This window comes from Trachinotus anak, unplaced genomic scaffold, assembly GCF_046630095.1.
Source record: "Trachinotus anak isolate AG129_WGS33_773 ecotype Australia unplaced genomic scaffold, CSIRO_AGI_Tana_v1 ptg000032l, whole genome shotgun sequence".
NCBI classification, from domain to species: Eukaryota; Metazoa; Chordata; class Actinopteri; order Carangiformes; family Carangidae; genus Trachinotus; species Trachinotus anak.
Window position 1 is genome coordinate 9743948 of NW_027273883.1, and position 71635 is coordinate 9815582.

At 41.1% G+C, this 71635-nt stretch overlaps 4 protein-coding genes across 16 annotated transcripts in view; all 4 read right to left on the reverse strand.

Annotated features, from left to right (window-relative positions):
• Nucleotides 1–759: 759 nt before the first annotated feature.
• Nucleotides 760–36102, reverse strand: tmem145 (transmembrane protein 145). The gene is made up of 15 exons (XM_071469324.1): nt 35886–36102; nt 24782–24856; nt 24218–24295; nt 21395–21481; nt 20608–20709; nt 13480–13564; nt 12876–12947; nt 10484–10552; nt 9745–9825; nt 9303–9381; nt 7738–7831; nt 5331–5503; nt 4492–4612; nt 3948–4136; nt 760–1112 (listed from the first exon to the last, which is right to left on the reverse strand). Exons 1-15 carry the CDS (start codon nt 35994–35996, stop codon nt 879–881), a joined length of 1650 nt encoding a protein of 549 aa, XP_071325425.1. The 5' UTR covers nt 35997–36102; the 3' UTR covers nt 760–878.
• A 1089-nt stretch (nt 36103–37191) lies between these two features.
• lipeb (lipase, hormone-sensitive b) lies at nt 37192–63577 on the reverse strand. 3 transcript variants are annotated; one of them, XM_071470252.1, is made up of 14 exons: nt 63443–63520; nt 59697–59737; nt 55405–55646; nt 54236–54520; nt 52538–52628; nt 51271–51416; nt 50702–50887; nt 49645–49797; nt 46591–46735; nt 45696–45923; nt 44333–44518; nt 43153–43334; nt 42102–42368; nt 40905–41450 (listed from the first exon to the last, which is right to left on the reverse strand). In XM_071470252.1, the coding sequence occupies exons 3-14, from the start codon at nt 55642–55644 to the stop codon at nt 41046–41048; spliced, it is 2514 nt and encodes an 837-aa protein (XP_071326353.1). In that variant the 5' UTR covers nt 55645–55646; nt 59697–59737; nt 63443–63520; the 3' UTR covers nt 40905–41045. The 3 variants fall into 3 exon arrangements, with proteins under 3 accessions (XP_071326352.1, XP_071326353.1, XP_071326354.1); XM_071470251.1 differs by lacking the exon at nt 59697–59737 and having other exon boundaries at nt 37192–41450; nt 63443–63577; XM_071470253.1 differs by lacking the exon at nt 63443–63520 and having other exon boundaries at nt 59697–59916.
• A 204-nt stretch (nt 63578–63781) lies between these two features.
• On the reverse strand, nt 63782–66748 carry cd79a (CD79a molecule, immunoglobulin-associated alpha). The gene is made up of 5 exons (XM_071470254.1): nt 66569–66748; nt 65793–66131; nt 64944–65059; nt 64570–64632; nt 63782–64362 (listed from the first exon to the last, which is right to left on the reverse strand). Exons 1-5 carry the CDS (start codon nt 66606–66608, stop codon nt 64237–64239), a joined length of 684 nt encoding a protein of 227 aa, XP_071326355.1. The 5' UTR covers nt 66609–66748; the 3' UTR covers nt 63782–64236.
• A 341-nt stretch (nt 66749–67089) lies between these two features.
• The window catches only part of arhgef1 (Rho guanine nucleotide exchange factor (GEF) 1), a 41735-nt gene continuing 37189 nt past the window's right edge, over nt 67090–71635 (reverse strand). For all 11 annotated transcript variants that reach the window (XM_071470249.1, XM_071470248.1, XM_071470243.1 and 8 more), the window contains 2 exons: nt 71208–71312; nt 67090–70530 (listed from right to left, as the gene is read on the reverse strand). In XM_071470249.1, coding sequence (XP_071326350.1) covers nt 71238–71312 — 75 coding nt within the window. In that variant the 3' untranslated portion in view covers nt 67090–70530; nt 71208–71237. The remainder of the gene's footprint in view (nt 70531–71207; nt 71313–71635) is intronic.

Consider the following 71635-nt stretch of genomic DNA (forward strand, 5'->3'; position numbering starts at 1 on the left):
AAATATTGTATGATCACATGGAGTACATATATCAGCTTTTCGGACAGGAAATACAATACAAACATGCGTGTTTTACGAGTACCTAGAAGTGCCCACAGTAAACGTGACATTTTACATTTACACATCAGCATATCAATCCAGAATAACCAGCTGCAATGAAGGCATAGTAGAATATAAATTAACCCAACAAACTCCATACAGGGTAAATATCTATGCTTTATCAAAATGTGCCAAACATAAAAAGTTTTTTTTGTTTTTTTTGTTTTCTTTTTTTTAAACATGAATTTGATAAATGGAATGGAATGAGATTTTTCATTGGTCACAGCACCAACTGGAATTTAATGATGTGGAAACAAACCATAAAAACAAATTTCCTTTTTTAAAATAAAACTATATATAGTGGTAGCTCTCTCCAATTTTAGCTATTTACACACCCTTCCAAGCACACCATCACTGCCTCATGAATTTTTGAATAAAAGTATTTCAAGAATTTTGTTCATTTCCGCACCGTGCACAGCTATCATTCTATTGCTCTGGCTACATCCACTTTGTCATCTTTCTCCCTGTGTGCCTTTTACTGGTCAGCATCAAATATTTATTGCTTCTTTATTCTTTAACAAGCTCAGCACTTCTATCTCACAGCCATTTCTTCCATTCGGGTTATTTCCATTCACAGGTGAAAAGGGACCGTTTAGGGATTCACTTTTCTGATTATTTCTCTTCTTCGTCCTTCCAAACTTTTTTTTGGCTGTCCCTTAGTCTTTAAACAGTGACACCTTGACTTCCACTCTTCCTTTATTTATTTACTGTATTGTCATTCTGTCCATTCCCTCCGTGCCTTCCCCGATCTCCCTCTGTTCTGTCCTCTGTCCCATCTTTCATGCCTTCGTTCCGAACCCTCCTCCTCCTCCGCTCTGCATGCTGAAATATTCGGTGAAGGATGGGAGCCGGGGCGGCAGTGGGGGTGAGCGTGTGGCCGGGCGGGGGGGTATTGGAGGTGGGGGCAATATCGATGTCAAGTCAGCAGCAGTGGTGATGATCTTCTGCTCACTGTTCCTCGGCACCTCCGGTCCTTTACAGGCCACCATCTCCTCCACCGTCTTCACTGGGTCCTAGAGGAAGGAAGATGATAGTTTTGCACTTTTGACCTGGTCTCATCCACAGGATGTAGGTTACGGCCACAGGCCACAGAGTGGGGTCTTGGAGACACTGTGTCAGTAACCCCATACTGTAGGTCACATTTTGGCAGCTTCCTCTGCAGCTCACTGCTGCTGCCATGGTTATATAGGTCGGGGTAAATTACACATGTACTAGATTTCCTTTTCAACTGGTTCATTTACTCGAGTCTCCACCAACTACTGTTCAAACTAGACCCTACTGTATATTAATGATAACTGTATGGTAAAGACTTCATGCTCCCCTGGGGACATGGTTGAAATCATTAAAGATATTATGAAGGACATTTTTTATATCATGCAACAATATGCAAATGTATGCAAAACTCTAGTCCTGTTTTCAATATATTCATTATTCATTAATCTGGCAATTATTTTCTTGATGAATCTATTAACTCTTTTGTCTACAAAACATCAGAAAACAGCTCATCAAATTCTCCTAGAGCTCAAGGTCACATCATCACATGGATTTTTTTGTGCAACCAGCAGTCTGACACCCAAAGGTATTCAACTTAGTACAATGTATGACAAGGAAAAGCAGCAAATGGTCACATTTTAAAGATAGAACCATCAACGTTTTGCCATTTTGTCTCGAAAATGTATTAACCAATAATTGAAATTATATTAATTTTCTGTTGATTGACTAATTGATCAGCTATTGGTGTTGGAGCCCCCAGACTTTGGCATACTCTGCCCGAGGAGGTCAGGCATGCTGGACCACTGCTCGAAACACATTTGTATAAAGCTGCTTTTAATTCTTGACTTTGATGCTTTTATCGTTTTACCCACTATCTTTTGTCTGTTTTTTTTTTTTTTTTTTTTTTTTTTACAGTTTTTTACATTTATATCTATGAATCTTTCTCTTATACTTGCCTTGCTAATTGACACTTTTTCTCTTTTCCGCCAGTCTTTTCATTGTCGGTCTGTTTTTATTCATGTACAGAACTTTGTAACTGTTATTATAGCAACAAAAATTACATATAATAATCACAATGATTTTAAAAGCATTGAAATGTGCTCCAGTGTTACAGTAAATGAGATCAAACCTAAAACCAGCTATTTAGTGACTAGTTTCTACATCTCACTTTGAATCATTCATTTGGTCTCCAGTAACTGCTAAAAAGACAACATGATATCATCACCTAATTGCAGTATAATTCTGTTGAAATTTGATAAACAATAATTAAATTAGCCCCTGGCCCCTGTTTTCTGTGTGGATATTAGAACAGAGTATTAGAAACACATTCCTCCAGATGGTTAGGATTGTTCCTCAGAATTTATATCTCAGTTGTCAGGACTTATCATGACTCATATTTGTTGTGATTCTCTTGTTTGTTGTTGTCGTTGTTATAACCTGCAGTTATTAAGCCCCTCTAACCTAGATTTTTTGATACTAAACTCACTATTTTATACTTACAGAATTTTGCCCATCTTGGAAAACAAATGATAAATGTTTTATTTGATATTTGTCAATTTGGCTTGGCAGCACATTATAGCACAGAGGCTGCTGTGATAACCTCAGAATTTACCCTTCAGGCCATTTTCTTTGTTCTTTCACCAAAATAACACTGGTCCAATAGCCTCACTGTGTCTGTGCAAGTACTCAACTGGAACTTCATTTCATTCACTTAAATAAAGACAAGACAGAGAACATTGTGTTCAACACCAAAGAGAAGAGAATCTTATTTCCCTTCTTGATTTCAGGGCTATAAAGACCAAAGGCCAAGTTTAAAATTATGGTTTAATTGGACTTTTTTTTTTTTTTTTTTTTTTTTTTTAAAGCAGTCGCCCTAATGCTTGTTCTTGCCATTTTCTTCCAATTAGACATCTGCAGTGAATGCATCAATTCTGCTGCCACATTTCTAACAAGAACCAAGAGAACAAAGCGCATAACTACTGTTTTACACTGGCTTTCACTTAGTCAGAGAATCAATTTCTGAGGACTAGACGTAATGGCTTAGAAACAGCAGAACCAGCCTCCATCAGCCACTTTCAAATGGAAATTAAAAACTTGTTTTCTCCACTGCACTTTTATTTTATTATATCTTGGTCTATTTATTACTGCCATGACACTTCATAAGTTTTTATCGTCTTTAATTTTCTGTTTTAATGCCTTTTTATCCAATAAACACTTTAAGTTGCCTCAGGTTTTTAAAGGTGATGGACATGTAAATGCTTACTACCATTGTTGTTGCATTACTCCTGCTAGTTTCTGCACGTTGTATCAGTATAGCTGAAGATCCAGAGATGATCTTCTGTCACTCATTTCTGTTCAGTACGAAAAAGCAACTTGCGAAAAGATTTTAAAGTTCCCCAAGCTAGACAATTAATCACGGCAAACACGCCGTCTTAATTTGGTCTTGTCAAAGTTTCTATTTAATCGTTATTTCGTTGTGCCTACTGTCATTCATCTGACGCCCACAGGAATAGATGGAAGTTTCTGCCAAGAAATAATCCATATAAACATGCCGCCTTACAAACTGTATTGTTACACTGATACCATCTAATTTGAGGCTTTGTTAGTTGAGACAGCAGGTAATTTCAAGCTAGGTTTGACACAGGTAAGTTTGAATTTTAAAAGCAACAAAAAATGTGTACAACTTAGATGAATCTAATTACATAGAGCAAGCACTGCAAAATGATTAGAGAGAAGCATAAAGTGAACATCGCCACACACAGCACCTGAGCTATAATTCTCATTCTCGATTCTCCCTTTACCCTCAGATATCAACCATGCATCCAAACATGTGTGCACACTAAGGTTCGACTCACTGATTGGATGGAGAAGAGTTCAGTGAAGTTAGGTTGAGAGTCTCCCAGGAAAGAGCTGTTTCCGTAAGCATGATGGGGGAAACTCTCAGCCCCCTCGCCCCCTTTTGGACTGGACAGCAGGATCCCAATCTGGGATGTCCGAACATGATATGGGAAGTTCTTATTGGCTGCTGAAGGGCGTGTGATAACCTAAGGGACAAAGGGATAAAAATATATGATGATTTCTGTTGATTCTTATATATAATCTATGTCTATACAGTATATAAAGCATCTAACACATAGTCAGAGCAAATGAGGTGCAGGTGAGGAGTGGGATTTGCAATGCATGCACTGAGCAGGAATATAAAAGGAAATTTGCGTGAGCAGTGCGGCCCATTAGTAAAGAACAATGTGTCGAAGGTGAGGAAGTGCTAGATAATGATGTGTGGAGGAGACAATCAGCATGAGGCAGATATGACTCAAGGATAGTGAATAATGTATGACTGACAGTGGCAATAATGACTCTTGAATAATGTGAACTATGTAGAAGCGCAAGGGTACGAACCAGGAAGACGATGTGAGCGTAGAGGTGGATGCCGAGCTGAATGCCGTTGACGATCTTCTCCCGGGCCCAGCGAGGAATCCCATAGTTAGCAATCAGAGCCATAACAGGCACTGCAAAAAACCTGAGGAAGACAAGTGTGCAGATTTAAGATAACAATGTGGAGAAAACATATTGAAAAGGAAACGATGAGAATAGAATTTGATGGCGAAAGAAAGAGAGCAGGCAAAGTAGAAGCTGATTTAAAGCACAGAGAGAGATAAAGATGGGAGGAGAGGAGAGGCGTAGATAATGAGGCGGGAGATAGTCGTAGCAATGAGAGAGTAATACAGAGATAATATTAGTCTTTGTAATCTACCCTTCATTTCCAGCTCATGCTATTATACACAGAGAGTGGAAGGAAGCAAGGCTGAGCAGTGTATGGAGATGGGTTTTTCTATGGGTTTTGTAAAGGCAAAACAGTACTTTCCAGTACAAAGCTTTGAACTGTTTTGCACCCATAAATGGCAGCATAAATTATTCTAATAGAAGAGATCTCATCAGCTGAGTAAAAATAGATATTTTCCTCTAGAAATCATTCACTCAAGTACAATTATCTACAGTGCGAGTAGAGCACAGAGGTTGGGCACACAATGTTTTTAGACGGATAGTGTAAAATAAACAACTTTTCATTCCAAAGCTGCTTTTTTTTTTTTTTCTTTTTTTAACAAAGCAGCATAAATTATTCAAATGTAGGATACCTCAAACAGAGGAAATGTGTATCTTTCTACTCCTGCAATCTCTGGCTCAGGTACTATTATCCACAGTGTGGGTGGGTGTGGGGGGGGCTGTGCAGGTCTCACCATAGTGTGTATGTGGTGAAGAAAGGGACGTAGAAGGGTTGTTTCTCTGGGTAGTGTTTCAGAGAGACCAGCACGGCGTAGCAGAACCACACGTAGGCCAGCAGCTGCAGGCCCATCAGTCCGTAACCTGCAGGGCTGTCGTAGGCATACAGCACTTCACCTGGGTCAAAGAACTGCCACAGGGACATGGGAGGTTATGCCAAAATTAATACACACACACACTAAGCAAGCTAAACTTTTACACCTAGTAAAAAAGAAGGGTCTGTTGGTTTGGCTTCACATTGCAGTCTGTGCCCTAATTACTAAGATGGATTGCTCATGGTTCAGCTGATGCACTGTGATGACGGAGCCAAAGCTCAGCTACTAGCATTCTGTGAGTCTTTGACATTGACACTTCTCCACAACTAGGTCATCGGCATATGTGTGCACAAGTTTGTGTGGCGCGTGTGCTTACACTAGTGCGGATGCTAGATTGCATTTTACAGTCCAGTGACTGGATAGTGTTGGCCATACAGGGTTACCCTTGCTACATAATGCATAGGTCTGACTGCCTGGTGTGGAGCTTCTTGGGATACAACCAGGCAACCAGAGCCTGTGGGGTTCTCGACTGCAGGCCCAGTAGCAGGAACTCTCCATTTCCGTTCCCATTGTAACCTAGTTTGGCATATTTTTAGCTGGAGCTCCCCTGAGTTTTGAGCTCTTTAATAGCAGGGACCATGTAAGAGGGCAGGCAGCAGATAAATTACACTGCTTCAGATCCACATATTGCAGTGAGAGAGATGGCTATAGGCTCCAGCATTAAATATAGCACAGATACTTCCACTGCACTATTCCCATTGGGTCATTACTATGCTGTATTCAAAGACTGTAATCCACTGTCCCTAAATGTACCATCATTGAATCTGACTGTGCTGAAGCCTCTGCAGTATGCAGAGATGCATGTATATGTAACACTCCTGAGGCTGTTATTAATTCATAAGCTCATATGTCTGACATCATATCTGGTGAAATCTGCTTCCGTCTTCTCATACACACAACATAGAGACAACAGTTTAACTTTCCACATCAAGGGAAACTTAAAGAAACAATCACACATCTAAGATTTATTATCTCAGGTGCAGTGGTAAGTATTGCAGTTCTCTTTTGTTGTGTTTGTAGTTCGGAGTCGCCTGGTTGTTCCTGTCAGGATCCATAATTTGTAACTCATCAAGGAGCTCCTATATATTTTTTGTACAATGGACTTAATGCATATTCATAATTAGCAATGCATCGGTGTAATGGGTGACTTGACAGAAAAAGCTATTACAGCCCACGTTGATCTGTGCACCCAACTCTCCCATGAATATTTATGAGATTATTAAAAAAGCCGGCGAGAGCAATAATACAATATGAGTGCAGACACTGTGTCCAGCATTGTCAATCAGGAAGTTTGCACCCAGTCATCTCGGGCATAATTCAGACGCTGCTTCCAAGTCACATCTGAAGAGGCGGAAATTGGAAGTGTTGATGTGTTTAACTAGCTGAGATATGAGTTTAAATTGAAAAGAAACTGAACTGCAGTAGACTTTGCTGTTGGTGACCAGTGTACAGATGATTTTATTAGTGTAAAAAATTGGGGCTGCCCTTAGATTATTTTCACGTTTTATAATTCTGTCAATTATTTCCCCCAATTAACTGGTTCATCTTTGTCTATAAAGTGTCAGAAAATAGAGAAAAATACCAATCACAGTTTCCCAGAGTCCGAGCTGATGTCTACAGATTGTTTGTCCCGTCTTCATAATATAAAGTAATACATAGAAAAATCTTCACATTTGACAAGCTGCAGTCAGTGAACGTTTGGCATTAAACAATAGATAATTAAAAGTGTTGACTATTAATTTTCAGCTCCAGTGAGAAGAAGAGACCATTTTGATTTTCCATTCATCAGTTCCCTGCAATCACTAAACTTCTAGTTCACACATCAAGGTACAATTCATCTCCAAGTTGGCACCTCATACTTACAGAAAATCCAAGATAACAACTATTATGGCTGAAACTGAGAAAAGTAAAAGTATGGGGTTGGGTGTTGATTGGAGTTGAAATAGTTAAATACACTGATTGAAAATTAATCAACACATTTGATATGAATTTGAATGAATATTAATTTATTCATTTGTAGGATCAATTTAAAAACAATTCAATAAAAATACCAAACATTATCTTGTTACTGCTTTTCAAATACAAATGAAAATTGAAAATCTTTGGGTTTGGACTGTTGTACAGATTAAAGGCAACACGTTGGGCTCAGATAATTTGTGATTTGCAATTTTCAATTAAAATAGATTAATCAGTAATTAAGATAATCACTACTTGCTGCCCGAGTGTTGAAACTAGTGCAGTGTGGGTAATGTATTGTGTATGTGTGTACCTCAGCTTCATAGATGAAGAGGATGACGTAGGTGATTGTGTAGACTGTCATATAGATGCTCAGCTTCACTGAGCCGCTGTGACTGATCCTCGCCCTGACATGTGGATAAACCAAGAGGGTCAGAGGTTGCACACAAGTTAGAGGAAGATAAGAACCAAACACACACACACACACACACACACACACACACACACACACACACACACACACACACACACACACACACGAGAAGGAGGGATGCAGGGGCACATTGAAACACACACAGAAAAACACCCATTTGGCTCTTTACACTCAAGCAAAGTCAGTTTAATCTAAAAGCAGCTATGCAACAGCACAAAGAACTGGTGGGCTCAAATCTGAGCTGTGTAAATATAGAATGGCTGCGGACTCATGGATGCGGCAGGCTGTGAAAAAGACTGTCCGCACTCACAAAAGCAGAAATTAATGCTTGTTTATTTGCAGTCAACAAACAGAAGCATTTCAGCGTGAAGCCTTCATCAGCATTTCAAACATCCTTTTGCTCAGAGTAAATCATCACCACACACACATATCAAAGTTGTCAGATAGTTATCTCCAAACCGTCAAATTATCAGTCACTGCAGATAAACAGCCATGTTTTAAGCTTGATGGTAATGTAGTTTTGAGTTTATTCGCTGGGGTGTTAAGAGGGCTTAATAAGTACAAGAGCTAAAAGAATCTTCTGAACCCTGAGGATGATGTAAACCTAGAGTCGAAAAAGCCATCTTAAATCTTGCAAGCTCAGTTTTCACTTCACGAGTTCAGTCGGGAAAATGTCCACACAGATTCGACTGAACCTGAAGCTAGACCAATCTTCAAGCTATGAGCAGTAGTTTAGGTGATGACTCACCATCTCTTAAACTCAAAACCCCTCTGAACTGCAATTTAACAAGCTGTTGATTGTGCACTGTGAGGCCCTCTCCCCACATAAAACTGACTCCGAAAGCAACTGCTGGGGATATATTGGCAGAAATTTAAACAACATTTTAAGAGCAGCTGGCATGTTTCTCCAAGTCTTCCAATTCCCGTTTCAAACTCAAGTTGTCAAATTAGAAAGGGCAATGACAAGCTGTGTGAGTGTGGGGGCATTCATCCAGTCAGGTGAGAGATGGATACATGCTATGGAGAGCACTGGTGAATCAGCTATTGTGCAGTCTATCTGAAATGCCTGCCCCAAGCAAATGTTAACTAGGCTTTCCTGGAAAAATAAAAGCGAGTGAATCAAAAAAGATTTGTCCGCTGGGTTTGTGGGGCAAAGGTCATCCTTTAACTGAAACACACCAGTGCAGCATCCATCTATCACATCCCCCAGATGTATCAGGTTTTCATCCACACTATCAGAGCCAGCGTACTAACTGACTTTTTGACTGACACCCAACATTGTCATGAGATGAGTTAGTGTTATGACTGTGACAGCGAGGCCTGACAGTGAGAGACATAAACACACCCGCACAAGGTGACAGGGCTTTCACTAACAGAGATACATATAGGCTCAAACAAACAAAAAACATGTACACACACACACATAAACTACAAAAAAACCCCACCTGGTGACAGTGAAACCTTTGCCCAACAATATGAGCATCAGAAGGAACACCAAGAAACTGACGGAGAACAGTAATTTCCCTGGAGACAGACAGAGATGGAGAGAGACAGAAAGTGAGAAAGAAGACAGAAGGGGTAATTAGGTTGTGGTTTCCAAATCTGTAATATCAGAGGGGAAAGATAAAATCAGGTCGACACACACACACACACACACACACACACACACACACACACACACACGAAATCATGCATGATCTTGTGTATGCCCGTCAAACCAGCCATCACTGCTCTTCACACACATCCATCATCGACCACTCCTTCATTCTGCTCGGGCTGAGTGATTTTCCAGTGCAGAGGCAGTGTGAGTCAGTCAGTCAACCAGTCAGTCAGCCAGTCAGTCAGTCAGTCAGTCAGTCAGTCAGTCAGCCAGTGAGAAGAACTCACCGAGTATTTTCAGGCTGCCGTTGCCAACTCCATCTCTCGCATACAGGCCCCAGTAGACACAATGGAACAACAGGCTGAGCACTGTCAAATGGAAAAGATGGCGGAAGGAGAGAAATGGGAAAATAAGAGACGGGGGAAGAAGAGCAGAGAGGAGGAAAGCGAGGGAGAAGAAGAGAAGGAGACGAAAGAGAGGAAGTAAAAGAAAAGATAAAGAACAGAGGAGACAGAGGGATGATAATGCAGAAAGTGAAAGGGTGGGTGACGGTGGAGAGAAACAGGGAGAAGAAGAGTGAGACAGAAGAGAAGAGGAATTGATAAAGGGGGATGAAAAAGGACCAGGAGGCTTGAGAGAAGTGGGATGAGAGGGAGAAAGGGAATTTAGGGATGGCAGGAGAATCAAGAAGGGATTTGCAGAGGGGACAAGCAAGCGAGAAGGAAGAACGCGAGATAAGGGGGGAGGAGAGAAATGAGAGGACAGGATGAAAAGAGTGAGAGGTTGTTCGTCAGTAACAGCATGCTCCACTGAACACTGTGGCACAGCACGGCTGTTTGCAATAGTTCCTATTCAGAGGCTAATAAGGGTGATAATATCTCAGCTCTTGAAGAGGGGATTAAGGTATGAGATGCTGCAGCCATGCATGAGGCTCATTGTCATCCTGAGTGTGTGTGGCATAGTGTGTGTGTGTGTGTGTGTGTGTGTGTGTGTGTATGTGTGTGTGCTCAGGACAGAAGCTCTCACCCTCCACACCTGCCGCCGTCATAAACATTTTGTAGGTTGTGTGAAGAAGCTGTCTTCCCTTCAGATTGTCTGCAGAGTGAAAAAACCACAAGAATGAGATAGAGGTGATGAAAGCGTGTGTGTGTGTGTGTGTGTGTGTGTGTGTGTGTGTGTTGGTGGGGATAGAGATAAAAAGGATGGAGATATTCCAACAGATGGCGAAGGAGAGCGAGAGAGGTACGGAGAGAGAGAGAGAAGAAAAGGAAGAACAAGGGAATGGGCCAGACAAATAGGGGGAGCGACCATTAGTATGCATCCATCTTGTGATGCCCGTCTCTAGATGAAGCCTTATATGTCCTCCGGTCTCTGTCCCTAGTCTGAGAGGAAATATTGTTAATGCGTATTTAAGCTGGCAATTTTACTGCAAAAACACTCCTACAAATGGCAGAGGCCTGGGGGGAAATTTAGAGGCGAAGGAAGGATCATAAACATCCACACAAACACACACTCACGTCCCTGTACAACCACAGGCTTGGCCAGCCAAGTGTTGCTGAATCCTCCTCTGGTGTACTCAAAGGTACTATAATGCTAACAGGACATTCCTCCAAAAACAAACAAAACAAAAAAAACAAAAACAAAAAAACTCATCTTCGCTCACTTCAGTGTTTCATATTCTAACCTTTTCTTTCATTATCTGCAAACATCTGACATATTGTTTTGTATCTTTTAGGCAGATAAGACGTCTCTTTTTCTCTATCTATACAACAGGTTGCTGTGTTATTTTTATGTCCTTTGTTTGATTTGACTCATGTAAATGTATAAAACTCAAACTCAATAAAATTCAAATTTGCCAGTGTCAGCGTGCACTCCAATGAAGCTGGCAGCAGCAACATACACATGTTGAATAAGATACAGCAGTTCATTCAAAGCCTTCTACCAACTTGCATAAAATCACCATAAGATTTCAGCCGAATCCAAGACTCAAAGGATGTATTTGCACCTCATTACGTAGCCTTATTCCTCTGCAGCAAGGCGAGCAGAGTGGATACACTCCCCCTATACCCATCCATATAAATAACAGCACATGGGAATCCAACCAATGCACTATAAAACACACATAGACAGGTGGAGAAATCTTTGGAGGCATTTAACTACACAGCACTTAGATGAGTTAATTAATTTAAAGGCTGTTGAGAAAAGAAGTTCGCCACATGGTCCATTCAGTGGCTGATCTGGAACAGACAAACATGATAATTTGCAATTCCACAACAACTGGCCAAATCCATCTGCTGCGGAAGATGGTGTGATTCCAGCAGAACAGGACAGCTACTAAAGATTGTCTGGTTTCAGCTTTCTCTTGATACTGCCAAGTCATGCGGACTGTTTTGTTTTTAGTAGCCCAGAATTTGATGCCTAAACAATGAAGATGAAGATATTTTTGTTTGTGATGCGTACAGCTTAAAAACTCAATACAATAATAGCAATATCTCTTTCCACAAACAGTTTCTGCGTTACTGTTGATAATCCACAGTCTTCAGTTGGAACTACAGAAGAAACAGTCTCTACTGTATAAAAACAGTGTGTAGTGTGGATGCTGCTGCTGCTCCTCAATTTTTCAATTTTTCTCAATTTTTTCAGTCCTCTGGGCAACACAAACAAAAAAAACTTCTATTCATTCCCAGTCTACTGCAGTGGCTACAGAAATCTCAAAACCTGGACCTACACAACTAAAACCCTTCATATGGAAAGATACTGTAGCACTGGAGCAGTGATTTCCAGCCTGAGCTTCTGCTGGGGTCAAAATGGATGAGAATGAACAAAACATTTCTTTTGTTTAATTAAGAGTTACAAATCTAAAAAGGTGGGGAACCCTGGCACTAGAGGTACGTAAGAAATTTTTTTTTTTTTTTTTTTTGTAATTCACCGGTAAACTGGATGGTGACATGGGAAAACCCTGCCTGAGGCATGCTTGGAGTGAGTTTTCATTTGAGGGCAAGTCATTCTTCAGGGCTCTTATTCTTAGCTGCTGCAGGTTATTTCACTGTGACTTTCATGTGATGAACTTCACTAACGTTAAGTCTAGCACTGCCCTCTCCACTCAACTGTTCAGCTTCTACACGAAAACCGAACCCCGCTCTCTTCATCCTCTCACTCCTGCATCTGTGTAACTCATGCTCTGCTCTGACAAAGTCCCGGGCCCCAGGAGAAAATAGGCACACGCTCCACCTTTACTTATCAGAGGAAACATGAGAACTTACTCCTATCCCATCAAGAAAACATGTAGATTTTATATTAGGTCCAAAGGAAGTGCTCTTAATGACTGCTGTGGGCTTTGAAAGTCAGAATAAACTGGCTAGTTCACAGAAGAAGATGGAGAAAAAGTGATACAGTAAGTGGAAAAGACAGTACTTACAGGCGAAGTAGCAGGAGAGGAGGAACACCATAGAGAATATGACCAGGAACGTGATGTCCGTCTCCAAGATTCCTGCAAATAAGGGGTAGAGAGGGAAGGACAAAATAATTAATGAGAAAAGAAGATGATAAAAAAAAAAAAGAGGAAGGAGAAAAAAAAGGTACAAGAGAGTAGGAGGGATCAAAACCAGAAAGAAAAGGTGTCAATGAGGTTCAGAAAATATCAAGGGGAAGAAGAGAGGGAACAATTAAGTAAGGAAAAAAAAAAGGAAAAAGGAAAGGATGAAAAAAACAGAGAGGCAGGTACGTGATGAGGATACTGGATTAGTTAAGAGAGAGAGAGAGTGAGTTACCCTAGAAGCAGAGTAGGAGAGAGAGGGAGAGTATTGGAGATGTAGGAATAATTCATTTAGGAGCTACTTGGGTCCCTTCTTCTTTTCATCCCTTCCTTTCAGTTCATCTATCATCATTAATTCATTCAGCCGTCCCTTCATTATTGTAATTTGTTCAGTTCAGTGTGCTTTATTGGCCGTGCTAAGTGGTGTTGGCTTGTGCCATCAGCGATTCATTCCATAATCTCTCTCTTTCTGTCGAATCATTCTTACCGAACTCATCTGCAGAGAAATGCTGCGTCCAGAAAGACTGGCCATTGGTCAGTTTCATCTCGTACTCCAGCTGCAAGCCATCGCCCTGCAAGAGAGGGGGGGCAAGAAAAGGTAGACAGAGAGAGAGAGAGAGAGAGAGAGCAGGTGAGATAAAACATTTATTCTCTTACATCATTACAGGCTTTGTGATCTGTACAAAATAAACATTAATGTTTAAAACTGCACCGGAAACTTCTGCAGGTTGATGACCCTAAAGAGCAAAGAAGAGTAACCACGCCTTAAGACTTTTTTTTAAATGAAGTCATTCTTTTTTATTATGAAGCTGACAATGGAGACCTACAGGAGCTTTCAGTGGAGTAAAAGATGATAGCTGGACCAGAACTTTACAGTTAAACTGTATGAACCTCAGAGTGCTGGATCACCCAGACAGCCTGAGTATTCTGAAACTGAAGGAATTTAATCAGAGCAGGGCAATAAAGAGAAAATCACATCATGACAACATCTTAGTATCTACACATAAATATTGGGGGTGTTGGTTTATTCCTCTCTCTTTTTTTTTTTTTTTTTTTCCCCCCAGTTTGTTTTTTGGGGTTGGGGGTGGAGGATAACCAACACGTTCCCACACTGCTGACTTTAATGTGCCCAGGGGGTCTGCAACCTCAGTGCTGTTAGCATGAGGGGGGATTGTGGTTCCACCTTCCTGTATCACAGCACAATATCGTGGGAATTTGTATCACACTTTTGGTCTCGGTTTCAGAATTGTTACACCCCTAATAAATACTAATTTTATGTATTGATATCTTGAGTATAAAAACTAGCACATTCATGGAATATTTACACAAGAACAACTTTGGTAGGAAATCAAATTGCATTTTTTTCCTGCTACAGCATACATAACAGCTCCGTGAGTCTATGTGCCATGTTCTCCTTGAAAAATAAACCAAAGGAAAACATGTACTGTATATTTTTTGATTTCATTATGGCATTCCCGATCTTTGCATTAATCCATCAGAATTGGTCTGGAGCCAATACCAAAATGAAACTAAATCTGTCAAGATATAAAGCGAAACACTTTTGTTTTTTAACAAGGAACCAAAGTTCTCAAAAATCCAATGTTTTCTAAACTGTCGTTCAAGAACTTTACAAAAATTGTAATTGAAATCTTGATCTATCTAAAAGGACAGGTGGACCACGAAAATGAGTAAACAGGATTACAAAATGGGCCAAGGCATGTGGAGCCAGCTTTTGGTACTTTTTGGCAGTTACTGATACTTGCTGCTACTTGGTTGGCATCACAAAAGTATTGAGGTTCGGTGCCATGCCCCATTAATAATGTTGATATGATGACTAAGCAAGTAGAAGTCGTTATTGCTCATCATTCACAAACATCCCATACAATAAATAATTCAGCCTTTAAGACCAGAAAAACTGAATCTATGCTGTACCACTAAATTAGGGAAATGAAAACCCCTGAGGATGTTGAATATATCACCCTACGCAAATGACAACACCCTGAAACCATGTGCCACATCCACACGATCCCCATGAAAAACATCTTGCTTGTTGCTCACTTGAGACAGTTTTGCTTTTCTAAGCTCGGTGATTCATCACTTTCTGCTGCAGAAATTTTCCACTGATGTTGATTATTCACACCAGATTGTCATGTGAGAGAGCAGGCTGGATTTACAGCATCTGACTCCATCTGACGTCCATGTTGCAGCAAAATGTTGTGTTTTAGTTTGATGAGATGGGGGTGTATGACCGAAAAACAAAACAACCCAGCTTTAAGTTTAAAAAAACACAAAGTCCAAATTTCTTCCTCCCTTTCCTGTTAAAAGGAGGAGGAAACATCAGAATCCTCCTTCGGGACGGACACGCTGGTGGTTTAGCTGCTCAGTGTAATTTTGCCATATCGTCTCTCAGTCTCCAAACAGGCCTGGAGGTGCCTCAGGATCCCCCAGGTATGTAGAGGAAGTTGGTGGAGAGAGGAAAAGGAAACTAGGCTGCTCTGCCTATTGTGCTGCCAATGTGAAGATGACCTAGATTAATAAGACGGATGGATGGATGATCATATCCATAGCAACTGTTTTCTCTGATTTAATGAAGAGTATTCTTACTGTTAATTATTAATAGTTACTGTGCCACAGTTATCAATTATTTGTTAGGCTTATCATAATTATGTATTGCTTACTGACATAAGTGTTGTGCACTGAAATGTTATGAAAGCGAGCACAGAGAGAATATTTGGGTATGTAAACGTGCAGGGAAGGAGGAACACTATGGAGAACATTAACATACCTGTGTGGTAAACCACCGTGGGAATGATGCTAATTTTTGGCTTTCACACAAAAGTGTCAAACTGAGGAGAATTTGGGAGGTGAGAGAAGAGAGGGATGGGGAGTGGAGAACAAGAGAAAGGGGACAGAGATGGGTTGACAATCAGAGCACAGAGAGCTCATTTCACACACACAAGTTCAAAGCTGATGGAGTTCGCGCTTGTTTCGGTGGAGCGAGGGAAAAGGGAGAGGGAAGGGGGAAAAAAAGAAGGACTTTGATTTCATTCGGCAGCCTGAGACTCCATCTCACTCCCTCTATCAAAAAGGGCGAAAAGCATGGAGCGTTCGCTGCCACAAAAATCAATACAGGCACAAAGAGCAGGGAGACGGAGATAAAGAGAGTGATAGATGTAGAGGGGGAGAAAGTTAAAAAAGCAGGTAGAGGGAAAGCCAGAATGAAGAGAAAGGAGCGACTGTAAAGATGGAAAGAGAGAGAGAGAGATGGATGCAGGAAAGAAGTTGCACTTCACAGCGGAGCTTCTCTATCTGTGGGACAGGCAGAGTGTTACTGGATGTTTTTGGGGGGTTACATGTTAGTTTCAGGTGTAAAAAGCATCCCCCTCTGATATGCTGCACTGACGCATCACACACTGAAGGATGTCTCAAGAAAATGTCTGTGCAGTCTTGTACATCATGTGCTCCCCTGAGCTGATGATAACTTCACTTAAAAGGACTTCTGAGAGTCTTTCGAGAGTGTGGATCTTGTCTCTGGAATATAAGTGTTTGGTTACGGCTTACAGTTGAGTGTTACTCTGAAAATACAGCGTACACAGTCAGCTATGTACACCTGTACATTTGCCCCTATGTGATTGTTGGACATACCATTCCAGAACTATGTGCTTTGGAGGGGTAATTACAGCAATTTAACACTGCGCTTCCATGAAGCTGACAGGCAAGAGACAGAATGGTCAAAAGTCAAAGCAGCAGAGGCCAAGATATCCTGACTTTTAGTCACTTCAAAGCCACTGAAGACATTAAACAACTGTTTTCACAGGCTATGTAACAACAACTACAACAAGTAAATTGACCTTGTCGTGTAAAATAAGTGAAGTGTCTCTTTAATATGCTGCTATTACACCCTCTACTCTTCAAGGAGCTTGAACCACAGGCTTTTAGAACTGGGATCTAAAGTATTAGTGAGGATGGGCACTGCTCCTTTTCATTCAAAAAGTCTTTCAATAGGGTTTAAGTCAAATTCTTTAAAAACTGAGAAAACCATTTCTAAAACAGACCACTCTTGATTCTTATGTTGAAACTTGAAACTGTTGCTACAACAAATAGGCAGCTGCCTAATATACAATTATATGTTATCAACATGATTTCCTTTAAATGGAAACCAGAAGTATGTCCCCGTACTTCTGGCCAAATAGAACAGCGCTGAAACAATTATTCACTCTACTGATTAGTTGATCAACAAAATCAATCACCAATTGTTTTGATAATTGATGTTTTTCAAGCAAAAATGGCAAACACTCCCTGATTCCAGCTCCTTGATTGTAACCATGTGGGTTGTGAAGTGTTGGTTGGACAAAACAAGCCTTTCATTGCATCATATTGAGCTCTGAGGAAAACTGAGCATTATTTTTTTTTATTTTTTTTTATTTTTTTACTATAATCTGACATTATCACAAAATGAATGTCCAATTAATCAAAAAACTAATCTCCAGATGAAAGTTAACTGATAGTGAACATTTTTCTCAGTTGTAGCACTAAATATAAATACTAAATATACTGTACAAATACACTCGGAGAATTATGCACTTTGGGTTCACCCTGTGAGCAACACAATCTTCACATCATCAGGTCTGTTCATTTCCTATAAAGGGTGAATCTCCCAAAAGACTCCAAACACTGTCAAACACTCCTGTTATTATTTCTTATTTATTACACAAAAGACATGCGAGTCCAAACTGGCTCCCTATCTGGCACAGAAGGATACGATAAGGATCCTTCTCCTGTACTTGACTGCGTTATGAGTCTTTATGAGAGATAAAGATTGTGATTTCTTGACAGAGACCTGAACAAAGTACAGTAGACGTGGGTGCGTTTCTGCAAAGGTTCATCTGTAAAGATTAATCACCTGCACAAGTTTTTTTTTGTTTTTTTTTTTCTCAGCTGCACAAGTTGACAGCTGAGAAATTTTGGCCATTTTAGTGGCCTGTGCTCATTAACAGCCGGTATCATTTCAGCTCTTCCGTGGCTCTCTACTGGTGTAATTTTGTTTCATTAACAGCAGTTCTGCTCTGCATAATAAAGCAGTAGTTGATTAAAGCCATTCAAAGTTTTTTTTTTTTTTTTTTCCCCATTTCTCCACTTCTGTTTGAAAGACCACAAGGATAACCGCCATATAAACTACAGCTCAGACAACAGTTGCTCGGGCCGACGCAGTGAAGCCGTGTTATTCTGTTTCTGGCTTCTGTTTATTTTCAATTAATGGCACCTAATTACTTCTAGACTTCTGTTACCTCCACTCATCAAAAGAGTTTTGTGAAAGGCAATAGCAGAGAAATATGTGCTATTTTTGCCTGTTCAAAATTCGTGACTCTGTACTGATACACAGATGTAATTAGAGCTTGGCTGTACAGTATGATAAATGTATGATAGGGAAAGTTTGTTTCTTTTTTTTTTTTTTTTTTATGTGAAATACTATTTATCCACGGACATCTATGTTTCTTAGGCGGGAGAGGAAAAAACATTAAAGCCTGCTAATTTTAGTGAACTTTGGTTGATGACAATTTACTCGCCTGAAAAACCTTCATCCTGACTGCCAGAGGTTGTCTGCTCTGTAATTTGCAATGACCTAAATTTATTTATAATGACTGTTTCCCCTGATGAAATAATGATTATTTGCAGCGTTGAGATCTCCTGCAATAATTAATCAAGTGAAATTGCCAGGAAATGTTAAATAATGATCAGCCTCACCATTTCAGGCGGGTCAGTGCATCTGGGGAATGAGAGTAGGCATCCTCTGGTTTTAAGGGCTTATGAGCTGATATAGATTTCGATGCACCTCGGCACAGGTAAAGACTGAGATGCAAAGTACATGAAAGCGGAGCTGGATAAGAGAAAAACAGGAACAAAGAGAGGGAAATTTGTTGTAGCGGATAAAAGTGAGGGAGCTGCGAAAAACCCATGGAATGAGCAGAAGGCAAAGAAAATGAGACCAGTGAGATGGCAAGATGGAGAGGAAAAACACAATTAGAGACAGGCTGACGGAGAGAAGCAGGAGACAGAGAAGTAAATAGATATGAAATGGTGTGGAGCTCGTCACAGCTTGGTGACAGAGAGTTGAAAGAAAGCAGGACGTAGCCAAAGATTGTGAGCGACAGAGGTAGGAAAGACGGAGAGGTGTGAAAGCGAGAAGGAAGCGAGAAGGCGAGCGACAAGAGACGTGAGGTGGAAATTGGCCGCGGGGCGCAGCATGCATATGTCCCTGGGAGCGGAGACGAGCTTTTATACTTGAGTCCAACAGCATTAGGCAGCATGTCTATCAGCGGACGCTGGCGTGACACTAGACCACACTCTGCAGGAAGCATCCGCTCTAATCATATCCCTCTTCAGCCAGCTCCCAAGCGACAGCACAAAAAACAAACCTCGCCCAAAAAAAAAAAAAAAAAAAAAAAACCACAAAGGCATGATTGCTCACACACAAACACTGAATCATGACCAGGAGTGTGACACTGATGTAACCCAGAGTATGACACTGATAGGCAGGCAGGCTTACAGTGATACATATTCAGCAGTTATTCTTACATATTCACCTACTTTCAACAACACAAAAACACTACACACACAGAAAACCAACACCACCACCACCACACACACCAATTCCTGGGATTTGTTCTTGACTGAGGTGTAGGAGGATGTATCATCACTGAGCAGAGCTATCATTATACAAGCTCATGATTTCTTCACCAACTGCCCCAGTCCACTAGTCGACAAACTACACACCACAGCTACCACTTGGCTTGTTTTCTCCCGGCACACCATTAGCACAACACTGGGTCCCATTATAAAACAACACAATGCTTAAAAGTCCCTGAAGCTAGCAAATCAATAGGCTATAGTGCGGCCCTTGTAAGGCATGTTTAGCACTGTTTAAGCAGAGAGTTGCAAATTAAGCGTCTCTGTGCTTTGGTGCAGAAACACTGTGGTATGGGAGAGATAAAAGCTTCACAGTGTCCAGAGGCAGTTCAGAGACAGATGTACAGATACAAGATCAGTTGTAACATGTAATGAGTTTAGCGCACGAGGGTGTGAGTGGCATTTGGTCATAAATTAGTATTATAAGCTATATTACAGTTCTAATGGTCTGCAACATCTATCTATCTATCTAATTATCTATTGTAAATCACAGGGTTACATTTACTTGCAGGTTTTCATTTTTGCTTATTTAGATTACTTTATTTTGAGAATCTAAAATGTAGCCTGGTGCAAAATGCTCAAATGTGAAAGCACATAGTGGGACAAAAATTATGCTCAAGTTGATTTAAAATTTATAGGGAGCAAGCACAAAAAAAGTAGCTTTAACACTTCCAGTGTTTCATAGAGCCTTCTTCAGGGTGTGCTGGGTATATTTTTGCCTGAGATTTCCCATTTTAATATCTGATGATGATGATGATGATGATGATGATGATGATGATGACGACGACAATGACGACAATTGTTTATCGGGAATGAAGCAGAACACAGACACAGTGACTATGCGGGTGTGGTAACCATGGTAACGGCCTGGTTGTACACCTGCCCTGGTAGAGAGGAGGAGCCGGTTGGTTCAGAGGTCAGCGCTTACCCCACACTTGCTGAGAGCGATGTACCACCATCTCTCCCTCACCGAGCGGAAACTGCGGCCGCCCACGCAGCTCAGAACCTCCTCGTTCCCGTCTCCCTCCACCTGTGAGAGAGGAAATGCAGGGAGGGAGGGGAAGGGGTGGGGGGTGGGGGGGGGGTGTGCATAGTGGATGTTGTTATCCAAAAAGACAACGCATTTACCTCAGAGACACACTGAATTATCACAAGTGGGAGCCTGATACATCAAGATATGAACATATTTCACACCCAAATATAGCCTGAAATGTGGCAACAAGATCCACTAACCGTCACAACAACAGAGTCATGCTGGCAATCACACCTCCTAATGTGATAAACAAACATGTTGTGTTGCTTATTGAAAAAGAGATAAAAGGAATATTTAAAAAAAAAAAAAAAAAGAAAGAAAAAAAAGCGTTACAAAAAAGATAGAAAGATCTTTTAAAACCTTTTTTGGTTGGCTGAGATACATCAGCAACAGTGGAAATGTGTTTATCAGTAAAATGTTACAAAAACACATTACAGGCCATTAGCTCTCCGTTTCTGTGTGCGTCTTTTCTGCTTTCACATAGCTCTGTGTCATTTTTGCATTACTAAACAATATGAAGGAGGAAACATGAAAATAAGATAAGAAAGAAATAAGATAAGATAAAAAAATTATAATTCAACATACAAAGTGAATAATATACAGCACATAATAATACCCCTGCACTGGATTGTGTGGAAGTGTGTCTGTGTATGTGTATGTATTTATGAGTGTGCGTTCTTACCACACAGCCTGACCAGGTGTAGCGTGTGGTGAGGTTGATGACCTGGTTGTTCTCGGGCCTCAGCACCGCCTCCTTCTGGTAGCAGTTCTGACGGAGGTACACACAATAGACTCAATATAAGAATATGTACAAACACAAAGTGTGTGTAATCAGCATGTCATTAAAATTTTGTTTGCATTACCTTCTGGTCTAATGCAGCTGCTGGAATTAAAATTGTTTTTTCTTCATTTCTTTAGTGACGGATTTCTCCTGTGTGACTGCTAATTATTAGTGCAAATGGTGACTCTAAAGTGAAGACCATATTATTTACCTCTTGGAAAACTGACACCAGAGCTGAGAGCTGAGAGATGGTGTGCTGTTTAAAGCTCTACTGGAAATACCTCAATGTAATGTGACAATTGTGTGTCAAAAAGATGTCAGGAAAAAGAAGAGTGCACCCTCAAAGTCAGTACATGGTCCAAGAAATGCCAGGTTTTTGGTGAATGTTACTCTTCAATGTACCAGACCATTTTAGCATGGATTTTCCTATATGGTGCATTATGCCTCAAAACACTTCATAACCCCAACAACTGTTCTAATGATTTTTAATTCAGAAACTTGCTTAACTTTAATAACACAAAAACAATATCAGATGTTATATGTTGATAAAACAGCACTGGGCTGATTAAACAGTTTACAAATGAGTGGGTGTCTAATAAATGGTTGCATTATACATTATTCATTGATTGTGAAAGCAATTTAATTTTGATTTTATCATCTGTATCATGTTATATATCTTAATACCAGCCGACTCTGGCACATACACTCATTGAGCACTTTATTTGAAACACCATTCTGAGTAGGACCACCCTTTGCTTTTGAAATTGCCTCAGTTCTTGTTATTTTTCAGCTGCCCATTCAAAACGCCAGGTGTTCTACTGAATTCAGATCTGGTGACTGGGGAGGCCACTGAAGTTCACTGAGCTCATCGTCATGGCGACTGAGATGACTTTTTCTTTGTGGCACGGTGCATTATCATGCTGCAAGCAGCCATTAGAAGACGGTTAATTGTGGCCAGAAAGGGCTGCACATGGTCAGCAACAACACTCAGATAGGCCGTGACATTCAAACCATGAAAAAATAAATAAATGGACCTCACTTATATACTGCTTACAAAGCAGCTTACACTACATGCCACATTCAACTATTCACACACACACCCACACTCATAGGTCACATTCACACACACTGATGACACAGCCATCAGCAGCCATCAGGTCTCAGTATCTTGCCCAAGGACTCTTGGCCATGTGGACTGGAGGAGCTGAACCACTGACCTTTCTGATTAGCAGTCAACCCGCTCTACCTCCTCAGCCACAGCTGGCGAACCTGTGCCCACTGCAGCCTCAGATCTCAGGAGTGACAGCCGACATGGTCTTCCCATCCACCTCAAGGTTCAACATGTTGTGCATGAGATGCTTCTCTGCTCCCCACAGTTGTCAAAGTGGTTATCTGAGTTACCGGTGCCTTTATGTTCACTCAAACCAGTCTGGCAATTTTCCTCTAACCTCTCTCATCAACAAAGTGCTTCTGTCTGCAGAAGTGCCACTCACTGGATGTTTCCTGTTTTTCCCACCATTCAGAGTGAACTCTAGAGACTATTGTGTGTGAAAATCCCAGAAGATCAGCAGTTTCAGAAACACTCAGTCCTGCCCATCTGGCATCAAAGATCATGCCCTGGTCGGATCACATTTTTTCCACATTCTTTTTTTAACCACACATGTATGCGAATGCAACACAGATTAAGAATTCATGCACCCTCCTGCTATAGCAAAGGGATGGGCCAATATTACATGAATCCTCTCTCTCTAAAACCCAAAGATCTCTGACCTAAAAATTTAAATTACAGACTCAACCAGATGTTAAATGTACACTGCATCGGCAGTGGATGGAAGAATGAGCCTGTGAGCCCAGCAAATGTAGAAATGACTCTGAATCCACACACTGCAGGCAGTTAAATGTGTGGTAAGAAAAGCATTTTCTATTGTTTTGTCTTTGTACTCCAGCAGATGGGATTTGAAATAAAACAATGACTATTTTGCGGCTGAAGTGCTGACTGTCAGCTTTAAGGATATTCGAGGGTGTTCACAATCATACTGGGATAACAGTGGAGAAATCACAGCCCTTTTTATGCATCAACTCCCCCAATTTTGAACAACACAGAAGGACAAAAACAGGGTTTTAATTCCTAAGATGTTCACCCAATTTGGATGAAAACATCCCTAAATCAAGACTGACAGTAAGCACTTCACGCTTTTAATCCCTGTTTTATTCAAGATCTAATGTGTTTGAGTACTGGGCCAAAACAACAAAAATACGCCACTTTCAAAATACTTATGGACTTTACTACAAATGGTGGCATTGCCGCTTTTAGACCCAGAAAACAGAAATTTAATTGCAGAAAGTTTTCCTCTTCCTGTCATTTTTTATGTGGTGCAGCTGCATTTCAGGCTGAACTCTCTAGGTTGTCACTTTGTGCTCACAAATATGGATTGTGCTATCCTTGATCACTGCATGTATCATCAATAATACATCGTTCTTGTGAGCGAAAAGCCACCATTTCCAGAATGTCAACTTTTCAGGAACAGAGAGAGACAGTTTGTATTCTGAGCAGCACAAGCCACGAGTGATCCTTTAGTTCATGCTAAAATGTGAAAATTATCAAAATTGGAGTCGTGGGGCTTTTTCATTACGACAGTGACATGCAAATTAGAAAATGGAGCTGTATTTCTATTTAATAATGGCTTGTCAACAGACAAGATGCAGAGAGTGTTAGTATCTCACCTTTTCAGGCCTCTTGTACACAGCTGGCCACTGAGAACTGTCATCAAAGTAGAGCAATATGTTCTGACAGCAGCGAGACTGCACAGATGAGAGAGAGAGAGAGAGAGAGAGAGAGAGAGAGAGAGAGAGAGAGAGAGAGAGAGAGAGAGAGAGAGAGAAAGGGAAAGATTAGGAGAAAAGCTGGGGTTGGATGTGCATAGATCAGCGAGGAGGCAGTGAGACGTTTTGAGATTTAAATGACAAAAACTGTTTCCAAAGTCTCCAGGCTAAGACTGTAAGCAAGGCATGGGTAAAAGAACAAAACAGACACGGAGAGAGATAGAGAGGAGAAGAGCAACGGGAGGAGGAAGGGTTGGGAAAAGAGGATGAGGTGGGTACAGCAGGAACAGCCAGAGGAAGAAGAGAAGAGATGTTTAGACTTGTCAAGTAAAGAAAGAAAGGATGATGAAAAAAGAAATGTAAAAAGACTTGTGTTGTCAGAGTGGGTAAGTTTCACCAAGTTGGAATAAGTTATGTAAATAACAAAAATGGATAACAAGTGCATGATACGGACAAACGACCTACCTTTGGATAGCGGAACCGGAAGTCCAGACGTCCGAAGTCGGTGAGAAAGCAGAAGCGAGTGAGGAAAACCCAGTCCTGCAGTCAAGACACAGAGGAGAGAAGGAAGAAAGTGAAACAAATAAATAATTAAGAGGCATGGAGTGACGTAGAAACAAGATTCAGAGTCTACAGCCAAGCTAGTGCCTTTGCTTTGAGCTCAGCATGCTAGCACGCTCAGAGTCATAACGCTTACATGCTGATGTTTACCATGTTATAACTCTTACCATGTTAACTGCCTTACTTTTGTATGAGATGAGAGAACATTAGAAATGAGACTCATTCAACCTGGGGCTGTTTTCACAAAGATGTTGTCAATGCGGCTGCAGTTTTAAGCCTGTCTTAATTTTAATCTTAGATTATTCTAATTAATGCAAGTTAGACGGGTCCACAAAAATAAAGGCTGCCTTATTTTAAGCCTAAAATGTTAGCCTCTCTACCCCAAGGCTAACTCTGAAGCAGAGACGTTATTAAGGGGGAGACAGATCATAGTCTGCTCGTTGTGCCTTCTGCATGTGATGAAAAAAATCCAGTGTTCCTGCACAGCCCTGGCTCTGTAAATAAACAAAGAGGCTTGCACCAAGCTACACAGCACTATTCCAGGCGATCAGTGACGTGGGGGCGTTCAAGATCATGCACAGGACAAAGGAAATAAACAGAACTGGGGAGATGGGCGATAGTAGGTAGTGGGAGCAAGAGACAGTAAATCTGGCACAGGCTAATGGATAGTGCAAATTTAGGGATTACCAGGGGAAGGAGAAGGAGCATTCTACCCTTCGCTCGCTGCTAAACTGTGTGGAGTGGCGTGAATGGGATTGATTGGGAGATTGCAGACGAGAGACCGGAGGTAAAAGTTAGCGCATCGAAGACATTTCTACCGTTGCCACCGGAATACACTCCAAAACATAATTGCATTGTCAAGACAAAGAGATGCCCGAGGAACAGTCAAAGAGGAGAAGGCCAGAGGAACAAAATCGGAAAAGTGGTAGTGGCATGAACAGTGTGAAGAGCCACACTGACATTGGTAGGGTTTTCCAGCGGTGGAGACTGAACTGTCAGACTGGGAAAGAAATTCAGACCTGGACTTTTCTGCTGTGACTGGCCCTCACCCCAAATGACAGGCAGACAGAGATGGTCTGGACAGAGACTGATGGGACCAGAAAAAACTTGAAAAACATTATGGTTGTTTTGACAGCCTATTGCTGCAGCAGACAACTGGGATTTGTCCCAGTCCAACTATGGTGGAGAGACTTCAGAGCTAAAAGGTGTGAAGACGGATATAGAGTTTGCTCTGTTTCTGCTTGACAGGTGGTTAACATTAGCTTTGCTATGTTTCACAGAGCCAATAGGTCAGAATTGTTTTGTCATTTATTGTGTAAGAACCATGAATGCCTGTTCAAACTGTTGATTTGTTAGATGTTGAGCTATTACACAGGGTAAATGAAAACATATTCTCTGGGGACCTTCTGTCTACCAAAAATTAACGACTATCCATCCAATAGATGTTGAGATATCTGTATCTGGACCAAAGTGGTGAACTGACTGACCAACAACCAAAGACCAACAAGTGGAAATGGACAACTCAAGAGCCACAACCCTAGTGTGGCTAAAAAAAAAAAAAAAGAGAGACTGAGGGAAAGCATGTGGACGTAAAAGATGAGAGGAGGGAGAGAAAGTCAGAGGGAAGAGAAGAAAGATAATACAAGTTACAGAGAACATAAACAGGGCAATAAAGAAGGAGGAGCGGAAAGGGAGAATGGGAGCTGAAAAGATAGGGAGAGTTTAAGAAAAGTTAAAGAGGAGAAAAGGTTTAAAAAAAAAAAAAAAAGAGGCTTATGTGGAGGAGAAAAGGAGAAAAAGGGAAAAGGAGGGAGGTAGTGCCAAGAGGGTAAACTTTTAGAGAGGGTAAACAGAGAGGGCATTAGGGGGCTGCTGAGCACATTAATAAGCAAGAGAAGTGGAGAAGAAGAAAAAAAAAATATCCATTCTTAATATTATTCAGCCATAAGCTTGGCAGCATGAGACCAGATGATAGTGCTGATGGTGTACTTCACTGAGCTTATATAAGGCTCTGCAGCAGCATCGGCATGGCCGATCAGTCACTGGTGGTCTGAAATACATTATATATACAGTATGTATATACACACACATACACACACAGCTGTGGGCAGACACATTCTGTAGATATGGATCATAGTGCCAAACACAGCACTAATACTGCATCACTTACATGATGTTTACACACAATTTTCCTTATCTGGAGGACTGCCCAGTGAGGCGGCCAGAGGAGATGAAGCGTTTCAAACCAAAATGAGACATCAAATCTAGTCTTGATAAATTAGTAAAACAAATGACAGAAGTAAACCAGTTTGTTCAGGCAAATGACAGTAGATACAGAACAAGGCTGGATTGAAATGTAAAATTTATATAATACAAAATATATTATATTATCACTACTAACTCACAGTCCGCCTATCTATCTCTAACCTAGTGCTTAGTTATCTAGTTAGTATCTTTTTCTACTATCTTTTCTAAGAATGAATGAGTAACTCAAGGTTAGAGCTGGGCAATGATGCAAAGTCAAATATCACGACATTTATGGCTCAGTACCAAGACGGATTATCATTTAAAAATGTTTTTACACAGATACAATACATGTTTAGTACCAATACCAAAACATGGCTTTTATATTTTGGAGAAATATATTCCTTTCTCATTTAATATTATACACCAAACTTCATAAAGTGCATCAGTGTTTAATGTTCTCAACATAAGCAGCCAAACAAGAACTTAACTGAAATAAAAAAAAATATATAAATTTGATTGGGAAACGTACAAAACAAGAGCACAGCTTTTAGTACCAACACTTTTTTCTAGGGCCTCAAAGAATAAAGTTGGGTTTGTACAAAATCCTTAATTTAAGAAAATATCCTAAACTTGTCAGTGCATCAGTGGTTAACGTATAAGCAACCATGCAAAAACGTTGCCAGTCTAAAATTTAGATTTCCCTGATGAATGAATTAATACTTTTATTCAAGTGTCATACAGCTTAGTGTGTCAGGCCCACCGGAGCCTCAAAGACACTCAGCTTTATTTTTCTATTAGAAAATCAAATATCTGATTAAAGTAAACAAGACTAAGAACCTCACCAAGTATTCAGGGCCAACTTTTAATACTTAACACTGGAGCTGAACCAGTCAATAAACCACTTAGTCAGTCGACGAAGAAATAAACTGCTGCAATTTTGATAATGGATTCATTGTTTCAGCCACACTCACAACTGTGATAATGATTTGGTGTGTGACTACAATACCTAATCCTAACTAATATGATGACACACAAATTTACCATTTCACAGAACAGTCAGTTGAATGGTTGAATTACTCTACTGCTATGTAGCTGTTCAGACCAGGAAAATGGATCGCTTCATATATTAATAACAAAACCTCAGATGAGGAAGTCTCTCATATCCAGATATTATATCATATTGATGTATCTTCTAAGTTCAATATTTCCTTTCCTTAAAACCAATTCTACTTTTCAAGCAAATCCAAAACATGACCACAACTGGATTCACACATTATGTTTTGACTTTACCAACCACACAGGAGACACACACTGTTGCACATTTCCGTCTCCTCAAGGACTGGAGCACGGTTCCCCTCTTCCTTATTAAAACTGGCCTTAAGGTTGGTTGTTATGAACTCCTGATCTCCAACCAACCAACAAAACTCCCCATGCACCATTATACTGTAATTACCTCTGCCCTGCGTTCTATCTACATAAACAAGCATGGTAATTTCTGTGCTGAGAAATAGAGTGCAACCAGAGCGGCGTAGCGTGGCCAGCTCTGTGACTGCATACATCACAGCAAACAAAACCGCAGCCATATTTCAGCCGCTGCCAGCCAGCTTCAGCCCCTGGAGCCTCTGGGTTATAATTCATGGAGAACTCCAAAAGTCACTGAAGCCCGAGACTCGCTCCCACCACTGTGTGTCGTCCCGGGTGACGCTTAAGGCTGTAACCATGACAACCTGGGCAGCAGAAGGAAGCACTGACCCACGGATGAAACCCTGGAGAGAGGAAAGATGGGTGGTCTGGTTGTGATGGTGGAATGAGGGGGCGGGGGGGTATCACTTAACTCACCACAGGCTATGGCTGTGAAAGACCACCTTGTTGAGCGCGCGCGCGCACACACACACACACTTTCCCCAAGAGCATATGTCACACCTTTTACAGCATGCCATGGCTGGTCTGAAACACACATACATGTCCACACTAATCCCCCCCCCCCCCATTACACACACACACACACACACACACACACACACACACACACCAAACGTCAGCTCCCCACCACCACCGACTCCCCCCTGCCAACACCACCCGCAACAATATTGTCATGGCAACCACAGCATGCCTTAGCCTGCTAATAGACATCACAACACACAAACACTTTTATTTCGTCTCTCACGCGCTCGTCCTTCAAGTGATCTACTCAATAATCCAGCAGTAATGTGCAGCTCTGACTGAACAATCAGTTAGATTTCCCTGACATACGAGCAAATTCTTGGAGCTTCACACACACACACACACACAAACTGGATTAAACTGGACTAACATGTCACAAATGAGCCAGCATGAGAAACAAAACACACTACATGGCCAGAATAAATGGACATGGTAAATACGTGCACACTCAAACATTACACCCACATGTGATTGTGAAAATTTTCACTCCTGGGCCACAGACATTAATATGCTGGTGTACCAGCCTCCACTCTTCTAGGGAGGCTTTCTGCAGGATTTCAGAAGCTACTTGCAGGGATTTTCTTGCAGTCAGCCACAGGAGCAGTAGTGAGGTCAGGCACTGATGTTGGGTGATTAAAGTTGGCTCGCAGTTGGCGGTTCAGTTCATCCAAAAGGTGTTTGATGGGGTTGAGGTCAAGGCTTTAACAAGTATTTCCTCAAATAAAAAAAAAGAATTATAAACAGAAAACTTTTTTTTTTTTTTTTAAACCGGACCTGGCTTTGTGTAGTGGGCATTGTCATACTGAAACATTAAAAAGTCTTTAGTGTATGTTGTATCAACTTCCTTTTAGAGGATCCGCACTAGAGCTGAAAGGATTCGCTAATTAACCAATTAGTCGCCCGGCAAATAATTTGCAACAATTTTGAAGACTGATTAATCATTATACTCATTTTTCAAGATAAACATCCACTGGTTCCAGTGTCTCCAATGTGTTTATGATTAAATGATTATGATATCAGCTTATCAATTGATAAATTATTGGGAGACAAATTGGTGATGAAGATAGTTGTTATATTATAGCCCTAATCTAAACCATTAAGAACAAACTCAGGGCACAAATGTCCACATAACACACTCATGTACAGTATAAAACACACACATTTACATTTATCCTTAATGATTTAAATCTGATTTAAATCTTGACACAGATTTTCATATCACCCAGCCCCATTCGATGAGAACACTAAACAATCATTTAATTCATTTATTGAGCGGCAAATATTTGCTGGTTGTAAACTGTCTATCTTTAGGGTTTGGGCTGTTAAACAAAACAAGCAACAAAATGATAATTAACTTAAAACATAATTTTGATTATTGATAGAAATAAAAATCAGTTACAGCCTTGTAGAGTTAGAGTTAGTTTTTTTACTTCTGGCCTCTACATAAATGTTTTGGGTTTACTGCTTTGCTTTATGAAAGTATAGTTGGTTTTAAAGTGTCCGTCGGTGTGACTGACATTTTCACTATTTTCTGACATTATAAAGAGCAAACTATCAAGTACGTTGAAGGATTGGCAGATTTATCGCTGGTCAAAAATAACCATCAACTGCAGCCCCACAGAATTAAATCCAAGTTTTTGTACAAGATACTTGAAGTTTGTAGCATATTTGGTTTAAAGGTGGACTGCTGAGTCAAACAAGGCCATTACTGCATCAGCAAGCCTGTGTGGAGTTTAATAGCTGTTCACACAATTCACCACCGGGGTCAAGCTATTCCACCATATACATCCACCAAACCAAGCATGCCTCCGGTGTAGCTCAGTGAGTGTGAGTGTGTGTGTGTGTGTGTGTGTGTGTGTGTGTGTGTGTGTGTGTGTGTGTGTGTGTGTGTGTGTAAATGGACAGCAGGAAAGAGACTTGAGCCCTGGAGAACAGCAACAGTGGATGAGGTGTCTACCTTAATCCCCTTTTAGTCTTCTTATTTCCCCCATGGCCACTGCATTGTGATGCAGAATCACTCAGCCTCCTCCCTAAGTGTGTGCGTATGTACACCCCATTAATCAAGTGCTATGCCTTGATGCAGTATCCGGTCAATTTAGCATCTCACATTCTCATTCTCTCCGTCTCCCTTTCTTTCCATCTCTCTTTTTCTTTCTTTTTTCCTCGCTCCCTCGCAGTTTCTGTCCTTTCTTCTTTGTAGCTTTTCGGCTTTTTCTCTAGATCCCTGTTTGCTTGCTAAGCCTCATTAACAATTAATTACCAATCAGCTAGTCAAGTCACCCCTGGACCGCTGGGCTTCTCAATGATTCATTAGTCAGGGTTACACAACGCTGCAACGCATAAACACACTCATGCACCGAGACACACACACACAAACACAAACACACTCAAGCTTTGTCCCTCTCTGTCTTTCTGGGTGTTTCACATGAGCACACACACAGACTTTGTAGACATGCAAACACAAACACACACACACACACACACACACACACACACACACACATTAAAGCGAGCATATGAACACATGTAAACACTCCCTCTCACGCACACACCTGTACTCACACATGGTGCCCGTGTCTAATCACTGGAAAACTGTCTCTATTTAGCTGTTAGTTATATATAGATTGAGTTGGAAATCCCACACAGACAGGGATCCCACAATCCACTGCAATGTCAACTTGAAGGACTTCTCAGTGACTTTCAAAGTCTTGTTTGGTGAAATTCAAGAATTCAGAACTGGTTCATTTTCACAACATGAGTTAAAATAGGATGTCACATACTAGGCCTCTTTTACTTGGTGATCCTATTAAAAGTATATAAATCCTGGTGAAATCCTTCATTTTAAAACTGCTGTCCAACCCCAACATTCATCAGTGTGAGGTGTTGATATTAGGCTGGAGAGAGGCCCAGAGAGCTCAGGCATGCTGATGAATATGGGGGCTAGATTTTTAAATTAGAAAAAGAACTTTCAAGGGCATCTGTTCGTTTTCATTAATTTTCAAAAGACAAAACTTTAAAAGACCTTTCGGATGTAATCCACAAATTTTCATTAACTGAAGAAACCAAAGACATTTTTAACCTGTCTACAGTTACTTTTTTTTTTTTTTTTTTACAAGGGAATGCAGAAAACCAGGGCCGAATGCTGAAATCTTTTCACATCAAAACCACGATGATATGAAAATGTGGGAGAGCTGCAATCTTGACCATAAATTACATGTTTTAAAAGCTCCCTGACAAGCTGAAGTAAATAGCTGGCAACTGCTGATTTCATTAGTTATAAATGACAACTGTCAATTCTGTCAGTTGTGAAAACGTCACAAAGGCTCTTGGCTGCTGCTGTTAATAAGTTGTCTGCATGCTTGGGCTAAATGTGACCTTCCATGTGGGCTAATGTTTACTATAGACCACAGATAAGTTTACTTTACTTACTTTCTCAGACTGACGGATTTTAAAATTCTCTTGGATGACCTCAACAACAAGCAGCAACATCAATTATTAATTTTCTACTGTCCTATTCATGTTGAAACAAGAAAAAATCTGTGATTTTGCTTGGTGCAAAACATATTTTATTTAATACTTCACAGGCCAAAACTACAGGCCTGTAGTTTAATTCTTAGATTAAATCACAAAATCCCCCCAAATCCCTCAGCCCTATTGGAAAGTGATGTTTGACACCTCTAACAGCCAGTCTGTCTGCTGTGAAAGTGTAACTAAGCAACACAGCTCAACATAAGGTCAGACGAGGACTTTGCTGTTGTAAATGTTCAACATCAGTCTGCTACAAACTCAGCGACACAGGAGACACAGAGTGTGGATTTACTACCATTCTCAGGGGTCCTGTGTTGTTGGCTGTTAAACAAGCGGCCGGTTATTATTTCCATCCCTGTTCACACTCTCCCAGCTGGATTCAAAACAGTGACCTTCTTCTGACCTTAAGATTTCAGTGCTACTTCCCCTCAAAGGGACATTTTATCAGCGCCTCCACACGCCATGAGCCACAACACACAGCCCTGCCCAGAGAAAGAGGCTGAGCAGTCGACCACACCGTTGCCTTTGGATAACTTGGCTTTTGTCTCTCTACGATTCTCCAGCCACTCTGCAGTTTTCAACATTTCACCTGCCTCATTGTGTTAAATTTCATTCTGTGAATTTGCAGCTCTGCCCAAACTTTGCCTTCACCTCTGCAGACACTGATACAGCTACAGCATCATTGTGTGTGAGTGCTGGGCTTTATTTTGTGTGTGTGTCTGTGTGTGTTAATCTGAAGGAGATGAGATGTGGAATGGAGTTAGTGGGTGACCTTGGAGCAAGGATGCACAAGCAAGACTGATGTGTTAAAATGTACACACACACACACTGACACACACACACACACTCACACAATATCAATATGTCAAGCCCTGTGTTGCCTGATGTCATTCAAAGTGCCCTGTTGTTTTGCATACGCTGTCAAATAATCCCTGACTACTTCAATAGCACAAGAGAAAGACAAGAAAACCGACCAGTGTTCAAGAAAAATTTGGAAAAGCTTTTTTTTTTTTTTGCACGTCTCAGATTTTCTTAATTAATTTCTTCTTCTAATTTGTCTAAAGAGCAATTCAAAGACATCACCTTGAAATCATGGTGGAGATGTTTCACTATTTTGTGACAATTCATAGACCAAACAATAAATAAATGAATCAAGACAATAATAAGCTTAAAAAGTGATCAAGAGAATAATCATTTGTTGCAGCCCTACTGTGAAATGTAGAATTTCTTAATTATGTAAAGCCTTTTTTTAAAGCCTTACAACAGGTTGACTTACTCTGTTCTTATTTAAAGCAGAGGCCTAGGAGAAAACGTCAAGAAACTGAGTGTGTCTCTCTCACACACACGCACACACACGCACACACACACACACACACACACACACACACACACACACACACACACACACACACACACTCGGAGGTTGCCCAGTGCAACCTTTCGCTGGCCACTGTGCAGCTCCACTGGAGCATGTGCAGATTCAGTGCTGCGTTCAAGGGCATCTCAGCAGCTCTGATGGACGGATGAGTGCCTCTTGTTGAATTTATCTATTTCTGATCCCCCATTGTCATCCTGGGGATTCAGACTCTTGAGTTCATGACGCATTTTGAAATGTACTGTAGTCAGAGCTCAGGGCACGTGAGCACAGCAAGTCAGCGAGCTAGAGTGAGAATTAAAGCTTGTTGGCTCAAACTGCCTCGTGTCTGATTGTGTTCTTTGTTCCTCGGAGGAGCCAGGTAAGATGATCTACCAGAAAGGTGATCTATTAGGGCTCCATAGCAAAGTAATCCAATGTTTCTTTTTTTTTTTGGTCAAACTCTGAAAATCTGTGATACAAGAAACGCCTGAGGGCACATGGTTGGTGCAGAATAATTGATAATGTTTGTCATTTCTAAACATGCATGCTTTTTTTTTTTTTTTTTTAAAAACAGCTGCACCTTCCCTCACACTGTGACCTGAGCTGCTCAGTGCAACAGAATAGTCCCCTGCCGTTGATCACTTGAGCGGCTCCACTGTGGCAACTGGAGATTTCAGAAAATGAATAAAACAGTTTTGTGACTCATTTATCCTGCATGGTTAGTGGCTCTAGCTTCTTAACTGTGAAGATCTGCTGCCTTTTCAACACCATTGCCAGCTGAACTGTGAGGCAAAACAACACATTTGCTCATCGCCTTAGGCTCTGAGAGATCGTTCTGGCATCACAAGCATTCTTTCTTAGGTTTGTGTGATCTCGTGTGACATGTTTAATCAACATACACTTCCTTTACCCCCTGCAGACACATCTGAGCAGGCCAAGGGTCGCATGTTTGTCCTGCTGTTACAGGGAGACAAACACTTTGACTTCCAAAGCTCAGTTTCTGCAGAAATCCTAACACAATTATCGAAATGCTCTAAACAACCAGAAATAACATGATCTGAGGCTATTTTGACAGTGTTGTTTTTCCCGAGACTTCATAGTCTTCATAGTGGCCCCAACTCACAACAAAATGGTAGACACCCCCTACAATACTCCTCCTTATGTCAAACTCCACAAACTCGTGAGAATACAAACCAGAGAGGTGGCACAGCAGGTGGTAGCTCCCTGGTTTACAGAGACACTGAACATCTTGAGAGGGCAGCGATGATGTCGATCCTGACCTGTCTAAAAGCAGACACAAGATCCTGACCGGGCTGGACTGAGCCCAGTTTTTTGGTTCTTAAATCAAGGATCCCTCACAAATCTACCGCTGCGCGCCAGAAGCCATATGACGCACACCTGTAACAGCTCCCCTCATGATAAACAGAAACGCCGCTGCTCATTTACATTTCAGGCATGGCAACAACATCACGCAGGTCAAGCTGCGTTTGCGCTCGGAGATGAGCAATCGCCGCCGGGGGCTCGATCGGGAGCCGTGGGCTCTCGGGATGCCGCTTGCTGGGGCGACAGAGGCGCCCAAAAGGCTGTGATAATAATGAGGGTACGATATACGCCACAGATGACAGGCGCGTAGATGGCGCGCAACTGCAAGGCAGAGGAGAGGTGAGTGCGTCTCATACGGCGGCAAGAGTCAGTCATGTGAACATCCGAGGCAACTTAACGGAGAACCGGTCGCAGCCTCTTCGCCTGTACCCGGGGAACGGTCCGCCGCGGATACGCAGTTGAGTCCGCCCCCCTCCCTCCTCCTCCTCCTCCTCCTCCTCCTCTCTCATTGCTCCTCTCGGTCTGTGGCAGCGTCTTTGTCGCAAGTGGCAACAAATTAAAAAAAATAAATAAAATAAAAAAGGTATAAAGAAAACACACAGCTCTCACCTCTTTGGTGTTGACGATGCCTTTGACGTATTTCCCGAAGACCGAATCCACGCAGAGGACGCTGGACAGCACGGCCAGGCACAGGAGTCTCTCCCCGACCCTCACCTCCATCTTTCTCTCTCCCCCGCTGTCGCTCGTCTGCTCTCCGGGCTCCCTGAAGCCTGTCGCTGGGCGGGAGCGCGCACGGAGGAACGGGCTGGATGGATGGTGGTGTGTGTCTGTTTGGGAGGAGGAGGAGGAGGAGGAGGAGGAGGAGGAGGAGGAGTAAGGGGGAGGAGGGGGAGGAGAGGGGGGTGGGTGGGGGGTACGGAGTGCGCGCACCTCCCCGGTTCCGCTCGTGCTTTGAGAATGCGACACGTCCACGCATGAAAAATGCCACAGCTGATTGCAATCATGTTTTCATTAGAGGTCACACACCTCTAATGAAGTAGCACCGAGACAGATGATGCCCGGCCTCCCGGCTCAAATGATTAGATCACTAATCAGCAGGGTACAGGATAGGGTCCGATCAGATGCACTGCTGCTGAAATTTCCCTGAAAATGTTCCAGTTTTAACAGTGTCTGCAGCCCTGCGTCCATGCAGAAACAGCAGAGGGAGAAGTACTCAGATTCTTCCTTCAAGTAAATGTGTAGGCTATTAGCACAATGTGAAAATCAAAATATAGTTCCTGCATTCAAAACTTTACCGAAGGAAAAGTGCAGAAGTGTCAGGAAAAAAAGGCATTTTAAGTATAAAATATATATATATTATGGTTATGCTGATGTTCTACCAAGTCAAAGTGGTTTTGCTCATTTATCTAGTGTTGGGTAGTTAAACCGGTACAAAAGCAGGGTCGTCATGTTTTGTCTGTTAAATCTTTATAGCCGTCAGATGAATGTGGTCAAGTGAAGAGTACAACGCTTTTTTTTGTGAAAAGTAACATCAATCAGAAATACTAAATAATATACAAGTACCTCAAAATGAACTTGCTTCTATGTAGAGAAATTATGATAAATGAATATGACAGCAATATCTCTGCACTGTGTATTTCTGAATTTGATCTGACACTTTATATGTTTAACAAAAGGTCACTTTTTTATTGACCTTTCCCCAAAACCCTGAGTGAATCAACATATTGGTGAAATTGAGTTAAGAGTTAACAATAAATCCTAATCATAATTTGTCCAGATCTATCAAAAATACCAAGAAGATCAGTTCAGATAGAAATAAAGATTATAATTCAATCTTCTTCTCAGTTTCTTTTAGTTGACCTTTTGTCTGACCAATGCAAAGGAAAGATTCATTCACGAGCTTGGACACAACAGCTTGTTCATGGGAGAATATATTTATTTAGATAAAAATCAACAAAAGAAGAAACCAGCCTGCTCATTGCATTATCAGACGCAGACACTCTAGTATGAAACCTGCAAAGAAAATGCAGTCAAAAATCAATCAATCTGCAATCAATCTGATTAACAAATCTGAAAGTAAAAATATCTACATGAATCATAATGTTTAACATACATTCCATTTTTTGATTCACAGGTTTGCACTTGTGGTGTTTTCAATAAAAGAAAATGAAAAAGGTTAAAAAAAACAAGTAAACTTAAAACAACTTCGTTTCCAGTCTATGGCTTGTTTTTCTTTTGAAAGGCTAATCATATTCTACATCAGAACTGCGTTTTACAGTGCGGAGCAACTTGCACGTGAAGTGCAGACAGGCTATGACACTGACTAGCACTTGCATCCTGCATTTTCAGTTATACCAGTTAACGGCAAACACTCAACAGCAAAGACAGTACATCTGTCACAAGACTGACATCAGTCTTTGGTTCTGCTTAAAACTAACCATAAATGAAATAACAGGAAAAATGAAAACATCTAACTGATCAATTACATGAGATTTTCTCATTAGGAAACATTTCAGAGAGGTGCTTGAGGTCAGTCTAACACTGATGCATTTGTAACTTAATTAAGCTTCAAGGAATCTTGTTAAATCTACTTTGAAACAGGTTTTGCGGTATTGAAGCCGGTATGCTAACTATGAAATCCAACCTTGAGGTGATTCAAACACATTGCACAAGAAACAGCATTACCACATTAAAAAGAGACAGTGACAAGAAAAATGGTGTGATGTAGTGTGTGTGTGTGTATAACTGCATAGCTTTACTGTAAATGTTGACCTAATGGTTGAGCCCACTAGCTCATGTTTGCAGCAGCGTTGCATTTTGCATTGCACTTCACCTAAATCAGTTTGTAGCAAAAAAAAAAAAAAAAAAAAAAAAAAATCTTTTGAAGAGTAAAAGTGCAGAGGTACGATGTACAATCTGATAACTGAACAACAATAAAAAGCATTATTACACTGAACCACTTAAACTAGTTTGTACTCAACAAGGACGATTTGAGATTACAAAGATGCTTTGTGGATCATCCACATGTAGACACTGAAGCAGCAACACTAATTGAAACAATACTGAGTCAAACGTTTCAGCTCCTAGTTGCAGGCAGCACATAAGTATCAGTGGAACCACAATAATGCCAGGAACGGGAGAAGTAAGACTCATTCTCTGCAAACTCATCTGTCCAAAACACCAGATGGGCTCTCTGGTCCATCACCTGCACTCAGCTTAGCCTGATGCATCAGTGGTCACCAAGGGTGAGAGGCATATGAAGGTCAAAACACAGCAAGTGGATGAATGATGCACATTTTTTAAAATTGTCTTGAAGCTCAAATTTGAAACCCCCCCCCCCCCCAAAATAAACTGCTGTGCCATAGAGGTTTGACTTCTTCATAGAGGCTGCTCTGAGCAACAGATGATTAATTCTACGAACAGTCTCTTGACTGTGAATTGCCATCACTTTCTTTATGTGAACACACGACACAAACAAAGAGGACGTGCCCATGTATGAGCTCATGTTTCTCACACAATGGAGACTAGTGTGATCACGTGAATGTGCACATGCAGACTCCACTTGAGTCTCACATAGAGGCACTGTGCTAAAAAGGAAAAAAAAAGTGACATGTATACAAGCTCAAGCTTAAAATACACTTCACGGATTGACAAACCAACTGCTGCAAAAGTGCAGAGTGAGCATAAACAGGGGCTAGTAAAGCAAGTACAAACTTCAGCCCAGCAGCTCTGAGAGAATGAGTGTATTACTTTCTTTCTCCTTACGACCCTGGTTCTCTCCATCAATCTGACTAAAAATATTGCAGTAAGTACTCCGAGCTGACAGAACTGAGCATGGTCTAATCCTGTAGCATGACTTTGCTCCTGAAAATCCTGCTCTTCTACAGGGGGGAGGATTTTGCACTCGGAGCTTCAGCTAAATCCTATTCATCACACAGCATCCCTCTCTACAGACCTGGCAACCCCAGCCCTGTTACCAGGCAAGGGCAGGACAGTGCCAGCATTGTTGGCATCTATATTTAGTTGGACCTGATAGAGGAACTGACCCTCAGAAGGACATTTTTGCGCACTTTAAAGTGCTTCAGTGGCATCATGTTCAGAAGAATGTTTTTAGGTTATTGAAAACAAAGTCAACCCCAAATGTGATGATGGAGAGAAAAAAAAAAAATCTCGACTGCCAGACACTTTTAGGTGGCAAAATACAAGTTCAGTGGCATTTACACTGCAATCTCATTTCTTGGTCAGTATCCTCAAGCTTTGCCTAAAAGCCTCCAATTTGTGGAAACAGGTAGTCAGGCAGGAAATTTCCTCACCCGAGAGAAGTGGTTCTTTGACACATGCAGAGAAGTAGTGAGCAATAATGCCTAGCCCTCGAGAGGAACAGGGACAACCTGAGAGGAAATCAGTGCTTAAAATATGTGTTGATAGCTGAAGGCTGAGCCTTTTTGTTGCCCCCCCCCTTCCTCTTACCACAGTTCTGCAGAGGTCAAGCAGCTATTTCCAATCTCAAAATAATAGAAATAAAAACTTTTAGCCTCTTTCAGTCATCTCAGAGCTATGATCGTTGAAGAGGCTCTTTAAAGACTGTGGGTTTTTAAGCATGTACTTGTGTTCAGAAAATAATGTATCTCAGTGCGTCTCCACAAATGTCATTCAAACAAATTAACACAATGCAATTTTTGCATTAGTAATATCAGCACAAAAAAAGCACCAGGCAGCATCTAAATAGGTCCACTGTGTCCCTGTGTAATATTCTACTTTTACTCCATCCTATCAGTATGCATTACTCAGAGTAGGATGAGTTAAATAGGAAAGTCCAGAGATGTCGGAGCAGCTGTGGCTAAAGAAGAGGCAAAGTAAATATTGAGCACATTCAAAAATGTGGCATGAACAGCACAAGTTTACATTAAACAAACAATGTAGTGCACATCAACAAACAAACATGTCACGATTCATGGATTATACTACAGCAATAGAAAAAAAAAAGATATAAATAACAGAAGTAATACTAATGCATAGGGTTGATAATATGATTGAAAACTGCAACAGAATCTCAAGAAACAAGTAAACCAATTAATCCAGTTTTGAGTCTTTCAGTCTGCTGTGTTTTAGCGTTGTAATTCTATTTGGGAGAGAGTCAACAGAGTTACTATCCACAAAGTGAGCTGTATTGACTGCCAAACTGCCGTAATGGAGAACACAATGCAGAGTTATTATGTGTGATTTAGAGTGGCTCCCTAAAGGACAAGTGGCCATTTTGATAGGGATGACTCTATACAGAAGCATATAGTGTGCCATCCCCCATCTGATTAGAGCCTTAAATGACTGCCTTGGCCTAGATGAATCACCCATTCAGGCCTCGTCTCAAGAACCTTGTGCGCTGCTTTATGTCCGAGCCTGCGCCGCCTAACAGCAACTCTGTCAAGTATGTGTGCTACTTGTGTGGGTGGGTGCTGGTCTTTCATCTACGGAATGCTAAATTACCATTTTATTCTTAAACATGACTGTCTGCGGTGGGTGTGTTCGTTTTGTCTGCCAAATTTGTGTCAGCGCATGATGGTGCACAGACAAGTGGCAAGAATTGTAAAGCAGAGGAAGACACATTCCTGTCTCTCAAAAACTGAGCATTCTACCCTCCTTTTTTGGGATGTTTTCTCTCTCCCCTCTTTTAGGCACTGTACTGCCTAAATTTGTCTGACTTTCATTTACCCTTTCTTCCTTCACTCCTCGGGTGAACGGCAGTCCTTCTTTTTTTTAATCTAACCTTATTTAAGCCCCAATACCACCAGCGTCAGTGTTATTCTGGGCTGCCACAGCAACTAAGCCCTCCCCATCAGCAATTTTAGCCCCTATCCCAACAGCTAGCTCCTCTCCCTCAATGGGGCCAACGAAGAGAGAAGCGGCTTCCCCAGAAGAAGCTGACACACCCCTATCGGTCCGTTCCAGCTTTCGGTGCTTGCGTGGCTCTGGGGGCGTGTCCTCCTGGGTGAATACGGCACGAATTCGCTCCACGCAAACATTTGCAGCCTCCCTCGTCTCCCTGGAGAGTTGCGATAGGCTGAGGAAGCCGTGGGGGAGGTCGTCCACCACGCACAGAGTGACAGGCTGGTCTATGTTCCTCAAACGCTTGGCAAACATCACAGAGTCATCCAGCATGGGGTCTAATGCACAAGCCTGAGTGGAGGAGAGCGAAGAAGAAGTGAGAGGGACAGAAGGGGTAAGAATGGAGAAAAGCAAATTAGGATTCCCTTCAGACACGTCAAGAATTTTAATTAAGGGATGAAGAGAAGGAAGCCAAGCGTCCCAGTCTCTTTTGTCCATGCTTTCTTTACATTCTTGCTGACTCACTCTGGCCACTTTAAAATCAGCACCTCATTTTCATATGAACACCCTTTTCACGGGGGAGTGCAGTCTTCAACCTCACCCATCTCTCCCATCACACTCCATCTCACTGACACAACAATGTATGCAGTGTATAGTCCTGGGTATTCTGTGTCTCTTAACATCTTGAGCTTGCCTTGTTTTCTCTCTCCAACCCTGTCTTCTCCTCCCTCCTCTTCACCATGATAAACAAACAGCCCTGATCCTGCTCCTGCTCATACAGGCTTTAACAAGCTCATATCTGCAAATTTGAAACTTGTTTAAGTGACACAGGAACAATCAGCCTTCTCATACATGCAACCATATATAGACAGTTGCAAGGTCTTAAAAGGGCTTCAATGCAGTGGCTGACAGCATACCTAACACTCGAGTTGAGTCAGCAACCTTTGACCAATGTGTCGTCATATTTAACTGTCAATCCTTTCAACTGCTGTTTCTTCTTACCACTATATGTACAGGTGGCAGACCCTTCAGCATGCTGTCAGGGGCCAGCAGAGGTGAGCAGAAAGGATCCTTGACCACTGGAGAGGTCTCCACCCTCATCTCAGCCAGCTGCTCTGAACGCAGTGGCTCAAACCCAACAGGAAACTCCCTGGGGTGCTCCAGCTCTGATCCCTCCTCTCCAGCAGGGGGTGGTATAGCCACTGAATACAGGTCACGGGACATGGAGGGATCTGCGTCCTTGGAAAGGAAGAAATTCACATCTTCTGGCTACATGAAAGAAGGGACAAGAAATTATTCGGGTGAGGTTAGATGGTAGTAAGTGGTCAAGGGAGAATGTAATGCCAACGATATAAGAAATAAGAGGAAATAAGGCATTAAAATATTTGACAGGCAAATTTAGTTATACATACACACGCAACACTTTGCCCTTGTAAAAATCTTCTAAAACCCTTGGCTCAGTGCCTGAGAGTCTTGGCTGAACAATCCCCATTCCAAGGAGGAAAAGTATATTTAAAATCTTACATCACCTCTGCTTGCGTTTTTTCCCAAGCCAGCTGCTAATCTAGTCTGCCTGAATGAAAATACACTCAAGGATAATCTGCAATACCTTTCCAGTACCTGCACAACCAAAAAGTTTTGATATTCCGTCAGCATTTTAAAGCCAAATCTGTTTATGAGGGATAGGTGACATAATCTCAGCTGGGTTCATCGAGGTAAAACATACACATCACTGCAGGGTAGACAGCATTGTGTGATACAGGGCCAAAATATCTCTATGCCAACAAAATGTTGCTAAATCCATTTAATGCAAGATGTATGAAAGCAGAGATAATCTGATTATAAACAGGAGGCTGGTGTGAGTTTTCTACACTGCAAATCATGCAATAATCATCATCAAATTACAGACTTTCAGTTTAATCGCAGGTTGAATTCTGACATACAACCCAGTCTTTTGTTCTGTTAGCTGTTTGATGCTGTTCAATTCTTCCAGATAAGACCATCAACTGAGAGCACTTTAATCACAGTGTAAACATTTTCAAACGTGACATACAGCACGCTCAGAGAGCAGCGGTTCACTGTGCGAGGTGGAGCTGTTGTGGGATCCCAAGTTCTGGCAAGTCTGGCTCTTTACAGATAATTTCCTGGAGGGGAACTCTGAGGGCTCTGCAGGTACAGGGGGGTCAGCGTGAGGAGAAGAGATTGACGCCTCTGAAATGCTCTTCCTCACTGCGTCTAAGAGAGAGTGAGAGAGAGAAAAAAATTTTAAATAAATAAATAAATAACGTTAACCATGTAAATTATAAAGTGTACGAAGGATTAAGAGGCCAGTCTAATTCACTTTGGGCCAACAGCAGCTGGAGGTTACAGGAAAAAAAAATGCAGTACTACAAAATCACTTATTCTACTGTTTCCACTTATTGTATGTCCTCTGGTTTACAGCCAACAGTTAAAAGCCTAAAATGCAAATTGGGATATATCAAGAAGAAGAGCAGAGAAGTGGGTGGAGGAAATTCAAATAGTGCTGTCATGGTGATATCATCCGCCCGCCCCGTGCCGTCAAAACACAGCTGTAAGAGTTGTCATGGCTGGTCTCCTCACAAAGCGCGACCGAGCTCCCATCTTTTTAATAATGAACCATCTCAGCACCATGATGGCATTTTAATAATGTACACCCACCAATGACATTCTCATTAGTTTGGGCTTGCAGCTGTGGGGGTGTCACCTAGCTAAGGGGACACCAGGGAAATTACGCTTTGCCACCAGATTTACGGTGGCTACAATTAACAATTACTGTCAAAGCCCTGCTGCTCCAAAAAGGTGAATTGATATGAATGGGACAACAGGAGTATTATGCAGCAGGGTGGGATAAAGTGATAATTGGTTAGTTGAATGCTGAATAAAGGGTCCAAGTCAATGACCTCCTCCATATGGGCTGTAAATGAACTTTGGGGCAGTTGATGTTGTTGTTGCTCATATCACTTAAATATATTGGCTCAATGAACACACTGAAAACGTGGGCGGTAAAAACCCACCCACGATGAGCTCTGCTCTATACTTTCAGCAGATAGATATAATAAAAGACACAAGTAGATTGCATCTATAAGAAACTTTGAACGCAATAGCTGCCAAGCAAAACACATTTATTCCACCCACATCTCGCCTCATGGTCCCACCCGACTGCAACAAACGAACAAATACACCCATACACACAGTCACAGAAGGTGGTATACCAGTGGCTCCTGGTGGCGCCTCTGCAGCTGTGCTGGGGGAAGCCGAGGCTCTGTTGGGATCCAGCAGAGAGTGGATCCAGTTGGAGGCTCCCTGTCGGAAATCTCGCAGCAGCAGCGCCGTGTCTCTCCTCACCAGGCTCAGCGTGCTCACTTTCTCTACCTGCTTCTCGGTCTGCGGCTCATTGCCTGGAGAAGGAGAGATAAGATAGGTAGCCTTAGGAAGGAGAGATTTTTATTTTTTTGTTTTTGTTATCCTTGAATAAGCATGAATGAGTAACAACAGAGAAGATGGAAAAACAATAATGGGAGAGTTATAATAGTAGAGAGAGAAACCACTGACAATACTGCTACCAATTTGTATTACAGATAGCAATACATAGTGTCGACAGTAGGAGTAAATAGAGAATGATTAGTGTTTTAGTTTGGTTATTGAAAGGAGACACCAGACAAACAATATCTCTGTGTCAGAATTTGTCATAGTGGGCATATTACTAATACCTCTTCAGTTCTCCTTCTCTGAGACAGAATTATTCAAGAGTCTTGCAATAGTTCACCCTGCATTTTAAATACATTACAGCAACAACTTGAAAAACAAATAATATGATATTACAGTGAATTGTTATTGTTAGGGAAGGTTTTCCAGACACAACTGTACTTTCGTCAGGAGCATTTCTATGGTGTAGAATATTGTACTGAAAGCTTATTCCGTCATATATAAAACTTTATAATTAGAAAGACTTTTTTTATTCAAGACAAATTGTGTACTACACGATAAGTAAGACAGTGAGATCCAATAGAGCAAAACTGTGTTAATAATCTGTTTATGACTGTCGTAAAACTAAAAAAAAAAAAAAAAAAAACAACTACTGAGTAATGCAGAATTGATTAGTCCATAAAAAATCTGTTAAAACCATTTCCAATAAATTATATTAGATTAATATTTGTTTTAGTAATTTATCAAGCAAAGGTTATTAAAAGTGTGCTTGTTACAGTTTTAAAATGCCAAATGATGCTTGCTTTTCACATCATTATAAACTGAATACTTGTACTTTGCATTTTAGCTGCTGGACAGAGTTGGTGAGTAATTTGAAGACATCACTTTGGGCTACTTATTTATACTGGACAACATGTTGTCATTGTTACTTTTGTGGACAAGCTTACAACTAGTCTAGACCATCATGTTAGGAGCATGTATGATGTGAAGCAGCAGATGGCTGAGACATGGAGAAATGCTTGAAAGAAAGAAAATGGAAGAAAATAGATCTAAGCTTAATTTTCAACTTTATCAGATAAAAAAAAGAATCCTGGCTTGATTTCTATTGAAAACACAAACAAATGCAGACATACACACATACAGGCCTACCTGCGTAGGCGCTGAGACACCTGGAGAGCACACTGAGAGGCAGCAGGGGATCCATAAGTGTTAGCAGACGGGACGGCGATGCATAGGCAGTCAGCAGGGTAGCCGGGTAGGCTGCCATGATGCCATCTGGCATTCGCACACCAAAGGCAGCAGCTCGCATCGATGTCGTCACACACAAATTGCCTCCCGCACTGTCCCCAGCCAGACATACTTTCTCTCCAGTCCATCCTGTAGAGATAAATAAAAAGAGACAGTGAAAAAAGAGACTAGGAAAAGGATAATTCAAAGGGAAAAATTGAAAACAAAATACAGGGGACAAGAAATAAATCTGTAAAATCTGTGCCACTGTATCTGTTTTTTTCTACTATAACACTGCTGAATATGCTGACTGCCTCACAGTCACAATATTGTTGTCTTGTACTACAACCCTAACATATTGCACTATAATCACTGCTAATTTGACAGTGTGCTTCAGCGGTCGGATGTACCCCAAACCAACCAGATGTCTATTGTTTTCTGCCTGAATATTGAGCATCAGGGCAATTTGTGTGAGACTGCAGAACAACGGGTACAGTGCAAGACACTGTGCTGAAGCATGATTACTTTCAAAGTGATAAATGAGAGGTACAGGGAATTGGTAAACGTAGGTGCCAAGGAGGAGGATTTACAGAAGCAGTCCACAGGACACCTTCCCACAGAAATAGGCAAGTGAAATATAGGTGAATTTTACCCCTTTGTTGTGCCTGCTTTATTAAATCTAACAACTTGCTTTTCTTTCATCTGCCAAAGTTATATACCATTTCTACTGCATATACGTTCCCCATGACTATAACAAGTAAGCGTACAGAGGAGATTAAAGCCAGCATATAAACAGTGTTGTGAGCTGTGTTGGTACCTAGTAGGTGGTGGTTTCTCAGAGCCCAGCAGTACGCATAGAAACACTCCTCCAGGGCCCTTGGGAAGGGGGCCTCAGGGGCCAGAGAGTAGTCCACTGACAAGATGGGGACACCAAGGTCCTGGGACCAACTCTTCAGATAGGGCTGCACAAGACAGAAGGCAAGGACATGGAGGAGTGAATTTATGAATGGGAAACACTCAGTTTCACAGTGACTATATTATATGTTTTAAATTTATCAGAAACAAAAGTGCCCATGATAAAACACAGAGGCAGGCAGACTGAGAGTAAGAGGACTGTGGTGGGAGAGAGATGTGTGGAGGTGGACATCAAGAACCAAGGATAAAAACTTATGAAAACTGTGCGTCCCTCTGATGTCATCTGTCTGCTTTCTGGCTTACTGTCTAGACAAAGAGAGAATGAGGGCTTCTCTCACAGTCACCTCCATTTCCTTTCTCCTCATATGGTAATAACAAAGGTGCCCACATGTCCTAGTTTGCAGCGTATGAAGGAAAAAGACAAAGACAAGGGGATGGTGTGGATTTACAGGGATAGTAAACAAAAACAAACTCATTGTCAGAATACTGTGTTTCTCTTTTTCTTGTTGCTACAGTCAGGTCAAGTGTTTACTATTCTCATGCCAACCTAAGGAAAGTGCTTTACTTCATAACTGCGATGCAAGTGACCTTGAAATATGAGAAAAGCATCAAAACTTGTAATGAGAAAATTTTCCTTGCACAAGCCATTCCTTTTCCCCTCCTCTTGCCTTTATCTTCTCCCAACACCTTTTTGACTATGACAGGGCTGGCGATGAAAGCGACAGCTCGCCATTCACAATGCCAGGAAAAGCACAGTGTGTGTATGTTTATATGTCGCCTCACCGACCAGTGATTCACCATGGAAAAAGAAAACAACAAAAAAAAACAAAGTAGCAGCTCCAGCAGTCAGCTGTGCTGTCGCAAAGCCCTACCTGTCACAATAAATCTCAAAGTGAGACTGGTGACAACTGAGTGTGCATACAGTGTGGGTTTGTGTGAATCAGCCAAGGTACTCCTAACGTGTGTGTGTGTGTGTGTGTGTGTGTGTGTGTGTGTTCAACTGAGTGTGAACAACAGCCATTCTTGCTAGTCTCAAATGAGTGTCAACATGTGCCTGAGCCCATGGGCAGGTCTGTCAGTCAGACAGTTCATCATCTGCCTACATAAAAGGAGCCAAGTATTCACAACAAATGGCCACCGGGCAGAGAAGGGGAATGTGTATGTGTGTTTTTGTTGGGCTGGGACCAAGGCTGGTTAATTTTACATGACTCAGGAAACTCTTATACACACACACCCTATTTACAAGGAAAACCACACACACAGACAGACACACACACAGACACTTCAGAGGGTCCCAGATCTGTTCTCTAAGCAGGTATTAATGGGAGCTGCAGTCCCACTCCTCCTCAGACATGCAGAGCAGTTAATCTGCAAGCTTATACCTCCACTCTCCAAACACTGTGTGTGTGTGTGTGTTCGTGTCCAAGTTAGCAGATGCACAGATGCCAGGACATCCATTTCTGTGATCTCAGCATCACTGGGCGCTAAGAGCACCAAAGGTTCCTGCCACTGTAGTCGAACACTCTATCTCACCCACAAGACAAGAAAGATAGGATCATGGAGTAGAGGAGATATGAGGAGTACAGGGGACAATTTGGGCCTCTGCCCTTAGAGAAACTTTCCATTTATCTGCCCTCTCTTCTTTGGCCTTGCCTGAGGGATTACATGAACAGAAGGCACCCATTAAAATCAAGAGGCTGGTAGGTACTGTTGCCCAAATAAGACAGGTAGGAGATGTGAAAATGACAAAAAGGATTTTGTGTGATATTAGAAGGACTGAGAGAGGGGATGTAACAAAAAAGGAGAGCCTAGAAGAAGAGAGAAGGATAGTCTGACAAGTCTTGCATTAGTTCCTGGGGTAATCTTTCTCTGTGGTGTTGTACAATTCTCTGTTAATTCAACATGACAGCCCTGCTCACCCCCTTCTCTGATTGTTCCCTCTCATCCTCTGGTTGCTACGCAGCTGCAGATCAAGGCTGCCCATGTCCTTGGAGATTTCACAGAGGCCTGTCTTCCACTAGCTATAAGTAGCCTGGTGCCACATAAAGATCACACATAGCCACAGATGACCACATCAGCATTGGACAATCCAGGATAGATGGGGCCATAAACCATGTTAAAATAATAGATGAAGCAAGCAGGTTGATTCCTAAGGCTAGTATTTCATATACTATATGTAAACTTAAGATACAACTGGTTCCCAAAACAAGAACACTTTAGGTGCTTTACAGAGTAATAAAAAAGATCAAACACAATTTGTAAGACTTGAAGCTAAAGCTTCTGTGTGTGTGCTAGTGTCCCCTTTTCATTAGAAATTAAATATAGGACATGGGCTCATCTTAAAGGAAAAAAAGAGAAGGGGTGAGAATGAAGTGGATGACAGGAAGTAACGATTTATGTGAAAGAGAGAAGCCAGCTTTGTGTGCACGTTACCAATAATTAAGGCATGGAAGGAGAGCAAAGTGTCTCTACCAAGTTTTCAGGGATTAATTACAAAATAATTAGATTAACGGTTCATTATGTACCACACTATTGACAGAGGAAGATACTCAGACTGGTAACCCCCCTGCTCCTGTGCTGTCAACTAGTGTCTGTCTCCTTATCACTTTAATTAGCTGGGGTTCAATTACAATTAGTGTGAGATAACACAGCCAGAAGTTGAAGTATTGAAGGCATGAGGTGATGAACTTAGCTGGATGACTGCTGTGGAAATGCCGGCTCAAATCCTGGAAAAACAACATCTGGGCCAGGAGTGTAATGGCGGAGGTGCAGTGCAGTGACATATTATACTACTGCACCCTGCAACTTAACCAACTGTTCGACTATAAATATCACTAATAGGTAAAATACTATCACGTACAGATGTGAGTCAAAATACTACATGATATCAAAATACAAGAGTAAGGAAAACTCTTAATGAAACTGAGCAAGATCCAGTTAGAGAGCACCACCTAACCTCATGGGACTTAGAGGTCTGGGCCACAAATCCCCCACCATGGAAGTGGACCAGCAAGCAGGGAGAAGAGGGAAGGCGCTTGGTCTTCAACCCCAGTGACAGAGAGATGGCGCCCCCCTCAGAGCGCGCAAGAGATAGCAGAGTTTCACTGTCCTGAAAAGAGTAAGACAGAAGGGGATTATTTCAGAAGCTGAACTAATAGACAAACAATCAAGATCTATTGTTAAGGTCTTATGTTTCAAAAACATCACATGATGACAGATCGTGATGTTTGACTCAATCTGAGTAACTGTCTACAGACTGTGTACACAACAAACAAAGGCTTTTTTCATTGTTAATATATTTTATTGCTAGTGTTAGCAGCAGGGCTCCTTTGAGAGAGGGATTAACTAGCTGTTCTGCAGCAGCTTGCTGCCAGCCCTTCCTGAGCCTGCATGAACGCACACTAATTCCCATTCATTAACAGGAACAAGGAGGGAGGGAAGCTGTGGCTGAGAGGGAGGGTTTCTGCTGATACAGGCTTGTATTTTTGCGACATTAAAAAGGACACTGTTGTTTTGCTGGAGCGTGATCAATGGCTGAAAGTGTTTGCTGATAACATGTCTGGTTAAGTGCCAGCATACAAAGACAGGAGGAGAACAAGCTCGGATGGAGTGAGGGAGTCTCCCGAGAGAATTACAGTGGGAGGCAGAGTAGAAAAAGTGAGAGTGATACCTATGACAGAGAATAGAGAGAGATAATGAAGAGTATTAAATCCATGGGGATGCTTTGAAGCTGTCGTTTACTTGAGCAGCTCAGAGAAACAACAAATATGTTAAAATATTGTTAGATTATTTTAAGAATTTGTGCAACTGGTATATACATGGTGGCTTAAAAAGACCCAGTGTAGGAAAACTGTCATAAACTAGGTCACACAACAAATACAGCATACAAGAATGTACTATTAGTAGAGAGAAGAGCTAGTCTAGTTTTGTTTAAAATTTGAGATTACCTTTCTTCCTGCGTTTTCCATTGTGACACTGTAATGTAAATGTAAACTGAATGATGATTTAAGTACCTGTCCTTCACGCAAGTCATAAGAGATGAGCCTCATCTGAACCGGAGTAGTGCCAATGTGGGCTGATGGTGGAGCTATAGTTACAGATGCTCTGTGGTTGGCCGCCAGGGGAAGGTCAAAGGGCACAGGGGGCACAGAGAGAGCCCGGTTCACCTTAACTTGAGTGGAAGTCATACTGGCAAGACTCTGGCAGGAGAAAGATGATAGAGAGAAAGATAGAAAGAGATGGAGATATAGAGAGACAGACATAGAGACGGAGAGAGTGCAAGTTACAGAGCAAGTCAGGTCACTGGAGAGAAAGAGAAACTGGATGAATAAATCATGAACACCCCTGAATAAATTGAATTTCACTCTATTATTACTAACAGCCTGTAGGCCAAAATGCATAATGATAGAAAGGTACTTTTACCAGAGGAAAGTAAAATATCCCTGATACAGTTTTAAAATTAAAAGCAGGGCAGTGCACTTATCTGTGCACATGGGTTGACAATGACAACATGAGTAGATTACAGATGTCTAAGAGCATGTTTGTCTGTGTGTGTTCAAAGATGCATTAACAGTCTACTCACCGAAAGGACCTCGGTCTCAGTTATGTTCCAGAAGGTCTTCCAGAAATGAACGTCCAGGTTCTGGGTGATACGTTCAAATTCTGTCCCTCTCAACTCTGGGTCGATGGCGTACTTTCCTGAGGTAAAGAAAGAGCTCGCTGCTACACCTAGGGAAGGAAGGAAGGATGACAAAATGAAGAGGGTATAATGGGTAGGCAAGAAAAGGAATGTAGCATGTGGTTAAGGAGGTAGTGAAATGGGAATGAAAAGTGATTTGCAAAGATCAAGACAGAAGCTCAGAATAATTGTTATGAGAAAAAAAGACAGAAGCAGTAGGAAAGAGGGCATGAATGAGGGAACATTAAAGTTGCAGCGAATGGACCCTAGCTCATAAAACAACAATATTATAAGACATAAACTCATTGAGACAGCAAAAGAAGGAAGGTGAAAGAATTGAAGAAAAGAAAGAAAGATGTTTGATAATGGAGCCAGAGTGCTAAAACACAGATCTCAGGGATATAGCTACAACTGAGAACAGTTGTCAAACTCAACAGGGTGGATTGGCTTTTATGTCCTCACAGCACTATGATCTTTTTGCCATAGCGATGTTTCAGGTCTACTGTGCTAGTTCCATGTTAAACCAGAAGCATTTCATGGTATTACAATAAAATTCTACCCCAGCTTTTGGTGCTCTGCAAGAAGTCAGGCGTGGGCATTAAAGAAAAGGGAAGGATCTGAATTTTTTGACAGCTAATGCAGCTCACAGTTCTGTGTGCAGCTGTTTAGTATAAAAGGAGCTGTGGGATAAAAGCAGCTTCTTCATATAGTCATATCGCCTCTCACTACAAAAAGACTATGATAAAGAGGGGTGCGTTCCAGTACACTCACCATATGGTGCAATACCTCCTGCCTCCACTGTGGTGCAGCAGAGAGCACAAAAAAAATCATGAGAGTCAAACGATTCCTTTTTGATTGTTAAATATTTACGTGTCTGTGTATGTGTGCATGGTGCTAATGTGTCTACAATGGCAAACGTTCTTCTATCTCTGTATGTAACTGTGTGCATGTTCAAAGCATTCTGAAATATAGAAGAAGCACACCAGCTAGCCCTCGAGATTCCAAAGGATGAAAGAGCATCTACAATCTAAACACACAACATCAAAAGGTACACAGTCAGAGGCCAAGGAGCAATGTAGAAAAGGCATGGGGATGGATGAGTATGATCTATGAATGACAACGAAGCGGCTAGACGATGAGAGTGTGCTGCTGCAGACAAGATGATGCTGACCTATTCCTGACTGATGGCGTTTGTAGTTTTCTCCAAAGGCCACAAGGCCGATAGCGATGCTCTGGAGAAAGGGCCGGATGGCTGGAGTGAACTGGAGGAAAAATAAAGGCAGACTTAAAATTCTAATCCACTTTCCATGGTCCACTTATAAACAAGACATAAACTACAATTCAAATTGCAATCAGTCGAGCAGAGAAAGTGAAACATAGAGGATGGGATATCAGAATATCAGATGAGTCTTAGACATTATATATTGATGCAGACAGGACAAGGGAGGTTTCATCATTTTTTCCCTGTAGGTTGATTTTGACCTCTGTCCACTGAGGGTTCAGCCTCTCTTGTTAAGCTCAACTAAGAACAAAGGTCCTGACTGTAAAGAGGAGCATTCCCTCCACCCCTCCACCTCCTTTCCTCACTTAATTTTACTTGCAGGTTTGGGCAGCAGGAGTCTTTTATAGCACTGTATTCCTTTCTTGGCTTTTACATTGCACAACTGTGACTGCTATTGCTCTATGTTCAGGGCCAATCCCTGTATTCTAAAATGCCAGCAGGCAGTGTTTGAGCACCTGGTGACAAATTTGACAAATTTGTTCCTGGCTAGAGATCGGTATCGTTAAGATTTTAAAGGTACTATTACTCTTACCGAAACTGTTTATCGTTCTGGTTCTTTAACAACACTTTTTAACTCTTCAGTTATTTTTTAAGAGGACAAAAAAAAATTAAGAACAGAATTAACACTGCTTTACTTTTTAATTTGTACAGTATTTCTTGAGTAGCAAACTCCAACAGCAATTTACTAAGGGTCACTTTTAATCATTAACCCATGTTCATATAATTGAGTTAACTCTGTGTGTAGATTCCGGGCTGCTAGTGTACATAACATACAGGGCAACGACAGATGAACTACAAGCTAGTCGGTAGAAAACTGTGCACTTCTCCACTTGTATGATGGACTTCTCCCAGATGTTTTGACAGATTGCTTGTGTTTCTGCCCTTGCATGAAAAAGACTCGATGCACTTGTGGCAGCAAGTGAGCATAAACACACTTTTTAACGTTTAGTTCTCTCTGCCATTGTCACTAATAGCAGGGTATCTTTGTGTTTGTGTGTGTGTGTGTGTGTGTGTGCTGCAGCGTGTGAGAGACACACACACAGGCTCCGAGAGAGATCCCTCGAAAATAACGAAAATGCCAAATAGAAAAATGAAAGAGAGTTTGTGAGCAAAATGTGCAAGATAACTGTTATGTAGCAATAGTAGGACAGGACATCTATTTTCTTAATCTCTCCAATACCAAAAGCAGAACCGATAACGTCAGATCTTATCAATACTATAGTCCTTATTAATTTAGCACCAGGGCCCGTTTATTATCTGGTCTCTGTACCCATCTCTAATCCTGACACAGATTTTTCTTTCCCCACAAACAATAACAGGTCACTTATTTTTAAATACTAATCAGTATTTTATGATTGAAAGGTTAGGGAAGTCTTATGGGGAGCTTTAGGGTAGTTCTATTCTGTACTTGTCAAGTCCTTCTATAATAACAAATATAATGAAATAGTTCACATAATGTGTCATATGAAATCGTAGTATTGGACCATCAAGCATGAGATAGTGCTACTTCTAATACTCGCCATTTCTCACTCTTCCTACTTTCTATCTTTCCCAGTGCCTGTCCTTTTGCCACGCAGTTCATCTCACCTGAAAGCCAAGGCAACGGCCATAGAAGCACCCCTTGTGCATGGATGAGTATTCGCGGACAAAGCTCTCGCTAAGGCCACTTTCATCCTGGAAGAAAAGGTTGCCATGGCTGTTGTCATGTAGCATGCGCTGAGCTAAGTAGAGCAGGGCACGCAGCTGACACAGGGCGTTGCAGTACGCCTCCATCTCCCCTGCATTGTGTGCAACTCGGAAAAAGATGCTGCGGCGGTTGGTGGTGATGTAGCGCCCCTTGTGGATGATGTGGAGAAGGCAGCAACGTACAACCTAGAAAAGTGTGAAGAATGTATCTATGAAATTTTGAATAAAATTGAATGAGGTTTTTTTTTTTTTATATATCTACAATTAGAAAACATGTTACCATATCCTTATAATCAGCATATCAACCTAGCAAGGTCAGTTATATTAAATGAGAAGCACATTTGTTAAATTAATTTACAAAATGATATATGTAATGATATATACCTGTGCTATAATATCTGATCAACCTTAAATCATTATTTCCTTTATGAAATTGGATATGTAGCATTTAGAATTATAACAAAGCAAATCATGCTCTTTAACTGTGCAATCATTAAGGAGGCATGTCTTCTGGGTCTGCACACATTATAATTAAGATGAGGGTGGTAGGTTTGAGGGGAAAAAAAAAAAAACTGTGTGTGATAGTATGCCTGAAAGCGAGCATGTGAAAAGCTTACTGCTTCACCAGGGTGTTACAGATAACTCAGAGTAGCACTGCGGGAATGAGAAGGATTAAAAATGTAGAAATCGAGAGGCAAGAAAACAGACGAGCATTCATTTGCTGCTCTACTACACTCATTCACTTGTGGTGGGCTGCAGCCAATGAAGGTCATGATGTTTCATCAATAAGTATAGAAGATAAAGTACAGTGCGTACAGTAGTGGTAGATATTCTGCAGCTGGAGGAATTTATCTGACCTGATTTTCAACATAAAATCAATGTGTAAAACAAATGGACTGCCCTTGAAACAAAGTGATATCAAGGCAGAGGTACTGGTGAATAGTTTCTCACAGCGTGGAGAGAATATTGATAAGAATGTATTGCGATATGGGAGGTTATTATTGTCAGAGCTGCGCTGAGTTGAAATGATTTGTACAAATACACAGTCCTCAAATGATCCCACAGCCTACCTTGACCAGTGAGCGATAGCCGTTTGCAGGTATGTGTGGGTCAAAGTCAAAATGATGGTAAACTGCAGCGAAGCCAGAGATAACAGGCTCCAGACAGCGAGCGTGCTCCTGGATCAGCTTCATGGCATCCACCAGCCGCCGTGCCGCATCAACTTGGGACCCTTTGGCTCCCCCTGAGAAGAAAGTGGCATTTTCTTCGCACACGCTGTACAGGGCTGCAAACACTGCCTTGGTGTCCATCACTAGGGGCAGGGAGACAGCGAAGCAAAGAAGAGGATGAAACAGAGAAAGACATCAAATTAGTTTTATGTGTGTGAGGGAACATGTACATAACAAGTTTAGTAATGTAACTATTATGTATTCCAGAGAAACACTTTTCACCAGGGCAGGTGGTAGCTGACAAAGAGGCATGCATCTCAACACCCCCCACTTATCTTGCTACTAATAAAACCACTCTTCTGACCCCAAATGTATACATTTGTTAAAAAAGAGAACAAACACATTGTACCATTCTGTAGTTGTTAAAACCTAATTGTTAGATCTGGTATCCGGTCACACAGTCATTAAAAAGGAGCACCCTGATCCCTATTCAGCACCAAACCCATAGCTGTAATCAGCATGTAGACACTGTACCAAGTGGGATAACATTGGATATATCCTACATAATGTTCTCTTACCCTATTAACTAATCCCCCATAGTCTGGCGTATGAAAGCTCATTGATTGAAACGTGTTAAGCAAGCCTTGAAATTAAATGATGTAAATCCGGGCTAAGCAGCCAGAATCCACCGAGATCTCTGCAGACATGCATGGAACAGGAGGAGAAGGCAGAGGCCCTTTGCTAACGTCATGCTGCTGGGAACAAACGCAGATTAGTCAAACACTGACAAAAACACATAAACACACTCACATAAGAGTCCCAAAGGGAGGTATACAGCTGACAACACACAGCTGAGTGCATTAATCAAGTGTGCTCATATCTCTGCCCTAATGTATCTTAACACAGCGGTATGTCCCTGTTGGATTCCCACTGTTGGACTGAGCTCTTCTGCCAAGTCACCTGAGATCTCTGTTTCCACAACACCTACTGTAACTCTGCAGACTGGCTGGTACTTACTGGATAGGGTGACTGGCATGGTGAGAGACAGAGGAAAGAGGAGAAGGGCCAAAAGGAACAGAGACAGCAGTGCCTCCCAAGTGGACAGAGAGAAGAAAAATAATTTCTTTGTTATGGGTGGTGCACATTTGGTCTTAATGGAGATAATAGTTACTGATCAGTTCAAAATTACTCTTGAAAACCCTGCTGCTAGCTAATGAACAGCAAAATGACATCAGCCACCCTTGGAAGCAGCTCACACTCATCCTCAAACTTTTGTTATTATAACTTCAACTAAGGCCCCAGCAATAAAACAATATAGAAGAAAAAGTAAGATCAGCACAGTGATTTCTTCAGATCCCTAAAGCAACATCTTGGGATGTGGAGCAGAGGTTGCCTATGCATGCTAAAAAGTGAATAGATTCTACCAAAGTGAAATACTGTTTTGAGGGTCAAAGAAATAATGGAGCCCTAATCGCACAATTATTCTGCTATTGCCTGCCTTTCAGGAAGAGTAATAGGAGAGGCAATTTCGGTTCGCTGGGAGGAATCACAACCCCGACATCTGGGAAGAGACATTTATCAGCCAGACGTCTTATAGCATGCGCATGCATGCACACACACACTGCATGAAAAACCTCTTCAGCCGTTGCCCATCTTCTCATTTTCCTGTCTTCTGTTTCCCTCTCACTCCACTTCTCATTCAGGGAGAGCCTTTTTATTATGCCCTACAAATAAAGATGCCCTGCTGTGCTCACAATTTTCCATCTAGGAAGCTAAAAATTTACCAAGGGATAACTGAATCCTGTCACAATAATTTGTGGTTGTTTGAAGGTTTTTTCTTTTTATTGTACAACTTGTTACATGTTTGTTGCATGTGTGGTTTCTATTTGGTTGTGTTGGGGTTTTTGTTGCTGTGTATTTTCTCATATGTATGCCCAGATTTTTTTATTTTGTCTTTCAACATAAAGCATATTGAACTTAATCGTAATGAAATGTACTATATGAATTTAATTGCCATTGCCATAGCCAAACCCAGTGTGAATAGTGCCTGGCTGTTTCTTCCACTTGGCCCTGGAAACATGCCTCATCTGAACACACCCAAATGTTATGAGCTGAGCCTTTTAACACAGCAGAAATCAACGAGCCACTCACAAATATGTTATATCACATATCCTCTTTCTTAGTGTTTGTTTCCGTCACAAGCCAAGATTTTATAATTATCTCCACACAGTAAACCTTTTGTGTGTGTATGTGTGTGAAGTTGCCATCAATCCCATGGAGAATGTCCCACTGAATTTAAGAGGCATTCGTTGGCCCTGGGGTACAGAGAAAGACTGAAACAAATCTGTAGAGGCAAATGAGCAGACTACACAGAGCAACTCCACATTGGGGAAATGTTTTTCATTACAATATCAAGTTCTATCCGTTGCTGTAAAGCTTAATGAAGCAGCTTGGGGCCTAATTTCACATTGATTCAAGCATATGAAAGGAAGTCTGTGGAGATTCTCAGTTGTCGAGTTTGTGGCTTTCCAAGAGGGCAACTGGACTTTGTTGTAGACACTTGAAGAAGTTTCACTTCTCATCCAAGACACTTCTTCCTCTTGGATGTCAGAAGTCTCTTAGATGAGAGGTGAAATTTCTTCAAGTGTCTACAACAAAGTCCAGTTGCCCTCAATTCAACACTTTTTGGATGTGTGAATAACTCTAGCTCAGAGAAGCTCATGGATTCGAGAGAAACTCCACACTAAAACACAATTTAAATGACATCAACAATTGATTATCTCTAAAAAACAAAAAAAGCTTCAGCATTTGTCGCTACATGACATCACTTTAGTTTGACTCTATGTAGTCCGCCTTAGAGAAACTTCCAAACAAAATCAAGCTGTACCGGATTATGAAGACAATGTTAATTATATGTCTGGGTGGACGTTAGCTGAACAAAGGCTTAAGGAATGCAGAGAGGTATGTGGAGTGAAGGATCAGGGAGACACAAAATGTGTAAATGTTTCCATCCATTCATCCTGATATGTTAAGCAAACATTAATCACATAAATGCGTCACACAGATTAATGGATAAAGCCTTCCACAATACTCAAAACAATCCAACAGCTAATGACAAAACACACATCAAGTTCTGGGATCTTTGCTCCATCTCAGATTTGGCAAATAGCTAAGGAATGTTCTGAACCCGACAACACAACTTGCACTTGTTACTTAATGTGCAACAACTCAACTCATTACGTCAACATTAAACTGGAAACACAGAGAGACACACACAAAGAACATCTATAAATACACATTCAGTGGTCTGCATAAACACAATCATAGCAGTGTGGCCTTGGGGGGCACACTGAGTGCTTCGGTCAAGCAGTCACCCAAATGCCACGCTGCAGGACCAGCTATAGCAGTCAAATAAGATTGGGCACAAAGCCAAAATTAAAATTACATTGCTTAATTACAGTGGGGGGTACAACTCTCAGCTGGGCAAGCCAATAGGCCTTATGTTGACAGAGTAAGCTAGGCGTGAACTTTATGAACCCCTGGATCAGCATAAGCTGCTCTAAAATTTGCTTAATGACAATGAACCCAACACACATTACACCTCTTTCTAACTGCAGGGAGTATATCATATGCAAATGTAATGCAAATTAACACAGTTATGTGAACTGGCACCATCTTTTCAAGAACTCATTCAGAGTTCAAACATGCCATGATTATACACAGAGATACACAGAGCAGCCTCAAACAGCGAAATATTATAGCTGCCACTACACTGAAGCCAGGATATGTGTTAATATACCATCAATAGGCCTCAGTTAGGACTACAGTTTGGACAGCCCTATATAAATTACATGATCATGTCTGACTTAGCAGGGTGCCCAAACATTTGAACATAACATAATAACTGTTTAATTTTTTTCTGTTTTTTTGTATTCATAAAAAGTAAGTTCATGCCTGTCTTGCTGAAACAAGTGGTCACAATAAGCCCATTGCAACCATTAAGTTGCACCTGGCCTGTCCATATTAAAGATGGATAAGAGTGGGTATTAATAAGTCATGTACAACAACCAACACCAGCGACGTTACAGACATAACAGAAAGGTACCTGCAGGCTGCTTCTGGCATAGCACATAATTGATGGTGTTCACTAACTACTGGCTGGAAAGGCTGGAAGAGAAAAAAAAAGTGTTTACCAGCTTCTGAGTTCAAGGCTCTGTCCTTGTCTGTCTCCTCTCTTCCACGAAAGCAGTGAGAGCATGGAGAAAAGAGAGACAGAATGAGAGAAAGACAGGGAGGGAGTGGTGGCAGAGAGGGCAGAGATAGGGTTTTTCCAGTTGGTTTCGTTCTGCCTTTCGATGTCGCTCTCTTGTCTTTACAATGTAGCTCTTCCCCTGTCAACTTCTGTATGTCAACCTGTCATAAACAGTTTGACTCAAGTGCATTGTGTTGTCCTTTTCTTTCCTCTCCCTCTTCCCTTACATGCCTCTTTTAAAAGCAGAGGGAGGTTATCATCAACCCTAGCCCAGTTAACTTTCTCCCTGTGACAGAGGGCTATTTTGCTGTTGGCTGTTCTGCCTGAGACACCCTGTGACCTTCAATCTAATTGGCAGATCACAGCAGACATAAGCATGAGTTTATGTGATCATAACAATATTTCAATTGTAGCTTTTTTTTCTCCCCATTTTTTGCATCTTGAATGCATCATTCTTTGTCTATGGCTTTAACATTTAAGAATAATGAATGCATTTGTTACCAAAGCCCAAAACAACAACTTCACTTTTTCAGAAGAAAAGGGAGAAAATCCTCACATACTGCCAAGCACAACAAATGTTTGGAAAATTCACTTTACAATTATTAATCAAAATTGTCAACTGTTTGGTTCATCAACTAATCATTTCACCACTAATCACTATGATTACAATCATTCATCAAACATAAAACCTGCTTTGGGTACAAGTCCTGCAACTGTAACTGGTTATGATATTGGAGTGCTATCTTTGGTAGTGCTTGTTGTTAGACTTCTGGGTGTTCAACTGTTTTAATGTAATACCTCTGAACATACATTTCTGGTTGTTTATGCAGCTGAAACGTGCTGTATGTGCCAACTCTTGAGAAATACCTATTTGGCAATGAATGCACAACGCGGATAACACGTGCACAACCAAAATAGAGGGTGAAAATGTTATTCAGAGAACTTTTCCTGTGAAAAGAGACTTTTTGGCTGATGTCACAGATACTCAAAATAACTGAACTTTCACCCACTCATAGAAATACAGAGATAGACAAACATATCTGGGAACACTGAGACAAAGAGAATCACAACCACCACTACAGCCCTGATGAAAAATGTTGTGGTTTCTGTTATTTTTGTTATTGCTGTTGTTATTAACTAACCTAGAGGGCTATATTAAGTTACTCATCACTATTCTTGCTTGTTTATCTATAGCCTTATCATGAAAGATATCTTGACATGTCCCAACATGAAAAGCACAGGATGGGAACTCAGAGTGCACAGACCTCCATCAAGGCTACTGTCAAACAACATACACCAGATTTCAGAGGAATAAATTCTAATTCATAGCGAATGATCCAGATTTGCCCCAAAATGTAATGGGTTCTTCCCTGGCGCATGCCCCATCCCTCCACCAAGGTTGCTGAATTCTTTCTGGCCCCTTCAGATCTGCTACTGGGCTCGCTAGCTCTTCAAAATGAATGGTTTAAGTTATTAGTTACACCTGTTCTTTTCCTGCAATGACAAGTCAAACTGTCAGCTGTGAAAAAGATTAGCTCCAGCATCAAATCTATTCACAAAGCTCTAAGAAAGTTCTCTCGTCTCTCCTCCTGTTGCTCTCTGGATCTGGAACTGCAAACCATTTACAGCCCCCATGATCCTGCTCAACACATGCTGCTAAAACTATTATTACTGCTATAATTACAAATATAATTATTACTATTATTATTGCTGTGACTGTCATTATTATTATTATTATTATTATTATTACTACTACTACTACTACTATTGTGTGATGGTGATACCCAAAAAGTGTTCACATTTACCGTTTTATCATTCCTGCTTTGTGTAACTTCTATACAAAGAGACGCAAACAAAGTTTTGTTCTTTTTTCTGGTAAAACCTGCTTGTTTACATTCATGACTAAAAATTAGAGTCTGGCTGGTCCTTTTTACACAGAAACTCAGAAAACAGGAGCAGCTCTAATGTTCAAGCATAATGCTGAGGAGACTTGGAGCTACTTCTTACTGTCAGCATGATTAACTGTGCTGATCTTGTCTAAGCCATTTCTAAACCATGGCTCTATTGTGTTTTTCTTTATCAAGCCTAAACAGACCCATTTTGGGGAAATGTGAAGTCAGGGGAGATCTAAGTCCAAGGATATGAAAACACACCGACTGTTCCTGAAAGTAGAACACACCACCACAACATAATATCCTCATCTATCTATGTAATTAGAAAGTCTCAACATTTGTCATAGGTTGAGACCAGAAAGGGTTAAAGGTAAAATTCAACCATTTGGCCTTTTATATGTTTTTCTTCTGCAAGATATGGAATCTGGTCAGGTGTTTTGAAGTTTGCCAGACATCTGATACTCCAAACGTCATATCTATAGGCAGCAGGCTTTAAAAATAGCAAACTGTGAGCAGTGCACTGGCAACAGGAAGCAACAACAGTGGGAATCTGTAGTGTCGTGTATTTGAGGAGGTATTTGACCCTTCTCCCAGTCAGAGCACCCCAAGGCCAAACCGAACAACAGGAAACTAGCAACAATGAACTTCCACACCCCCCCCTCAAAGGACACATAGGGCTTCCCTTCAGTTTTATGATCCAACACCTTTAATGAAAAATAAAATTTCAACTCTGACAATGAGATCTGATGATGTTAGGGAACCTCACATAACAAGTAAGCTCACCTAAAATCTTCTCTAATTTCATTGTACAGGCCTGAGGCTATTATAAACACACCTTTCACAAACAGAAAGGTAAAAATATTTTATTAGTGTAGGAAAGGCATAGGCAGTGTATGGCATATTGTTAGAGTCCTGACAAAGCGAAGGAAGCCTTTTCAAAGTAGTAGTGCTTTGGGACTGGTTGGATTGTTCCAGTTACAGTGAGACAGTGGCCTAGTTAACAGAATAGAGCAACAGGGGAGATTGTTTAGTCATAGCAGCAGATCCACAGCGCCTACAGGCAGCATCCTGTTAAGTCTGCTACCTTCTTTCACAAGCTGCCCATTCATCTCTCATGTGTCTGCCTGCTCTCCTGTCACAGAGGCGGAACTAATGACAGCGTCACCAGTGACCCTATCAGTTCGCTTTAACGATCACATTTGGTACAGTAGCAACAATCGATACCCCCACTCCCTTACATCTACCGCACTTGCAGGTTAACCTAGTTGCCTCTCTGGTCTCCCTCCCTCCCTCCCTTCCTTGTTTATGTTTAGAGTACCTGCTCAGGTGGGTCCTGTCAGCGTCAGCGGCTGAGACTAGGGGGCACAGAGCGTGAAAAGTGAGTGTAAATGCAACATGAGCCCGCACACAAATCTGCAGCGACGATATTACTACCACTGCTACGCCTAACCTTACACATACTAAAGCTTTGCCTGGTTACTACGGACATGCCTGGGAAGGAGGCTGACCGGACACTTCTTTCAGCAGCGCTGGTGAACACCCTGCGCAAGGATTTTCACAGTACCTACTCGCTTTCATGTCACACAACAATCACATAACCTATGCAGCTGAGATGCACCCAGTGGCTTAAATCCTACGTGTTAATTTCGGCTACCAGAGGCCAGCTAACGTAGATGCTAACGCAAGCTAGCGGGAGGTGGCAGGACAGGGGCGTCAAAGGGGAGACGTTATTAAAGGGAAAAGCGACGGGGGGGCTGTGACGAGGCTGGCGCGGCACAGAAAAAAAAAAACTCACCCACTGGACCCTCTTTGTGTTTGGACGAGCGTCTTCCATTCACACCTTTCTCCAATCTGCTATTCCCACCACTCTTCTTGTTCGACGCCATCTTCGCCCACTCTGTTTACGCACCGCCTCTCAAGTCTCTCCTACATACCTGCCTGGGAGCTCTCAAGCCCCGCCCACGTCAGAAATAGAACCCAATGAATGGCTGCGTCGCCGACCAATAGCCAATCACGACACTCGAAAACTCGATTGGTTTTTACAACTTGGTAAAGAGAAAGTGGGTTTTGTCCATTCAGCACAGATTAAAGGGTAAAGTGTTTATTTAGGCAATTTATAGAGGAATCTGTTGGCTCATTTTACACAGCTTTATTCTTTGGGCACTCACGGGAATGACAGTAAGCAAATACATTGTGATACATCATGAAGCAATTCCGTAAAATGCAAGAAAAAGGTTACAGTATATAGATATTTGTAATGAACATCAAAAAAAGCTGAGAACAATACAATCTCATAACAAGGCCCACTCAGCGTCCTTTAATTTGGAAAATAAATTATTTGGAAAAACACAATTTTTAGGTCTCTTGGACTTCAGTATTACTAAACCATTGACTGAGTGGACTTTGTGGTGAGACTGTTTTGTCAAATGCCGTTTCCAAAGCTATTAAAAAGCCTGGTATTCAGATATCACACACTTAAATTTAAGCTCTCAAAAAAAACCCCCCAAAAAACTGCACACTCCCTTTCTTCAGCTTTCCTGCTCTCAAAAAAACTGAACACCCTCCCTCTCTTTATCTTTCCCCTTTTCTTCAAGGTTTCTCCAGCTGGATCTCCTCTTCTTCCTCCATCATGTTGCAGACATCCTGGTATGGGCCTTGTGTCTGGGACCGTTCGATCTGATCATATGTGGCGCAACAGTCATCCAGATTTAGCCCCTGTTGTGTAGGATACGGGAGATGTAAATAACGTAAACACACAAAAAAAAAATCAATGAAACATGTTTAATCGATAAGTGGCACAAGAAAGCATGTCCCTGCATGTCTTTGATGCTGTTTTTGGCAAAGTTACTTAGCACTAGTGTTCCTCACATGCCTGCAATAACATGTTTGACTCAGATAGGATGTGACTCATTTAAAGTTCACCTGGTATATGTTTTCCTCTTCCTTCTTCATCTTCTTTTTCTCTAGTTCATGTACTCTCTTTGACTGTGGGAGGAAAACAGAAGTTGGTAAATCTGTGTAATGGTGCAGTTTCCCATCAATGAAAGCCAAGAAACACTATGAGAAATATCAGTTTGAGAAGCTCATGACTGTATGTGCTGGGAACAGCCAAAGTAAGACTGTGTCACCAATAGCAATGATTTCTGGTTTCTTCACATGAATGATATGGCAATACCACCGTTGAGAAATGCTGGAAATTAACCATTGCTTCAACTTGTAAGCTACAGGTCAGAGTTAGTTCACAGATCAGAGTATGGCAATGTACAGTCAGACATATTAAAACATGACCCTCTGACCTTGCAGAGAAGGCTGGCAGAAGGCAATACCACACACAGTAACAGTAAGATTCCCTCAGCTGTCAGGATCTTGTTTTTGGTGCTTTCGCTGAGGTTTATTGTCTTCTCCAGAGGCTCTAGACATACAGACAGAGTGCAGAGGTGAAACAAACTGAACAACAGTTGTGTCTTTAGCTGTTTTAATATGAGCTCTAGCTTTTTTTTGTGGCAAGTGAGAGTGCATATTTGAAATAAGGAGCACATAAAAAGAATCACACTGACTGATTAATTACTTAATAGACTTACTTGGAGATTTGCTACAAGATTAATTGTCATGTTATATAACTGTACTATTTAGTATAAAGACCACAGTCTAATGTATAAAACAGATGAATTAACAATTGATAGTATTGTTAGGTAAGGGTTATAGTGATCTTGTAAACTAATGCATGTTATTTCACACATAATCCCCGGAGGACTTAAGTGGTTGTTTTACATTTCCACATCTGCCATCCATGTTTAATGAGATTATGATGTAAAGTGGTATTTCAGTGTGGCAACTGCCTCGACACATTAGCTTGATTGCAACTTGATCTGATATTGGTGCTATTTAAAGACTGGGCAGCAGTCTGTAATGAGACCATCCTGATGATGTAAAGATTAACTGAGCTACGATATGCAAGGATGCTGACACTCACACAGCTCTTAGACTCTAAGGTTAACAGGATTCCTGGCTTATGTGGTGTTAGCAGTTCTTAGAGCTCACTTGACTCCATCTCTCCATTTTAAACATACACTCTGGCATTTCTGACAGGTATGCACTGCAAATAGGACCCCTCCCACCAACACCATACAGACATACACACTCACTGTGGACCTGCAGGTAGGTACCATGGGTGAAGAGCTTGCTGTTACTATTATTCAGCAAACACTTGTACATGCCAGTGTCATTCAGCTGGACTTTCTTGAGGGTTAGGGTGCCACACTGTATGCCATAGCTTCTTCCTTTAATCACATCTGCAGAAAACCCAGTGTTTGCAGAAGTCAGATAAATTGGACCAGAGGTTTTATTGCCATCTTTTATCCAAGTGTATGTCACTGACTTCCCATTGGTGGTGTAGCAGCACTCCAGCTCAGCTGTGCCAGAGAGCGGCACACTTAGAAAGGGCCTGTCCGCCTCTAAGGTCACCACACTCACAACAGTGCCCACTGTGGAGGAAATTAGTTCATTAATTAACTATAACCCCACATTGGTCAAATTATGATTTCATTTAATGTAATATCATTACTTATATTTATGTATTTACAATGGACATATAAGGTCTTTAAAGATGAGAAATAAAATGAGTTGTAAATGTGCAGCATAACTGAGCAAAATTAACAGAGCGAAAAAGCAACATGATAGCACAGCCATCTGCTTTAACAGGAGATGTGGTTCACTGAAGCAGAACTCAGAAGAGCTAAAAGTAACATTTTTTAAATTATGCGGAATAAATATATATATTCATATACATATACTGGACTGACATGTAGAAATGACCTTATATTTACCTACAGATAATTGCATCTATTCAAACTTAAACACTTTCACTCAAATGAGACGATTTCAGATATTTTAGTGTCTGTACAAAATTAATCTGACTTACCCACTGTGCTGCAGAGAACAAAGATTATAGCAATCCCCATCTTTTTTTCTTTTTAAAAAAATAAATGTTCAGTCCAAGAATAAAAACTATTGAACCAATCTGGGTAAAGTTCTTAACACAATGCTCCAGTCTTGACTGCTGCTTTAATGTCACACTGGTGTCCTGTTTTTCTCTCAGTCAGGATTTACGCTTGAATGAATTTTGGGCCATCACACATTTGCATAAAAGTTATATCTGTATTTTAAAAAAAATACATTAGGTAGATACATTTCTGAGGGATATCTGTCTGTCTTAGGCAGATATGCCATGACTCTGTTATTCTAATGTATATTTAACAAAGGCATATAGAGATACAGAACATGGTTCAAGACATCAGTATAAGAGAATCCTAGTACAATTCATATCTAAACACTGTCTTTTCATGTAACCATATTAAGTCAAATTCAGAAATTCCCTTATGATTATATGGATCATATCATAAAGTTATAACTGTCTTATAACTATATAAAATGACAAAACAGGTATTTATTTCCCCAATTTATTAAAAAAAAAAAAAGAATTAAAAAACAAACGTACCACAATTTTCCTTAAGTATACATCATTAAAGAGCCTCTTACACAATAAAAATCAAAACCCAAATACACAGTATAGTTCTTGCATATTCTTTGTTTATAGAGACAAGATGGCAGATACTGCATGACAAGAAGCAGTGTCTTTTTCTTTACAGGGCACTGGCTGGCAGATTGGTGGAGGGCTCAAATCCTATTGCTGTAATGGAGATGGAAACAAAAACAGTATGTTGTAGGCTAAGCCCCCAACCTTGAAACCAACCAATCAGAATCCTTGGATGATCCCTCAAAGCTAATTGGTCATTTGGTCATGGTCTGTCACTGTCTCACTGAGATCCTCCATGAAAGACAGTCCACCAATAAAACAGTGATTGTGTTTGTAGACTCAAGAGCCCTTTATGAATCAAACAAGTTGATTAACAGAACAAGGCACCACTCTATAAATACATTTACTATACATCTAGGTATTTGTATATAGAATACATGAGGAAAAGCATCTGGAGGAGAGAGAGGGAGAAGTGCCTGTAGTAGTCGTTCAGCCAGTGAAGAGTGAAGGCATCACTGTAAGGTGGTGTTACCAGGGTTTCACCTGCTGACCAATGCAGTTTAACTGTTAAAAAGATCCCAGGTTGAGATTATCTCTTTAAATGCATCTCATTGGTAAGCTGGATGGCCACAGCACTGTGTGGGTTTGCACATTAACTTCCACTCTAAAGAATACGCCATAGTTGTGACATTTGCATAATTGTTAAATTTGTTCATGCATAGACAAGTTACAGACAAGTCTTGTCTCTCTCACCATTACAGCCAAATGCATAGCACATAATTACAAAAGCTTCTTTGAAAAACAATGGGAAAAAAAACAACAACCCAGAAACAAAAACCTCCCCGACCTGTTTAAAGTACATCAAATGAAATACACAACATATGGAAAAACTGTGCAGTAGGAAAAATGTGATCATGCTATCACAAGAGGTGAGCGTGTTATCAAAAGGTGTATGTAACTAATAAGCTTAATAAACACAAAGAAGAGAGGGGTAATTTAACTCATTTATACTTTCTCTACATTTTTCTCCTTCAAGGTAGCAAGTATGTACAGTTTCTAAGAGGAAGACGCAGGGAGAGGTGGCAGTAAAGTTCAAAAACAAACTTATATAATTTAGCAACTTGTGACACTCAAGTGAACTAATGGCACTGGCATTTGCATAATTTCATACTGAGGTTCAGTATGGTCAGAGGGGGCATTTGTTGTTGTGGCCACAGTGATGAGAATGCGTATCAGGAAGTGATCATGATTACAGTATTGGTAAAAGTGACGCTGGAATGAGACTGTAGTCTTCCTTCCTCCAACCCATCAACGTTTCCTTTGTATCTTCATCTGGCCTCATTGTTTTATTGCTTAGTCCTTTTTCTGCAGCTGTAACAGTTCCCATGCGTTCAATTTAGCACCAAGAGTTAACAGTGCCATATCCAGGTCAGAAACTAAAACAGCATGTGACAGTCACACTAGCTTTTACTTAAACTGACTGACCCACACAGACACAGAGGAAAACTTTTCCTTTCATTAATTTCGTGCTGATCAGATTCACAGAAGTGTATAGAAGTCACAGATCTACTTTGGGTTTGGTCATAGAGCCAGAGCAGTCTAACATTATTCTTGTACATTCATTAAATAATCGAAAACCATTGTATTCTTACTGACGACCAATCCTTCGTTCATCCATGTGCTTTTGAAATCACTTCACCTAAGTTGCCACGTGTTGGAGTTTGGGGAGAGGGAGAGCAGCTGGTGAATGCAGGCTGCGCCACTGCGCCATCACTCCTACATCAGCATCAGGTGACATGCTAATATACAGATAGAACATGTCAAGAAATGACAGCTTGTATGAGGATCTAACGGTGCTTTGTTATGTCTTTGGTCCTGTGTGCATGGCCACAGTTATGCAACTACTCAGAAATTATATCATCATAATTATAAGTACAATCAACTGCTGAATAAAATACAAAGACAGAGCTTAATTTCGATACAAATATCACTACCAGAGAACGATAGATTTTTTTTTTTCACTAACAACTTGTAATTTGAAGTAATACAATACAATTTATAACCTCATCTTAAGTCTGCGTTTTGGATCAGGAGCTCTGAATCCTATCTGGGGGAGGCTGATGTTACGGAAATGACACTGGCGCTGAACAAGCTTTTTTAACACTTCTGTAACACTGGGCCATCAGTGTTTGTAGGTTTATGTGCGAGCGTGTGTGTGTGTCTACTCTTTTCTTCAGTATAGTAAGTGCAAATCCTAATCTCATGTTTTCTACACATATTCTCATGACCGTCTGGTTCAAGCTGGTTTCAAATAAACCAAAGCAACATCAACCTCTATCCCTACATCTGCCTTCTTCGCTCTCCACCTTGATCTTTGCTACACATTCTAGGTTTGCCTTCTTATGTTTCGTCTTTGCTCATCTTAACACATTGCTCTATCTTTTTGGCCCAGTGTTGTAACAGTTTTACATCAGGTGAGGCCACTCACTGACCTAACAGGACTAAATAAATAAAAGCGGTACATACAAACAAGTCTCCATTATTAACAGCATGATTACCTATTGTGCCAATATTTATAAATGTTTGTATGTGACCTAATTACAGTATAAACCCTCCAAACAAGCACATCCTTAATTAAAAACTTTGTAACACACATACACACACTTTCTTGCATGCATTTTTTCAATAGTGAGGGCTGCCTACTTGAAGCCCACCTGCAGCAACAGTGTGGGTTTCAACTTATATACGTATTGATCAGAAAAAAGTGCATCTCTGTGGTACTTTGGCACAGACTAGAAATAACACTATACTATCAACAGTAGTATTTTAATACATCTTCAAAAAGCTGCATTCCTTCTGGTATAGCTAATCTGGCAACCATTACTGTACATCTGCTACTGGCATGTCATTTATTTTGTAGCGTGCAGGTCTTTGGTGTGTATATGTGTGTTACAGCAGATTGCAATCTCTACATTATGTTAGGCAGCATCTCTCTCACAGCAAAATATTGCTTCTTTTTTTTTTGGCACCCCTCTGCAAATACAAAGTCCCACTTAAAAGTAGGATGTCTCGTTTTTTCTCTTTTTTTCTTTTGTGTATACATCTCTACCGAGCATGCATGCAAACAGACACACAGACACATGCACACACTTCCCATGTTCCACTGCACTGAGCACAAAGCCCTCCCTCCCCTCAGTCGGGCAGAAAACTCTCTTGCTTGGCTGCAAACAGCTGTGACACAAACAAATAAGGCAGCAAGCGTCCAGGCATGACTTATGAAAGCTTAGGAATTTCCATGGAAGCCTTTGAAAGTCACTCTTGCACTCCAAACCAGCACCAGTAAAAATCTAAGGGGAAGAAAAGACGAAGAAAGGATGATGAAAAACTGCAGTACAATAATGTGTGAAGTTAAAGAGGCTGATAATGATAAGGTCTTAATTTCCACTGGGAATGGGGAAGCATGTCCCCCTCACTTTTCATAATCCTGTTTTTGTCCCTCACAATTTTAATTTGATTTATTCACTAAAATCTCTCGAAGCAGTGTCCTCCCATTTACTTGTGTAGGTGACCTTCAGTTGTTCCAGGAGCCCACAGCAATTAAGCTTTACCAGCGAGTTGCAGGCATTTTTCCCTGAGCGTTGCCTCTCAGGCCACATACAAGCTGACCATCTTATTTCTGAAGGTTGTTTGGGTCCATATGCAGCCTCACAAAAAGTCAGGGCAAACAAAAATCTTTAAAACTCCAGCACAAATTTAATCTAAAAACATTATATTTGTTCTGTTTGTTAATTTCCCCCCTTTTATCCCATTTTATTGTTGGATTGTTTGGTATTTACTCTCTGTTCTTTACCTTATTTTATTTAACTTGTGCTGAGTTGTATTATCTTCATTTACCCATCTCATAACTCTGTTTTGTTCTTATAAATAAAGTTTATATTATTATTATTATTATTAATAATTTATTTAAATCGGATACTTAAATTATACTTTTGCCTCACTTTGAATAGCTACGCAGTTTTCTCACCTAGTGGCCAGCAGGTGGCGTGATGATGTCTTACTGGAAGTTGCCTCCCTCCAGGGAGAACTGGGAAAGGGCCTCCTGCAGCCTGTGGTGCTCCTCTTCTACAGTCTGCAACACACAAAATCAATATCACCTTTGGAACTGAGGACACAAGCACTCACACTCACACACAATTCAGCCCTGTCCTCTTAACATCCTCTCTTCGTCTCCCTCGCTGCTTCTGTGACACATCCCATTGCAAGCGCTGGACATAATAGCCATTTTCAGAGACATCCAATTTCACAATGCAATTTTCAACCAAGCAATAACAGTAGTGGTTAAATGGTTTTCTATTCTCTAGTTTCTCTTTGGTGCCATTTTGGCCCCATTTGTCCCAAGTATACCACGGCTTGCTTCTTACTTAAGTTATCCTCAGTGAAATCCTCAATGCT

Excerpts from the sequence above, each read along its gene's own strand:
- tmem145 (XM_071469324.1), bottom strand. The coding sequence starts at position 35,996 with ATGGAGGTGAGGGTCGGGGAGAGACTCCTGTGCCTGGCCGTGCTGTCC. Across the intron at positions 9,826-10,483 it reads GACGGCGGCAGGTGTGGAGG|TGCTCAGCCTGTTGTTCCAT; the intron begins GTGAGAGCTTCT and ends TCCATTTGACAG. Across the intron at positions 4,613-5,330 it reads TTCACCACATACACACTATG|GTTTTTTGCAGTGCCTGTTA; the intron begins GTGAGACCTGCA and ends TGTCTTCCTCAG.
- lipeb (XM_071470251.1), bottom strand. The coding sequence starts at position 63,533 with ATGGCGTCGAACAAGAAGAGTGGTGGGAATAGCAGATTGGAGAAAGGT. Across the intron at positions 49,798-50,701 it reads ATGACTTGCGTGAAGGACAG|GACAGTGAAACTCTGCTATC; the intron begins GTACTTAAATCA and ends TACTCTTTTCAG. Across the intron at positions 41,451-42,101 it reads TGCCACCTGTACATATAGTG|GCTTGTGCATTAGACCCCAT; the intron begins GTAAGAAGAAAC and ends TCCTCCACTCAG.
- cd79a (XM_071470254.1), bottom strand. The coding sequence starts at position 66,608 with ATGGGGATTGCTATAATCTTTGTTCTCTGCAGCACAGTGG. Across the intron at positions 64,633-64,943 it reads CTGCCAGCCTTCTCTGCAAG|TCAAAGAGAGTACATGAACT; the intron begins GTCAGAGGGTCA and ends TTCCTCCCACAG. Across the intron at positions 64,363-64,569 it reads AAGAGGAAAACATATACCAG|GGGCTAAATCTGGATGACTG; the intron begins GTGAACTTTAAA and ends CCTACACAACAG.